This window comes from Lepidochelys kempii, chromosome 7 (genome assembly GCF_965140285.1).
Source record: "Lepidochelys kempii isolate rLepKem1 chromosome 7, rLepKem1.hap1, whole genome shotgun sequence".
NCBI classification, from domain to species: domain Eukaryota; kingdom Metazoa; phylum Chordata; order Testudines; family Cheloniidae; genus Lepidochelys; species Lepidochelys kempii.
Genome location: NC_136386.1, coordinates 71,171,752 through 71,243,840, shown reverse-complemented (window position 1 = coordinate 71,243,840; position 72,089 = coordinate 71,171,752).

Here is a 72,089-nt window from a genome sequence, read left to right as displayed (position 1 = left end):
GGAGCCTGAACAGAGAACTAAGGGAGAGTTACATCCCTGTACTGATTTGGGTAGGCAAGCCAGGTGATTCATGAGTTCGTGTGTGTGTGTGTGTGTGTAAAATTTACACAGTTTGCAAGGCACATGGTACCCATTAATGGAAATGAAGCTTACCATCTGGCAATTTTGTCTGGCAAAATCCAAGTACAGTTTTCTCTTTTAATCCCGGTATTTGTAAAATGTGTGAGCTCCAATTCCAATTAGAAAAAAGCAGGCTAAAAAAAGAGCTAAAACAAAACAATCAGCAGCACTTGTTAAATTATGGACCAGTCTGCTTATCAAAGTTCTGTGGCTGCACGGAAGTCTTACAGTTGTTCCTATAATATTTAAACTCGAAATTGAGTGTGCTCCTTTGTGATTGAAATCAGTCTATTAAACGTGATAGCACTTGGAGCTTGAAAACCCTAAATAGAAACATAGGTGGCATCAGTGGTGCATTCAGTCTCAAGCTATTCAGTGTATTTCTTGCAAGCCAAGTCATTTGATTTCAGCAATACAAATTTCACACTAGGTGACAAAAGCAGCATTAGAATTCAAACTGTTTTAGAGGAATGCAAAGTTTATAGAAAACTCACATAGAGAGGCTTATGGGGATCAGCATTTCACTTTGGGATCAATGTCTTTTCTCCCACAGGGTTGCTCACTCTTGTTGGAAATATCTTTACAGTATACAGTGGCTGCATGTGAAACCAAATTCTTATTACAACCTTGAACCAACATAATCTGAATATTAATGTTTAGCATAGAAGCCACAGGATTATAGCGAACCAAGACAATTGATATCTGGCTGGAGTTTAATGTTGAGCTGGAAATGATTATAGACTCGGTAACTTTCTCTGTCTTCTTATGGCCAGCTACTGAAATCAACAGGACTCCTTGCAGAGTAAGGTGTTACACTCAGTGTGAGTCGGGGGATAAGAAATCTGGCCCTTCGAATGTAAAGTCTTTAGAGCAGGGAACATGGGTTTGGTTTATGTTTGTGCAGCCTGTAGCACGGTGGGGCCAGAGTACTGATTAAGGTCTTTAGGCACTAATGCGATATAAACCCTAAATAAATAAGAATATTGAATTACTGTAGTCATGTGCTCAAATAGTTCCAAAAGGAATCAGCGATTTTGGGTATTCTCCCCCTGAAAAATCAAGCCCATTTCAAGTTGGGCACCCAGAAATTAAGGTGCCTAATAAGCACTACTCACTTTTCAACGTTGTGGCTGTGGCCACTAGTACAGAGAGCTAGTCATTTGCCCCTTCGCTGAAAGTGATGGGTGTTCCTTTGTCTGGAGAGCCTGGAGTTGATTTGATTATGTCAGACCCTAATCACTCAAACCCAACAGTTGTAAAGGATCAGAACCACCAACAATCAATCAAATCCTTCAAAGATGTAAAACCTACAAAAACTAGTAGTAGTTTTAAAGGATTTTACAAGAAAGTTTTTTGGGAGGGGGGGCTGAAGTGGGGAAGATAGGGGCTATGTTTATCTATGATTAATGATTGTCTCCCTAAATAACGTAACTCTCAAGACATGTGGGAGTAGGAACAGACCATCAGGGAGAGAGGAAAAGGAAATAAAACACTTTAATAGTTTTTGTGCTTGACCTTCATAAGAATGGCCAGACTGGGTCAGACGAAAGGTCCATCAAGCCCAGTGTCCTGTCTTCCAACAGTGGTCAATGCCAGGTACCCCAGAGGGAATGAACAGAAGAGGTAATCATCAAGTGATTCATCCACCGTCGCCCATTCCCAGCTTCTGGCAAACAAAGGCTAGGGACGCCATCCCTGCCCATCCTGGCTAATATCCTCCATGAATTTATCTAGTTCTTTTTTTGTACCCTGTTATAGTCTTGGCCTTCACAGCATCCTCTGGCAAAAAGAGTTCCACATTGTGTGAAGAAACACATTGTGTGAAGAAACACATCCTTTTGTTTGTGTTAAACCTGCTGCCTGTTCATTTCATTTGGTGACCCCTAGTTCATGTATTATGAGAAGGAGTAAATAACACTTCCTTATTTACTTTCTCCACACCAGTCATGATTTTATGGGCTTCAGTCATATGCCCCCTTAGTCGTCTCTTTTCCAAGCTGAAAAGTCCCAGTCTTTTTAATCTCTCTGTCCTCATATGGAAGCTGTTCCATCCCCCTAATTATTTTGTTGCCCTTTTCTGAACCTTTTCCAATTCCAATATATCTTTTTTGAGATGGGGTGACCACATCTGCAAGCAGTATTCAAGATGTGGGTCTACCATGGATTTAGATAGAGGCAATAGGATATTTTCTGTTTTATTATCTACCCCTTTCTTAATGATTCCCAACATTCTGTTTGTTTTTTTGACTGCCATCATGTGCTTTGATGGCTGCATATGAACTGAATATTGTAGCAAAAGACAGATCACAGCACTGACTGCAGAATATAGGGACTCTTAATACATCGTTTGCAACTTGATGCTGTGGTTTTCCACATAGCATGAATCCTTAACATTAAGGGGTGTGTATTGTGTAGATCATAGGCATACTGCTAGTATTGTCAGAGTTGTTATACTAGGCAATTAACTACTAAAGCCCATCTGCCTTCTTCCAGATGTAAAACCAGTGAGATTGTCTTTTTTTACTCAGGGTTAGGACAAAGAAACTCAAATGTTGGCTATTGTGTGGAATCTCTTCCAATATCACAGGCTGTAGTGATCCTAGGGTATGAGATGTGTCTGTCTCATGGGATGCCCTTCATAATATGTCTCTCTTCTCTATCCCACCCTAAGCCACTGAATCAATACCTCTCTGTAGAGAATAAGTCAGTTAGGTGGAGTATTTTTTTTATAATTATTATATGCCCCTTCAGTTCACCTGTTTGGTATTATGCCTGTGTGTGTCTGAATGCACAGAATTAAAGCAAAGTAGTCTATAAAGGAATGGACTCACTGGCAACAGGTCCCCTGGAGTGAAAGAGCTTATGGTACCAAACTGAGTTGAGCCTAGCAGGTTAATACATTTGGGAAATGAGGCTGCAGCTCAGCGATCAAGTCTAAGTGTGACTGGACCACATGGTTCCACCCAGAGTGAGGTGCTGGAAGCCAGGCCCATCACTAAAAGGGATGTACTCTAGAGGGACAAAAAGGGTCTAAAATGCAGTTTGTCCAGTAACCAAGGCAGGTCTAACTCAGCTTGGCACCTGTACTTTCACTCTGGGGACTTGTGACCTTAATTTTTCCTTGCAAACATTGTAAATTCTCCTGAGCCCAGCTAACTCCCCCATCTCTGGCTGGGAAAAAGAGACCGTCCTGCTTGCAGCACTCTCTGTCTCTGTGTGTCACCTTGCATGCCTGTCATTTCTCACTGACACTGCCTTTGCAGCCCACCTACTCCCTTCCCCATGCCAGCATCTTTCAGGTTTAGGATCCCCTTTGATCCTAGGTTTAGGATCCCCTTAGTCCTGGAAAGAGTAAGCTTAGTTTAGCCTGGATGGAACCAGGTGTGAGTGTATTTCCCAATAAACAGCTTCATTATTGTTTCCTCAAGGACTCTTATCTGGGTCATTGTTTAATTTCCTGCTGGTTCTCCCATACAGCCTCCTTTGATTTAACATCACACAAGTAGCCTGAGGGGTATATGATATTTATAACAAACAAACAAAAACTACACTATTCCCTCATTCTTCACACTGACTTATTTTTCTTTTCCTCCTGATCACGAGAGTGGCAGCATGGGCGGTGTGTGAACCACAGGCTTAGTGAGGCTAGCCCCTGGCCCAGCCCACCCCTTTTGCTTGAGGCCCCCCAGAGCACCGGGCAGGTGGCGCATGGCCCCCCAGCCCTGGAAGCCTGGGCAGCATGGCCCCAGTGCTGCTCCCACACAACCCTGGGTGTCCCCACACACCCCGAGTCTCCTGGAAGAGGAGCAGCCTGCCTGGGCTGGGGCCATCTAGTGGCAAGCAGGAGGGGGCCTCGGAGCAAAGCATGGGTGGGGCCATGCAGGGCTGTTTGGGGAGGCACAGCCTTCCCTTGCCTATGCTACCCGCCACCCATGAGTGGCAGCAAAGATAGTACTCACATTCTTACAAGAAAGTGGGCAAAACCCAATTTGTTATTAGTGGCAATGTCCAGACCCCTCTGCTATACATGAGGCTATCCTTTCATTTCTCTTTTGCTTATACTGTCTCTTTTCAGATGTTTCCACTTACTAGTCTCAGCATGACCCCAAAGAGCGTGGCAGGTGTTTGGTACATTGAGCCAACGAATATACATCAGACCTATGGCAACATCTGTTGCCTGTGGCAGTTGAGAAGATGGTGAAAACCTGGAAATTTTAATGTGGAATGATTTTCTTTAAAGGAAAACAATTATTCCAATTACTCCAAAACTAAAAGGCATGTGTGGCCAAAAAAAAAAAAAAAAAAAAAGACCACAAATAGTAAGGAGGAACACCAGGCACAACAGCTCCTTCTCAGTCATAGGGGATCAAACTCAATTTGTCCCCTCCCCGCCCTGTCCAGTAGCTCTCTCAGAAGTGAAAGCATTGATGTTGAACATATAAAAGCAATACCAGTCTTCTGCTGCATGACAGCTAGGGGCTAGTTCAAGTCAAGAGGCATAGCATGAAATGGATGCCATGAAAAACAATTACCGAGCAAATCACCCATCTGAATAGGCTGGGAATAGAAGCCTTTCAGAGCTCATTTGTGAACTAATGTTACTATTAAAGAGGGTTTGAAGAACTGACCCCCAATTCTGTTGCTGCTGACATATATATATATATATATATATATATATATATATATATATATATATATATATATTTTAAATAGTATTCCACAGCTCTGAGGCTAGGAACAGAAAAAAAAGAGCGGAAACAAAGCCAGGAGGTTAATTTCTCATCATTATGGAAGGCGAACTGGTGGTGTATTGGTGAATTGGAACAGTAAGTCTGTCACACTACTTTGGGCAATAAATGAATAAACCTGCTCTGCTCTATCCAACTTCTCAAACTAGACATTGGGCTAGGTCAGAAACCCAGGTACAAATACCTCTGATCCTTATGGAAGTTTGGATGTGGATCATTCAAGCCCATCTCTTCACTGGGACTTTACTCTCTGAGTTGGTAAAACCGAATAAGGATCATTTGCTTTGGCCCTTAGTGGATACACACAACCCCTCCAACATTCTGATAATACTCTTAAAGTTATGTGCACAAACAGTAATTTGAAATTCTACCTTTACTCCTAAAATTAAACAGTTCCAAAATGTCTGGGAAGTTCTCCCAGTGGAGAAAGTAACCCATAAAACAAACAAAAAACCTCAGGCACTATTATGGAATCTGGACACCATTCACAAAGTGTTCTCTTAGTCATGGCCTTGCAAAAGACCCAGATACTCTGACCAATTTTTCCCTGGAATAGTTATAATATTGAATACATAAAAATCACTCTGCTGGTTGGTTAATGCATGTTTATCGCAAATGTGCACAGCCATTTCAAGAAACTGCTAATTACAGATGTAACATTAGATCTATTAAAAGCAGGGAGAGTAAAAGTTTAAATTGTTCTTACACAATGTAACTGCTATCCTTTAGGAAGATTATTTACATGTTATCAGTTATCATTGCACTGACTGATGCAATACTATAGTCAAATCATACAATAATACAACCAACAGTTTTGTAACTTTGTTTACATCTCTTCTGCACTGTAAAATATACAGAATAAAAATAAATAATCTGCTTCTGCTAGCCACTGATGTCAATGAAGTTTTACCCATTTAAAATTAGAGAGATCAGAATCTGGCCACAAAGTATGAATGACTCCAATAAATGAGGCAAAAGTCCTGGCAGAAAAATAGGATGTGATTAAAGTCTGTATCCTGATGCAGACATACAAGGGGGTCAAATTAAGGTTGCACATGTAACCTTAATTCTGGCATGTCCTAAATTTATGAGTGCTTGATTTTGCAACTTTAACATTTTTTAAACATAGTTTGCTTAATTTCCTAGGTTTTTAAACAAGCAAACTGGAAAAGTAGATATCCCATCATATGGAATTATATTGACATCCACAGGATTATCAGAAGGGTTGGAACTTTTAGACCCAGAGTACAGACTTTGATCTAATGGAGCAGTTGATAGCAGTAGTAGATTGTCATCTTATAAGTGGAGCAGCAGGGATGAGGCACGCTTTCCTAGTGGGTTTCACATATATTTGCTGACAGCAGAGGAATGACGAGAGTCAGGAATCTTGGGTTCCATTCCAGGTTCTGGAGGAGAGTGTAATTTAGTAGTCATAGATCCTTTCTGCCTCATCCCTTCCAAACTGTCCCTTTCCTAGTCCTCTCTCTCCTCCACTCTCAACTCAGTTCTAGTCCTCTCATCTATCAAATCCCCATCTCCATCCCGGTACAGTTCTAGTCTCAGCCCTTGCCCCTTCCTAGAAAAGCTCCCTTTCACTGTGTAGCCAGTCACAGTCTTCCCCTGCTTCTCCTATAGTCCCTTTGCCCAACTAGTTTTTGTCCCAATCTACTTCTTTTGCCATCCCAGTCTGATTCTCAAAAAGAACAGGAGTACTTGTGGCACCTTAGAGACTAACAAATTTATTAGAGCATAAGTTTTCGTGGGCTACAGCCCACTTCATTGGATGCATAGAATGGAACATATAGTAAGAAGATATATACATACAGAGAACACGAAAAGGTGGAGTAAGAGGCTAATTAATTAAGATGAGCTATTGTCAGCAGGAGAAAAAAACTTTTGTAGTGATAATCAAGATGGCCCATTTAGACAGTTGACAAGAAGGTGTGAGGATACTTAACATGGGGAAATAGATTCAATATGTGTAATGACCCAGCCACTCCCAGTCTCTATTCAAACCCAAGTTAATGGTATCTAGTTTGCATATTAATTGAAACTCAGCAATTTCTCATTGGACTCTGTTTTTGAAGCTTTCCTGTTGCAAAATTGCCACCTTTAAGTATGTTACTGAGTAGCCAGAGAGGTTGAAGTGTTCTCCTACTGGTTTTTGAAAGTTATGATTCCTGATGTCAGATTTGTGTCCATTTATTCTTTTGTGTAGAGACTGTCTGGTTTGGCCAATGTACGTGGCAGAGGTGCTTTGCTGGCACATGATGGCATATATCACATTGGTAGATGTTCAGGTGAACGAGCCCCTGATGGTGAGGCTAATGTGATTAGGTTAATGTGATTCTCATTTGCTTTGCATTTGAGTCTGGAGGTCTCATCCTCCAGGGAGCCACAGGGGGAACACTGAAAGAGTAGGAGACACAGTCAGGTCCAGTGCCATAGCAACTCCTACCTGATGAGCAGCAGTTGCAAGGAAATTTGTGCTCAACTCCTTCTGTCCCAGATTGGAGCATAGCCAGTGCAGTGAGAATTTTTGAATAATTTAGATGTCAAACTCTACTGAGCATGTGCGAACTGTGATTTTTCGAAGGCTCATAACTTGGCCCAACGTGGGCAGATTTTCACAGGAAACAGGAAGTCGCACAACAGGGCAACCCTCTGTCAAATTTCTAGTCCCTGCTCCAAAGCACAAGATTTTCTCAGTGAAATGGCTGTTATAGATATTTAACCATGGGCCAAAATGCATTTTTCATTAACTTCATTCTTAGAAGTGGCTGAACCATTTTCCTTGAAACTGAAGCAGACACCCAGCATGGAAAATGTCAGTCTAAATAGTTTAAGTTCGGTGAAGCAACTGAAAATAGTCTTATAATAGTTTGTGGTCGAGCAACCTTAAGTACAGGTGCTGTTACTAGCTCTACCTATATTAGTGTATGAATACTTTATTAGAAACAGAGTGGGAATGCTACCTTCTCATAGCCTATTTTACACATAAATCACAGAAGGGATTTGTATTTTGTCAAGGCTGATCATTAGGTTTTTGGCAATGGTATTAGTAGATAAATAAGTAACACTGCCAGGAATATTATCCCAGAGTGGACTAGTTAAGAATTTAATCTCTTAGGTGTAGATATTGACAGTGGCTATTTTATTGTTAAGTTTAATTCTAATTCATATATTTCCTATAGCTTTGAACAATTCCAACAAAAAACATTAATTTATATTCACAATTCCCTTGTCTCTCTAATTAGGCCATGATATTTTCTGCTCCAAGATTTATTTGTAGGGTTGACTCATATGATAACATTTTCAGAGAGAAATTAATTCAATAATGGTTCCCAAACTTATGTATTTTTAGACTACAAATTGTTTTTTTTGCCTGAAATATTAGTGGTTGCTTATTGCTCTTGTCCATAAAAAACAAACCAACCCTAACACTTTTCTGTCTCTTTATATTCTGACAATATTGGGATATGAAGAAATGTTTACAGTATTTGATCTCACTAGGTACATTTGCAATTGCATTAGTAAGGATTAAAACAAAACCTTTGGAAGAGATACAAACCTTAATAATTCAGGTGTGGGAGTTCCCTATGGGAAGATTATTCTGTAACTATCTACAACAGGGTTTCTTTCAACTTCTTCTAAAACACATGACATTGGTTACTCTAGGAAACCGGATACTGTACCAGATGAGCCACTGGTTTGCTCTGGTATGGCTGTCTGTGTGTATGTGGTGTGGGGAAGGTGTTGACAGATCTAAATGACGACAGTACTGCTAATGACTCAGAAGGAAGGCTGAAATAGCCACTAGCGAGGGAATATCTTTCCCATGTACATGAAACTCCCGGTTAGAAAAAAACAAGGAAATAAGAGATATTGCTAAGATCATGGAAATGTTGCTCCATACGTTGCTAGAATGCACTCATGATATATGGGACTGGTAGCATTCTGAACATACAAATAAATGTATTATATTTTATAAATCCCTTGTGCTGTGGCAACATTACACTGGACTAATTAATTACTACCTAATTTCCAAAGCAATTGTTCTTCTGTAAATTCAGAAAATTGAGAACAAGCAGTATACACTGGCACTGTAAAAATGGTCAGTATTTAATCAGAATGGATCAGATCCTAATACATTTTATCTTGTTTAGAATAATTTCAGATTAAAGGTTCCTAATATCTTGCTCACTGTTTTGGGGATTTACTCCCACACTCGCTCCCAGGTTTACTGCTTGTGAAAGCTAGTAATGAAGTTACAGGCATGGAGGGTATGTCTACTCTGCGACAAAACACCATTGGGTAGCCTGTGTCAGCTGACTCAGGCTCATGGGGCTCAGGCTGTGGGGCTCTAAACTGCAGTGTAGATGTCTGGGCTCAGGCTGGATCCCAGGATCTGGGACCCTCCTCCCTCATGTGGTACCAGAGCCTGGGCTCCACCTGGAGCTGAGACATTGACACAGCAGTTTTAGAGGCCCACAACCAGAGCCTTGCGAGGCCGAGTCAGCTGGTGAGGGCCAGCTTAGGGTGTTTAATTGCAGCACAGACATACCTGGAGAGTGAACTTTTCTCCTTAGTCACAGGACAGGGTCAGCACTGGCAGCAGCAGGGCTAGCTTCCTCACTAGCCTGGCTAGCAAACAGATTTAGGAGGAAGAAAGTGGGTCATTCTGTTTCACTAACATGACATCATTGGCCTTTGCTGAGGGTTGTATTAGTGGCTATTGTGACAGAGACAAACCTCACATTTCATATAGGTCAAACAGCCTTCAGCTAATGACCACTTTGGATCTCTACTGACCTTGTATGAACAGTGACTTAAAGGTGAAAGGTTCCCTCTCTCCTGTTCGTATACCGAGCAACTGTTTCCCAGTTCCAAACGATTCCTTGGAACAAATTATCTGTGGGCTATTCCTTATTTAATCATTACCTTCACTTATACAAATATATAAAAAGAATAATACCATTCCTGACTATTTAGCACTTCAGCTATCCCTAAGTGTGCTGGATCGACTTTTCTATATATACACCTATGCCCAAATTTGTTCAAGGAGTTGGAGCGAGACCGAAAGGTTTCAGATATAAAAAAAGGTGCTGATACCATAGCTCTTTCCTTTTTCAGAGACTTCTGTTCACAAGCCAGGTGGTTGGATTCAAGCACTATGTTGTCCAGTGGTCAGGCTTGTCCCCTGGGAAAGTTTTATGAGGCCTCATACAATAATAGGCCAGGCCTCACAGGTCATGAACACTTATTGGTACAAGCTTATTGTTGCACTCATGTAATTTACATTTAATTACAGACAATATTTGGATTTCTGCTTACTACAGTAATAAATGTAAATATAGATACTGACAAAGAATCTTTTTTTCCCAGGGAGCTCTATGCTGAATTTACAAGGGTCAATTAGTGGTACACACACTTGCATTAAGGCTATTTGATGAGACCCATTGGTTATTTGATGTTACACCACATACATAAGGGATTGTGGTTTGCTGACAGTCTCTCTGAAAGTGCCTTCTTTGCAAATTTCTGCAGTCGCCACATGTTTAGGTCAGCATCAATAAATAAAACAACAAGAGATTTGGATTTTCCAAGCTACTTATAAAAGGTGGTGCTGACAAATCTCTCCCATCTGTGAACAGGGACAAGGGGAGAGAATTCAGGTCAGCTGCATACTGCAGAGTGTTTTCAAGAAGCTGAAATACACGTTTTATGGGATGTACATAAAAGCCAAGGCAAACTGCATTACAGTCTGCATAGTAACGGTGGGCTTCTAATGACGCATTCCAAACAGGCAAAAGATAGAGCCAGTAGGCATCACTGTGCCATGACATTACCTTTCCTATCCTATGGCACCTGCTGTTTATGCAGAACTAAGTCTACAATTGGGAATAACCCCAACTCGACATTTGAAGATCAACAAGAAAAAGCAGTGACCTCTAAGTGCAGAGAACAAGCTTTGGTTTGCACAATTGATCTAAGCAGGAATTACTTTGATTAGAAGCAGGGGTAATCCTTGACAGGTTCAATCAAAGTAAACCCTGACTTGCTCCTGATCACACTGATGGGTCAGCACCAGTGCAGCTAGGCCAATTGATGGTCACTAATGGAAGAATCGGGGATATTACCGAGTGCAGACAAGGTTTAAGATTAAATGTAAAGCAACTATTTAGCTTCTAGCTTTATGTTTGTGAAGCTGTTGTGTGCCTGTACACAGGAGAATTGAAGAATAGCTCTACAGGAAAATGCTGAATCCCATACCTCTCAGATGATAGCCCAAAGCAGCAGAAACACTGCAGTTCCATCGGTGATCTTCCTGATAACACCATCCTGGCTACTATGGATGTAGAAGCCCTCTACACCAACATTCCACACAAAGATGGACTACAAGCCGTCAAGAACACTATCCCCGATAATGTCACGGCTAACCTGGTGGCTGAACTTTGTGACTTTGTCCTTACCCATAACTATTTCACATTTGGGGACAATGTATACCTTCAGATCAGCGGCACTGCTATGGGTACCCGCATGGCCCCACAGTATGCCAACATTTTTATGGCTGATTTAGAACAACGCTTCCTCAGCTCTCGTCCCCTAAAGCCCCTACTCTACTTGCGCTATATTGATGACATCTTCATCATCTGGACCCATGGAAAAGAAGCCCTTGAGGAATTCCACCATGATTTCAACAATTTCCATCCCACCACCAACCTCAGCCTGGTCCAGTCCACACAAGAGATCCACTTCCTGGACACTACAGTGCTAATAAACAATGGCCACATAAACACCACCCTATACCGTAAACCTACTGACCGCTATTCCTACCTGCATGCCTCCAGCTTTCACCCTGACCACACCACACGATCCATCGTCTACAGCCAAGCTCTGCGATACAACCGCATTTGCTCCAACCCCTCAGACAGAGACAAACACCTACAAGATCTCTGTCAAGCTTTCTTACAACTACAATACCCACCTGCAGAAGTAAAGAAACAGATTGATAGAGCCAGAAGAGTTCCCAGAAGTTACCTGCTACAGGACAGGCCTAACAAAGAAAATAACAGAACGCCACTAGCCGTCACCTTCAGCCCCCAACTAAAACCCCTCCAACGCATTATTAAGGATCTACAACCTATCCTAAAGGATGACCCAACACTCTCACAAGTCTTGGGAGACAGGCCAGTCCTTGCCTACAGACAGCCCCGCAACCTGAAGCAAATACTCACCAACAACCACATACCACACAACAGAACCACTAACCCGGGAACTTATCCTTGCAACAAAGCCCGTTGCCAATTGTGCCCACATATCTATTCAGGGGACACCATCACAGGGCCTAATAACATCAGCCACACTATCAGAGGCTCGTTCACCTGCACATCCACCAATGTGATCTATGCCATCATGTGCCAGCAATGCCCCTCTGCCATGTACATTGGTCAAACTGGACAGTCTCTACGTAAAAGAATAAATGGACACAAATCAGATGTCAAGAATTATAACATTCATAAACCAGTCGGAGAACACTTCAATCTCTCTGGTCACGCAATCACAGACATGAAGGTCGCTATCTTAAAACAAAAAAACTTCAAATCCAGACTCCAGCGAGAAACTGCTGAATTGGAATTCATTTGCAAATTGGATACTATTAATTTAGGCTTAAATAGAGACTGGGAGTGGCTAAGTCATTATGCAAGGTAGCCTGTTTCCTCTTGTTTTTTCCTACCCCCCCCCCCAGATGTTCTGGTTTAACTTGGATTTAAACCTGGAGAATGGTCAGTTTAGATGAGCTATTACCAGCAGGAGAGTGAGTTTGTGTGTGTATGGGGGTGGGGGGGATGTGAGAAAACCTTGATCTATGCAGGAAATAGCCCGACTTGATTATGTAAAGAGCTGTCACTTTGGATGGGCTAGCACCAGCAGGAGAGTGAATTTGTGTGGGGGGGTGGAGGGTGAGAAAACCTGGATTTGTGCTGGAAATGGCCCACCTGTTGATCACTTTAGATAAGCTATTACCAGCAGGACAGTGGGGTGGGAGGAGGTATTGTTTCATGATTTCTGTGTGTATATAAAGTCTGCTGCAGTTTCCACGGTAAACATCTGATGAAGTGAGCTGTAGCTCACGAAAGCTCATGCTCAAATAAATTGGTTAGTCTCTAAGGTGCCACAAGTACTCCTTTTCTTTTTGCAGTTCCTCTGTGAATGAACTGGGTCATATGCGCAGGGTATAATTGCCTGGTGAAGGTGGAACAGGGGATTGTCCAGTCAACCTCCAATATCCAGAGCCACAGGCTTTTGTCATCCTCTAAATAAATGTGCAGGAGCCCCAACTGCTACAATAGCTCAGATAGCTGCAAAGAATGGCTAAGCAGTTGAGTTGAGAGAATTACTTTAGATTTAGAGTCAATGTTGGGGTTGTTGTTGGAGCTTGAGTTAAGTACATAGGTGCTGGAACTAGGGGTGCTGGGGTGTGGCTGCACCCCCTGACTTGAAGTGGTTTCCATCATATATAGGTTTACAGTTTGGTTCAATGGCTCTCAGTATCCCCCAATATAAAAATTGTTCCAGCACCCCTGGTCAAATACCACCAGTCCCAACCAAATTTCATACCTAAAGCTGAAGACAAGTTTTGCAACACAGGGCGCTATCATAGTGCAAAAATGTCCCATGTTTCATATTGTCCTTACAGGCATGTGTAGCATGTTACAAAATGTCCCTTTTTTTGCAATTTAGATCTTCATTCAGGATTTCTCCACACAGCAGCATCATCTCACACATAGGCAAACCTTTAGGCTTAGCCTTTGCTGATCTGCTTCATGCAGTACTTTTGGTTAGAGATAAAATATACAGCCTTGGGACTGGACTATAGTTCTCTTTCTGGTTCCTCCCCACTTACTTTTAAACTGAATCAACTCCAACATAGTTCTCTGACATTTTTTATATCTGTTTGAGATTTTTTTTGTCATTAACAAAATAGTGACCACCCCACCACAGTCACACATCCCCCACTTTCCCTTCTTTATAGTACAGAGCAAAGATAAGCTGCATAGAAGTTATTGGGTTAATTTTCTCCAATTTTCCTGTTAGGATGTTTGCACAATTCTCTTTCTCTCCCCTTCCTAGTTGGTTCTAGGTGGTATGTTTGCTTTAACATGTATTCGCCAGCTAATATGTATCCTGTAACCATTGGCTCCCACTCTGGTGTAGTGTAAAATCCCACCAATCTAGATTGATTTTTTTTTTTTTTTTTGCTTTTTAATGATACCAGTTAATTTTTATTATGGTGTGTCTTACAAACTACAGACACACAGAGCAATTACTTCCATGGCCACTGAAATGCATCTGTCTCGAGGGAACACTGAAGATGATACTGGCCAGCTCAACAATGCAAAAGAGGAAATCAGAACAACACATATCTGAATTGACATAGCAAGAGGGAATTATAGTTTGGCAGAATGCAATTATCCAAACTGGAATGTTGCTAGGACAAAAGAGCTAAAACATTCCAGAAAGACCACCATTTACTATTAATGATGGGTGAAAGTAATATGTTTCAGAGAGTTAACTTTGTTGTCAATGAGATGGTTTTTTTATGACCATCTTTCCTGAGAAGATAATACTAATGCAGTGTTTAGGAGCATCTGATCACTCTTTGAAACTGATTTTAATGTTAAAATGTCATTATCTATTCACATTTGGGTTATTTCATTTACTCCCAACAGTAATTGGTGTTTTGCTAAATCACAAATTACTGAATTAGCAAATAATGATTGTCTTAAATCAGATCACCAATGAAAGTTAAGATTGAAGAGTGGAAATTTCAAAGTTCTACTGATATGAACAATAGGCTGGTGTGGTGATTTTAGTCTTCAGGTTTGGACTGAACAATTAGGCTCCCTACCTGTGATCAGATCCACATGGACAGTCCTCTGAGCCCACGTGGAGCCATATAGACTTCTCTGGGGCTGCACAGGGTGTAAGATTGCACCTGAGCAAATCTAATTGCAGAATCTGGACCTTAGAATTCCTAACATTGTTATTAATATGCAACATTTATACATAGCACCTTCGTTGTGCATTGTACTACAAAGAGAGGTTAGAGAGTTCCTGCCCTAAGGAAGCTAAAACCTAAATATCACATATTGTGCTTCACTCTAGCATGGCATGCATATTATTTTGAAAGGGATGTTATTTTGTGTGACATGTTGTAGCAGTTGCTCAGTCTCAATCACACTGTAAGGACTGCAAAATGTCTACTGCTTTAATCCCTTGTTTTCACATGCTCATAACTTTCTCAAACAAACCTTGGTGCTAAAACTGGCTACGGGTAGTCTAGGATGAAAGCGTGACTTTTATTTGATAGGCAGTGTCTTTTTTGTCATCAGTTTATAAAGGTTCTAGTCCTGCAGTGCTTAGTCAGGCAAAATTCCCAGTGAAATCAATGAGTATTCAGTGAAGAACTTTAGGGGAGTTGTGCCTGCATATGTACTGGGTCTTCTGCTCTTTGCACAACACATGTAATATGAAAGAACCATAGTGGCACACAGATAACTGTTTAACAACGTACATGACACACATGGTCTGGATTCCTAGGAAAGAAAGGGTGTCCAGTGGAGAAAGCTCTAGTCTAAGATTTGAGAGACCTAGGATTATGTCCCTACTTTGCTATAGATGTCCCGTGTGACCTTTGGCAAGTCACTTAACCTCCCTGTGCCTCAGTTCCCCATATGTAAAATAGAAATACAAGTACTTCCTACCTCACGGGTGGTGTAAGAATAAACAGGTTAAAATTGTGAGGTGCTCAGATACTGTAATAATGGAGGTCAGATAAGTACCTTGGATATCGAGCGATATATATACCCAGCAAAACACCCTTTCTGCTGCTCCGGCAGGGTTCTTGTGACTTCAGAAACAGACAGTGAGGGCCACTAGAAGGCTCTCAAAGCATACTACCCAATTCCAATACACTGCAGTAATGGATGAAAAATGAACTGCATGACTGGACCCATAGTGACTGGTGATGGAGTTTTCTTGGCTTGGCTCTGGACAAATTCTGTTGGAAAAGTTTAGGACTGGCTTACATGGAAACTAAAAGATCTTTCCCATCTTCTGTGCTCACATTGTCTTATTCCTGTGTCACTGAAGTGCAATAGTTACACCATCATAACTGTATTATACTGCCAGAGAGCTAAGAGAAAAAATAAACAGTCTCAGAAGAATATTCTTTCTATGCAGGTAATTTGTTCAGCATCTTAATAATATACAGAGAGCTCTTTTTCCTCAGCAGTGTAAAAGTCTGCCTTTTGGAGGCTCCACAATTCTGTCTTTAAAATGCTAAGAGCAAATTCTAAGAGTTACAATAAATAAAAAACTTTTCATAGTATCCCTAGGTGCAGAGGTCTTTCTACTTCATAATACTCTGGTAATAGGCATAGTGATTTTATTTGCATAAAACCCAGATCCTCTTTGACTGTAGCTTGTTTTTATTAAGTTGTTCAAATTATATTACTTTTCATACTATCATGTATGGGTTGGGTTTTTTTATTTTCTTCACAAACATTTGTTTGATTTTTTGTCATGAAATAATCTATTTGTATAACACATTTAGCCTGGGTACCCCCCCTCCCACCGCCACACACACAGAGTGGGAGATTGAGAGAATGTAAAAACATTTCTTATAAAATATTACTAGGACAGTTCAGTTGACAACCAAAGTAGAGGTAAATAGAACGGGAGTGTCTGATGTCAACTAGGGAACTAAGTGTCTCCATTGATAATGGGAAGTGCCAGTAGGACTGACAGTAGAAATAGGATTACCCCAACTCCATGGAAAACATAAAATGAGTCAACTTCAAAGTACAGTAGGGTATTGTTAAAAAAAGTTAGTGTAAAAAACAAACACACACCACCCTAAAGAAATCCAACCCTGTCTTCTTACGGATGACCATTTTTAGGTTGCCCCTTTGAAGGTTCATTGTGGGGAGAGAACAAAGAACAGCCATACTGGGTCAGTCCAAAGGTCCTTCTAGCCCAGTATCCTGTCTTCCGACAGTGGCCAATGCCAGGTGCCCCAGAGGGAACAAATAGAACAGGTACTCATCTAGTGATCCATCCCCTGTCGCCCATTCCCAGCTTCTGGCAAACAGAAGCTAGGGACACCATCCCTGCCCATCCTGGCTAATAGCCATTGATGGAGCGATCCTCCATGAATTTATCTAGTTCTTTTTTGAACCCTGTTATAGTCTTGGCCTTCACAACGTCCTTTGGCAAGGAGTTCTACAGACTGACTGTGCGTTGTGTGAAAAAATACTTTCTTCTGTTTGTTTTAAACCTGCTGCCTATTAATTTCATTTGATGATCCCTAGTTCTTGTGCTATGAGAAGGAGTAAATAACACTTCCTTCTTTACTTTCTCCACACCAGTCATGATTTTATAGACCCCTATCATACCCTCCCCCCTGTCTAAGATGAAAAGTCCCAGTCTTATTAATCTCTCCTTATAATTAATCTCTCCTCTGAGAGGACACGGAGAGTTCCCCTGTCTGTCTCCCTGTTCCTCTCATACAAGATATAGCTATAATTTGTCTACAAGTGCTGGGAAGCAGAACTGGGGACTGGTGGAGGCTAAGGCTGCTGCAAGTACTTGCTAGATAAGTGTGTCTGTAAGGCCATGGCACAGTCAGGGGCTCCTGCTTTGTGTGCCATCAACCTCCAGCAGGACTGTGGTTAGGGAATGAAGGTTTTTGTTTTGTTTTGTTTTCTAAAAAGGTATAGCAAGTGCTTCTACTCACTGCCATCCCTAAGGGCTCATGCAAGCTAAGAAAGTCCAGAGACAGTCTAAGTCAGTGTAAGGGACCCCTTGAGGACAATGGAAATAAATGTATGTTACACCAATTTAAGACACCCTCTCAGGTCAGACTCCCTTAGATTCAAACGGATAAATTCAGAAATGACGTGCATAGTCAACCCCTTATACCACTTTAGAGAAGCTTATACCTGCACTAGAGTCTACATAAGTATATATCTTTTACACAGAGAGGCTGTAAAAAAGTCTAAGGCACAAATTAACAAACCTTCACTCCACTTTAACTTACACCTCCTTAAACCTTCTCCAGCTCCTCAGCTGGTACAGGAATCCCTCATATGGCAATAAATTGCCATAGCAGCTCTTATGGCAACCTCCATCCTGGCCACCAACATAAGGATTGTGGACAGAGATTTATTAACTACTGCTGTAGAAAATGCCGTTGGGACCAATGGCAGCTGGGGCAAATTAGACATGCTGGAGGTCAGAGCAGCATCCTGATGGGGCCAGGATTGTGGAGACATAAACACTGGTGAAAAACATCACTGCACCACCCTTCCCCTTCCAAACATCCCCACTTGCAGGAGTGCTGAGTTCTCTTCAACTACAGTTGAGGTTCTGGCCAGATATCTGAATCTGGCTCAGTTCCTCTCTATATACTGTATCGGTGCTATATAGTTGCTCTCCACTCCTTTTCCAGCTCTATCATGGCTCACAGCACCAAAATCTGTGTCTTAGCGTATTACATTTCATTTAGTGGCACACAGTAGCAAGAAAGTGGCACTGATATTCAGCACATAAGCTATTTTAGTATTATACTTTATGGTTCTCTATGCATTTTTCCTACTGTTAGACCCATAGAGCAATACAGGTATTGGGTATTAAGCTGGATCCTATTCTGACTCATGTATCAACAGGATTTTTAGCCACAAGAAGTTCTGATTGAAGAAACGTTATTAATACTGATGTAAAAGGCAGAGAGCACAGAGTTTACAAATCTCAAAACAATTTCTCCAAGTATCAGCACTATAGATTTGACATGGAAGTGACTGAGAGAATAAATTTGGAACTTAATTTTTTACAGACACGTTTCAGGATGTAACTGCCCTCTTGAAAACACTATAGGAAATCTATCATAGGCTGAATGATGGCATCAAGATGCTAGGTCATTTGGGCTTGTTATGGCTGCGAATATTAAGGATGCAGGTCCTTAGTTCAAATTTAACCTAGATTAAAATCATTCCATCAGACTCATTAGCAAACAGTTGAAGGCTTTTTGGAAGCTGAAGTGAAATTATTCCAGTGAAAATTATTCCAGTGAAATTATTCCAGTTCCCAATGGGCAGATACTCAACACATACAGAAAGCAGCACACCACAATGGGCACTAATTGAAATACTTGTTGGCAGACTCCTCCAGGAGTTAAAGGTCAAAATACAAACAGACACTGAATTACTTTCTCACCACCACAGATGGTATGTCTCTGGGACAGGGCTCAGGGCACATTGGTGGGGCAGCATGGGGAAGCTTGCATAGTCTCCATGCCTTTGGTGTGGATGAATCAAGAGTGTCAACCTCCAAGGCTATTGCTAAAAATTGACAAACACAAAATGAACGTTAAAAAAAATCCATAATTTCGAGTCTTTCCTGTCCCTCCAGTTGTATTAACTGAGATAGAATATAGGGGCCGCAAAGAGTCAAAGGCATGACAGCAATCTGTCATGGTCCAATATTAAACGCTGTTAAACAAGGTTGAGTGCTTAGTAGACAAAGACCTCAGCTTGCTTAGTACCATGGCAAGAAACACCCATTAAAAATCTTTTAAGCCTTTTATTAAGGGTACAGGAAAAAACAAAAATCCACACACACAAACCCAGAACAGTGAAAGTATTTGAAATGTAAAGTCTTCTTTAAGGCTTTCACTTCTTTAAGGCTTTCACTGTTCCCTTTCCATTTAGCTGTAGAGAGATTTTAGAAGGCAAACCCCCTGTCTGACAGTCCTTTAGGTGGTATTAAACATGGTAATAACTGTTCTTTTGGGGAAAAGAGAAAAGGTGGCGGAAATGATGGGCTGGAGCTGTTGGTGCTCAAGTCCTATCTTGTTTCCTAGAAGGTAGAATAAGACAAACTCACTCAGAAGGGGAGAGAAAAGAATACCAAGGTTAGAAAATGCAGCTTGTCTCTGGTGTTGACTCTCACTTGCTACCTCACTGCTGGAGAAACACAGCCACAGCACATGGCCATATTAGCAACTGAGACTTGTGCCAGCATTGGGTTGGTTAAGGCATTGTTTTTAGATACCTTTCTGGTCACAGTCCCACAGCAGTGTTGGGTTGGTTGGGTAAGCCATACTGAAGAGAAGGTAAAAAGGAGAAGGATAGGAGAAAGCAGAAATAAGGTGGGGGAAGGAAAAGGACACACAAGAGGTGTATGTGAAAGTCTCATATCAAAGTTGGATTTGGGATTTAGCTGGAGCTTATGGATGTGGTAATTGTTATCTAGGACTCCCACACTGACTTGGTCTGGTCAGGATCCCTCTCAATATTAGGACAAAGAAGGTCCAAAGGTGTTATGGCATATCCTGGGGTCCCAGCAGATGGTGGTTGTGTCAGCCATGATGAGGAAACTTGCTCCTTCCTGTTCTCCTATCTTTCAGTCAACCAGCATTTTCATCTGTCCGTTCAGTAGTTTTCCTCCAAAAGTCTCTCATGAAAGACACAAAAAGGAAGTGATGGGTGCAATAGCCCATGCCCTCATTATTTTGTTCACAATTAGGCCTAACTCCTGACACACCAATTTTGGATCATTGATTTCCAGTCCTACATGTCTCTTGTTTTTGAGACATGATCTGGACACTGTCCTTGAATTATATCAGTAGGCCTTGTAGGTAAGACTAATTCAGTCGGTCTTCCTTTTGTACCTTTTCCCATCAATATTTATAGATTATAATGCTTTATAAATTTTTCCACAGTTAGGCTCACAACTGGGGTAAATTTGTAGGTTCAGTTGTTACAACACCCCTAAAGTCCCTGCGTTACTTGTATCCTACTAAATTTAAACCAGCTATGCCAGTAGAATTCTGCATGGTGGACATGATAGTTCCATTTCCAGAGATCTTTCTGCTCATACAACCCCTAAAGCCCCAGAGATGGAATAGCAAATTAGCATTAGCATTATTTATTATTTGTTAAACAGTGTTTTTCCCGCGTACAAGATACATAAGAAAACATGCTACTTGCCCCACAAATTTTATATTCTGAGGCCCCAAACCTGCCATCTCATCCATGACCCCTACACCCATTGATTTAATTGTGTATAAGTTTCTGCATGCATGGATCAATCTGCAGGATAAGGGCCTAAATAGAGAGCCAGCATTAATCAGACACTGGCATTAGTAGAACCAAAGCAAGGTTCATATTAGGGTATTCTGTCAATGTAAAATTTTCAGTGATGCTTAAGTGATTTAGGAGTCTGTTCCATTTTCAAAAGCAATTTAGGCCTAATTCCCAATGACAGTCAATGGTATCTGAAATTTGAAATCACATATGTCCCATTTTCAAAAGTGACTTAGGAGCCTACGTGCTTTTGAAAATTGCAGCCAAAAGCCTTATTTCAGTATGACCGTGTCCAGCCCTTTAGTCATTATTATGAACAACTCCTCTCCCATGTCCCTTGCCAAGAACTATTAAAATGAAGACTCAATTCTTTGGGGTTTTCCCAGGGAGACGAACAGCAACACAGTACTTAATATATTAATATCTAATCACTGAAATGTTAAGTTCTTGAGATTTTACCCTTCATTTTATTTTTCTTTTAAAGCTACATAAAAACGGAGATACATTATACATTTATAGGTCATGAAAGAATTTAATTTTTAATGCAGTCCCATTATCTACATTTTCTCTGATCACTGACACCAGCATTACTGGTTTATTGGCCTCTTCCTCATAATTTTACCTCATGGAAATATTACATTGCTTAAGTACTCACATGCTGATTGTTTTCAGTTCAGTTCTTTAACCCTAGTTATTTATTTTATTAAATTTCAAAAACTCAGATGTGAATCCATGTTATAAAATGCCTTATTTTTGTGGGTGCTTGACGCCAGCTGGTGTAGATAAAGTGAAGGAACATTAAATACAAATAAACTCCATATTCTGGTCTTGAACTGAGAGAAAGCAAGCAATTTTAGAAGTTCAAATTTGCCCTAAAATACTGTCCCTCAATAAAACTCCATGTGTACAGCTTGATTTTTGTCACATCTGCCACAGAGCCCTGGATTACATGGTGTATGCAAGGGATTGGGGTTTGTTTGTATAATTATTATTGTTAACTATCCAAGATTTGTGACACTTGGGGATTTTTGTGCATGGCTGGGTGGCTGGCTATGATGCTAAACAATTGTAAAGCTCAATTGAAAGCTGAACATTGGAGACTAATAGGGGCAAGTCTGCAAGCTGGTGTAAATTGTCACAGCATTGAAGCAGGTGCTAAGCAGTAAAACTGCAGTAATACAAAGATGACAACCAGGGAATTTCCAGATGTTGTAATTCCCTAAGTGCCAGTGAAAGCCTCCTGACACTCACGTTTTGTTGTGTTTTTTTTTAAAGTGGGGATTGAGGAATTAAAATTGCTTTGGGTACCTTCCAGTACCTGTGAATGTTGATTGTTTAAATTCTATTTGTCATCAATCCTTAAATCTACCATAAGAAAAAAAATCATACCCTTTCTAATGCATCTAGGTTACGATGGATAAAGGGACAGGACCCAAAATGTTATAGAACTACATTAATCTATGGAAAATGCTGCAACAACATTTATGTGAATAGTTACTTAAATTTCTCAGTGAATTAATTTCAGCCAAGCTAGTGTCCCTTTTTGTTCACTTTCCAGGGAGCTCAGGGCAATTGAATGTTACCAACTTGAACCATCATGGAAAGTGAATTTCAAATGCACAATTATTTAAAGAAACTGTATAAGAAATTTCAATGTATACCCTAGAAATGATTGAACCTTTATTGAATCTGGAAACAGGAAACACTACGTGACTTTTCTGAGCAACCACAATTAACCAACAGAGAGACACAATACTGAATATTCACAGAGAACTGTTGTGGTGAGCCATCCACAGCGTTTTTTAAAAATTGGGACAAACCCATCACTGATTTCTTTCAAATAATGAAACTATTCTAGGACATCATGATTTGCCCACAGTTATTCCAAGAGTGGAGAGAGAAAAAATTCGCTGGATAAATTGTTCACTTCCAATTGCAAAGTCAGCTCTAATATACACAGACTGCATGATGGAGTAGTATAACAGTTGTATCAACCCGAGTCTGGGGAGTGTGCTACGAGTGAGTCATGCATCATATGGGCCATCCTTTTCTCTGTTTGGCTACCACACCTCTTAACTTAAGATTTCTTCCAACCTTCCTTCTGCTGTCTTTGTAGAAGGAAGGCTGGGGTACGCAGAATTTTTTTTGGGGCGGGGGGGGGGAAGAGTGGGCAAAAAGTAGGCAGTAATTAGGAAACGGAATGTAATAGTGAAGGGCCACTACCCTCCTAAACCAGGCACAAGACGTTCTGCCTGTCTCCCATCCAGAGACACCATGTTTAAAGAAAAGACTCCAACAGGGATTTCAGTATCTCTGCATAAAGCTCACTTTGGCACAAACAAAACCAGCTGCAGCTCCCTAGCAACCCCATTCAAGTTGATAAACACCTCTGTGGGTTCTCCAGCTACTTTGATAAGCCTTACTGGTTGCCAGTACCCTGTCACATCTTCTGTCCCTGGCTACAGTCAGAACAAATGGTTTGCTTGCTTCTTAGAGATTGTGAGACTTGCTATAGTAGCCAAACCATCAAGAAATCCTACTGTGATCATCCTGGTGCCAACTGCTGGGAATGGACCCTGCTGTTCAGATTCATGTAACCCACATGTACTGAGTGCTGCAGGATTCAGTTACCTCTAGCTAATATCCTGAAAACAACTGAGTGCTTTTTAACATAAGGAAGGCCTTGAAAATATAAAAGTACCCCACTGGTAAAAATTATAATTTGCATGTCCATCTTACTGAACCAAATTTATTCAGGAATAAAAACAAAAGCACAGTACAATTTTCAAAAACCTTCTTTCCAAGATACAAATGGCAAAGGTTAAGTTATAATCCTTTTCCAACTGGGCTTTGTAATGGAAATCCAAGCCAACCACTCATTATAGCTGCTCTCTGGATGCTGACTCATTTAAGTATGACCATGCTTCCAGGCACCTCTACAGTAATGAGAGAACAGAAGGGATTTTCTGTGTATGAGATTATAAGCATGAAAACTAGATGCCATATCGAATAAACAGAAAAGTATTGTCTATCACAAAACCAATAACTTTCTGGAAGCTCGCAGTTTTGTACAATGTATGTGTTTGCAAAAGTAGAAGATAGCAGCTGGATGCCTTTCTGAACTGGAAAACAGAGTTCCACTAGTAAATAAATACCCATTTCTCATGGAAGTTTCTAGAAATGTACATTTTAGCTCAACACTTTCCATGCTACAAGGAGCTTCTCCCCACCCCCCCCAAGAAGGGCTATCTCCATGTGATCCCTTCTGATTTGCATAGCACCAGATGGCATTATCCAGGCAAGGAAGGAATGACTGGACAAGAACATAAACAAGGGGTTGTGAAAGTCATATCCTCAGAGCAGTTTCAATGAGATGGGCCCCCAAACCCAATGTGGATCAGAATCCAAAGTTAGTGTGTGTTCAGATTTGATCTGTTTATCTAATTAAACTGAGTTTGGTCCAAGCCATTAAGTTCAGATCTGAATGTTGAAGCAAACTTGTTCCAGGTTTAACTGAGTTCAGCTACAGCAGCCTTGTTTGACTTCATCTCACATTCTGGCATATTGCACTATATTGGGAAACAAAGAAATAAATGTACATTGAAAAAGCATGTATCCAGGTTGGAATGGTATTTCCCCTCTGCCAGGGTTAAAAGCCATGAAATTCCCTCCCAACACAAGATACCTGGCATATAAGTAAGTGCTTAAAGGCATTTAAAGACTCCATCCCCCAAGGTGCAAAACTCTCCTCTAAATTTGCATTACCTATGGTTTCCTTGTTTTTACTGAAATCAATAGAGATATGTCAATTTACACCTACTGTCCAGTCAATTATTAGCCAGACAGACCCACAGCTTGTAATGGCAACACAAGCCTTACAACCCTTCAGAATATATCGGTTTCTTCTGCTGAACTTTCTCATGCTAGAATGGAAAACTGGGATCAGATGCTTAGACTTTTGATATTGTGAAGGAACAGTAGGAGATTTGTGGGAGCTTGGTACAACCCACTTGGAAAGCCAACATCCTCTTCTTTTTAAAGTTCATAAAGCATCTTTCATTTTCTATCTCTAAAAACTGACTTTGATTTTAAGAGGTTTAAATAAGGTAAATTATTAAATCATAATGTAGATTGATTGGGACTGTAATAAAAATTAATTAGCTGAGATATTGGATTAAGGAAACTGGCTACTGTGCATTGATGGAAGCTATCTTCCATGGGATATGTATTATACAATTTCTATGCACAGCAGGCAGCCCAAAATATATATTGGGGAAAAAAAACTTTATAAAAACCCTATAAAGTATTAAAATATTACTTTATAAAGTATTAAAAAGATTTAACTGCAGCAAACTGGACACATTTTAAAAAAGCTGCCAGAGCACATTTACAGTACATAACTGACTAGAATGGCTTAAAATGAGCATCTCAGATAAATAGCGGAGATTTTAAAAATAATTTATATATAAAACCATGTTGTGGTCTGTCAGGTATATAATATAGAACTTCTTAAAAAAATCAGTGGGGTAAATAATGTTTTATTACCTTCCCTTTTAAAAATAAATTTAAAAGGCTCTGGAAAATTAAACAATCACACTTAAATCACATTGAAAGGAGCATTAGGATCAACCTTGAGAAGAGCACATTCATACAAAGAGAAATGTACAAAGCATGGGTATGCATTCCCATAATTCTTTCAAAGCCTGTGTTTCTCCTTCGCAGCCCATCCTTTCCTCCTCATTGATTCTGCAGGGAAGTCATAATTGTGGGTTTACAATGTTCTGTTGTCATGGAATCTGTTATGGGGTGCACAAATAACTCCAGGACCAACTAATGGAACTCATGTGAACTTCGAGGACGAAGACATCAATAACTTTTGAAATTAGAAAAGATTAGAATATATGAATGGGAAAAGGTTTTTGGTTTGATTTATTGATACTTTTACTCTCCCCAACTCCATGGCATTTTTGTCCTGGACCAAAAATGGCTGGTTTCGGGGCCTTGCAGCTGCTTCTTTTATTTGAAGAATTCATGTCATGGAGTCAAGTATGGGGCAATTTGTTTACTTATGTAAGCAGTGTCAGGATGAGCTCCACCCTGACATCTGGTGGTGAGGTGTGGCAAGTTGTGGAAAAGAACTTCAGGGGCTGATCTCATTTGCATAGGCACACCCACCATGCCTAGAATGAGACCATAGCTGCCCAAATGGTCACTTTGGCTGCTGTGGGATCCCCAGTGTCTCTGTTATTGGGGCAGGAAGAATAAATTGTTATTACCCTGATTATGGGAACTGTGCTTGGAACTGTACGTGGCCTTTTGTTATGATGGAGGGATTCACCATCAACTAAGTAGCACTCGCTAGGCAAGGGTCATGGGTTCCAAAACTGTGTGAATGGAGAGAGGTTGGGGACAAGTATTAATACTTGGTGGCATGGGCCCCTTGGTGAGGGCCTTACATGCTGATTGCACTTCCTCCTCTCTCCACTGTGGAATATCAGAGCTAATTTTGGTTTCATTAGAAGTCTGGTTATAGGCTGCTGAGCTCACTTTGGGCTGACAGTGCACCAGCACTGGGGCTCCCCTACTATAAGCTGAATTCACCTAAGAGCTGAAATCACTGAGTGTTGTGTTAAGTAGTGGGGGAGCCTGAAGATATATTGTGGAGCAGTTTGCGGGACGGCTGGTGAAGCAGTTCGACGCGGAGCAGTGTGTGGATGGCAGGAGCTGCTTGTGGGCCGTGGAGCTGAGTGAAGGAGTTCGTGGGGCAGCTGGCAGAGCGGAGCGCAGCTGAGCGAAGGAGTTCGTGGGGCGGCTGGTGGAGCGGAGCGGAGCGCAGCTGAGCGAAGGAGTTCGTGGGGCGGCTGGCGGAGCGGAGCGCAGCTGAGCGAAGGAGTTTGTGGGGCGGCTGGTGGAGCGGAGTGCAGCTGCGCGAAGGAGTTTTGTGGGGCGGCTGGCGGAGCGGAGCGCCGCTATGGAGCTATGGGGCGGTCAGCTTCAGATCACGTAAGATGCCTCTTACCCCCGTCCCATTTCCACCCAGGTTGGGAGGTAAAGCTCCGCAGATAAACTTTCGAACTCTGGGGCTGCCCTGACCAGGGACAGAGACTTTTGGGGCATTGGACTTTTGGGACTTTGGGTGATTTGGGGTTGCTGGACTCAAGAACCAAAGGGAAAGGGCATGCCCCAATTTGCCTGGGGTGGGGTTGTTTTTTGCTCATGGGTTGTGTTATGAATCCTGTTGGTGGTGTTTCCCCAACATAATGCCACATTGTTTCTCTCTGTTATTAAAAGACTTTTGCTACACTCAGACTATGTGCTTGCGAGAGGGGAAGTATTGCCTCTTGGAGGCGCCCAGCGGGGGTGGTATATATTTGTCCCAGGTCACTGGGTGGGGGCTCGAGCCGGTTTGCATTGTGTTATTGGAATGGAACCCCTAGATATTGAACCCGGCCCTTGTTGCTGCCAACTCTGACGGGCAGAAGGGTTACACTTACAAAATTTTATGTCCTTCTCTATACTGCATACATGAGTCCTGTAGCCCTTAAACCAAGATAGTCCAGCCGCAAAAGCAAACAACTCTGAAATCTCCAACTCAAGCAACAGGAACAGTTGCCTCTGTCCCTGTCACTGCAGGTCTCCAATCAATCTCTCTCACATGCCACAGAACCTTCTCCTCCTGGCTGAACTATCAGCATCCAGTTAGGAATCAAAGGATTAGTGGTTCGTTCACCCTCAGCAGATTTACCATGCTGCTTTCCTGCTGATCTGTTACAGCTCAGCTCTCAGTAATGTCAAAAGACAGCCAAGTGAGTGACAAGAGGAACAGCTAGAAATTCCCCCCGAAGTAGGTTAATTCCTCTGTGGCATAAAGCTGGCATATTTAACCCACAACTGCACAGGGACTGGGCTCGAAGAGATGAGTCAATGCCAGAAAGCACAGGGTTCTTGTAATGTTGGGTCAGTTGAGCATCCCTATAGGCCCTTCCAGTTGGTGTCATCCTTGGCCAAGCTAAGACAAAAGTTTTTTCCCCCCACCAGATTCTGAATCTCTGGCAAATAGCTTGTGTAGCTCTAAATTCCAGTTAATATGCATTGCATGTGCAAATTTGAACATAGCTTTAATGCAAGTATGCTTTCTCGTAGGGTACAAATGGATCACAAACATTGCCCAGCTCAAAGAAGATTAGCCCTATATGATAGTGTTGATTTATGTATAGAGATTTCATGTTTGCACTTCACTATTACCCAAATAGGTTTCATATGTACTAACGAGCTTTAGAGCTACATATATCTTGTCTTAAGGCTCACTGGTAACATGGAAAGCAAATGCATCACCATTTGTCCTATCACAGATTTGTTCTTTTCTAAATGTCTTTTGCATCTTTTAGATTACTTTATTTGGATACATCTAGTGCAGAACAGGAAGATTTTATGGCTGATTTGGATACCTGAACCCTCCCTAAATATAATTACAACAGATGGGGAAATCCAATTTTGGAAGAGTATATGTATTCCTAACGGGGCATTATTTTACCTAGCAGCGCACTGTGTACTCACTATCATCTGACAGAATAGTTCAGACTAGCAATCTAAAGCAGTACAGAAGAGTTTAATCTTCATTAGGGCTTCCTTTGCCCAGAAGAAACTCTGAGGTCTAATAGGATCTTCCCCCCGCTCCCCTCCTATCACTAAGTATTATGATCCTATCTCTCTGAGTTGCTGACATTATCAGCAGCACTTTCTTTGTCTGTGTCACCTCCTAGCAATGGGCGGAAGAAAAAAAATGCAGTAAAAACTTAATTGAAGAAGGGGCACAAAGCTAACATAGCACTTCCAACTTCATTGGGGTGGGGGGAACCTACAGCCTGTATGGAATGGAAACCAGAGTGTACAGATGAAAACAGATCCGAGGGGAGTTTAGATGAACGAACTCCGGTCAAGGGAAAGTTTAAAAGTAAAGAGGGATGTAAAAAAGATCACAAAACCTAGTGGGGAGCAGTGCATGGGAGATGGATGGAAGTGCATTACAAAACTATAGTTATGAATGCTAAAGATGCTAATGGCTGTCTAATTTAAGTATCTTATGACTCTGACCGCTGAAAACATGCTGTGATACTTTAAATCTAGATCTGAGTCAAGTAATCGTTAGTGAATTATTCTCTGATTTATATTTTTCTATTCACAAGCTGTCCTTGAGCAATTTACAGTTCTCGTATTTGTTAGTCAAAATTACTTGCAGATTTTTTTTAAACAATCCTTTTTCTGTAAATTGTTCATGATCCCTTGATTTTGAGCATCCAATATACAAATTCAAGCTCTGTTAATAGTTTGGATTAGCACATTCCATATGTCCCTTGATTGGATAGAAGCATGACTCTTCGATTCACGCTTCCTGTCTGAATATTCACCTTTATGAATTCATAGTGTGATTTTTGGCAAATATTCTGTTTGCATAAAACTCACTGTTTGTGCAGACATTCCTCATTCTGTAGAATATTCATGGAAAGCAAACACAAAAGTGGCACAAACTCAGATGAAGCAAATCCTTTTGATTAATCCAGGGATCATCTATGAAATACTTTCTGGAGGCATTTGCTCAGTTCTGTTCTCAGCCATCCAAGGTTGATGCCTGGGTATAGCCAGAAGCTTCTGTGATAATGAGAGATATCAGTGTGGCAGTGATATAATTGCACAGCCACATTGCACAGACCCTTTCCTCATCAGATACTATATAATGCTAGTGATTAAACACAGGGTTATCATAGTTCACTCATACTGGGATCTGGGACTTTGGCATGGGGATCATGGATACTAGTACCATGCATTTTACAGTGTACAGGAGAAGGTATCCTAGACAATAATGTTACAACCTGAGAGTGATATTCGGGTCAAAATGTAGGTTGTAGGTTGTTCCAGTTTGCAGGGTGAGTCAGGTATTTTCTTTAATGCAATCTTATTTACAAAGATAAGGTCCTGTTTCCTGAGCAGCATAAGAATCAAAAACAGCAGGAATCAATTTCTTTGCTTGCTGTTCTAAGCCAGCCTTTCCACCCAGTGCTGTATGCCAAAAACTTCTTAGAGCCATGTACTATAATTTTCAGGCTGCGTCTGAAGCGTCTTGCTCTGTTTCTGTGGTGCTTCTCTTGTACTCTCTCTCTCCTGCTTCTTTCCTCACACCACACACAACCATTACCCAAACAATGATCAGCTAAGCCTTCACCCACATGATTCAAAAGTCCTGAGTGGCCTACAATTGGGCCAGAGACCTGGACCTGTCTTTTGGATGCTACTGCTATTGTTTCAGTCACTTTACATTCATCCTGAAAGAAAATCAGTGGTTACACCCAACCTATAACAGTAACATTTCTAGAGATATGATGGGCCAAATCTGTTTTGCATTTGTTCCCCAAAGCAGATGGCATGCAATGTTTTTTGGATAACTTGCAAGAATCAGATGTTTTGACTATTAACAAGATACAGGTGCCTTCCAACATGGCCACTGTGCAAGCAGGTATTGGATGCTGTAGTAAATGCATCTCATAAGATATACTACCCTCAGCTATGCAACTTCTGTGATATGGATTACAACAACCTAGACACTTTCCAAGATATCTTTCAGTTGTTGTTTTAGATACCATTTAATCACACAACATAATAGATGTACCCAGTAGGGTAATGCTGCATTAATAAATTGCATCAGACTAATAACTGCCATATTTTTGTTGTTGATACATGTTCTCATTATTTACTCACAGCTAGCTGGGCTTGACCTGTCTAATTTAGAGTTATTTCCACACGTACTTTTCTCACACAATTTGAGGTCTTGGCACAATGGTTCATTCCTGCATGTGAGCAGAAGGGTGAACCCTGAATGACATGTTATCCCAGAAGTCCGTGATGATGAAAAGCCCACAATAACTATGATGATATTTCCAATGCAGGGGTGGTTGGGAAATGGGAACAATTTTCACAAAGTTTTGCGAAGAGGTATCCTTTTAAATCAGATAATTCGAAGTTTTCTACCAGCTCTACTCCCAGTGGTATTTACAAATACTCCTGTCAACAATCCCCTCTCTCTGTGCAGTAATTCATATCCATGTGCACTGCAGTAACTGGTATAGCACCCAAATAGCAAAGCATGGAACCCCTCCTACAATAGGGTTGCATCATCTACTTTCTACTTAGCCCTGGTCTACACGACAGGGTTAGGTCAAATTTAGCTGCATTAGGTCGATTTTCTGATGAATGTGTCTACACAAGCAACCCCATTCCGTTGACCTAAAGGGCTCTTAAAATTGACTTCTGTACTCATCCTCAGTGAGGGGTGTAGCGCTAAAATCTACCTTGCTGGGTTGAATTTGGGGTAGTGTGGATGTAAATCGATGTTATTGGCCTCTGGGAACTATCCCAGAGTGCTCCAATGTGAACGCTGTGGACAGCACTTTCAACTCTGATGCACTAGCCAGGTATACAGGAAAAGCACCAAGAACCTTTGAATTTCATTTCCTATTTGGTCAACGTGGCGAGCTCAGCAGCACAGGTGACCATGCAGTCCTCCCAGAATTGCAAATGAGCTCCAGCATGGAGCAAACGGGAGACATTGGATCTGATTGCTGTATGGGGAGAAGAATCTGTGCAGTCAGAACTCTGATCAAAAAGAAGAAATGTTAAAATAGCTCAGGGTATGATGGAGAGAGGCTACAACAGGGACACACAGCAGTGCTGTGTGAAAGTCAAGGAGCTCAGGCAAGCCTACCAAAAGACAAAGGAGGCAAACAGTCATTCTGGGTCAGAGCTCCATACATGCCGCTTCTATGAGCAGCTGCATGGCATTCTTGGGAGGGACCATACCACTACCCCACCACTGTCCGTGGACACCTGCAAGGGGGGAGTCTCACACAACAGGGAGGAGGATTTTGTGGATGAGGAAGAGGAGGAGGAGGAGGAGGAGAATGCGCAGCAGGCAAGCGGTGAATCTGTTTTCCCCGCAGCCAGGATCTTTTCATCCCCCTGGAGCCAATACCCTCCCAAGGCAGGATCCCTGACCCTCAAGCCGGAGAAGGCAGCTCTGGTGAGTGCACATTTGTAACTACAGTACAGGGTTTAAAAGCAATAGTGTTTAATGTTTGATTTACCCTGAAGACTTGGGATGCATTCGTGGCCAGTACAACTACTGGAAAAGTCTGTTAATGTGTCTGGGAATGGAGCAGGAATCCTCCAGGGACATCTCCATTAAGCTGTCCTGGAGGTACTCTGAAAGCCTTTGCAGAAGGTTTCTGGAGAGGGCTGCCTTATTTTGTCCTCCACGGTAGGACACTTTACCACGCCAAGCCAGTAGCAAGTAGTCTGGAATCATTGCAGCACAAAGCATGGCAGCAAATGGTCCTGGGTTTTGGTTGCATTCAAGCAACATTCGGTCTCTATCTTTCTGTGTTAGCCTCAGGAGAGTGATATCATTCATGGTCACCTGGTTGAAGTAGGGGAATTTTTGTAAGGGAACAGTAAAATGATGTGTTCATGTTGGACTGTTCGTGCTTGGCTAAAAGGGATCATCCCATAGCCATGCCAGGGATCGGGGAGGGGTGGAGGGATCATGCCAAATAGCCATGCAGAGCGGTTTGGGGAGGTATGTGCTGCACATCCACCCAAAGACCTCAGCCCATCTTTTTAAATGGCAAACCCAACCGGCATTGCTTGCTATGGGAAAGGAGGATGCTGCAGTTTGAAAACATTGCCGCATGTTATGAAGGCGTTAGAATCCAAACCCGCGTACCCTTTGGCTTACCACAGCTGCCTGGAAACCGAATTCTGTTGCCCAGCTGTGTGTGGTGTGTCACCATACCAGTAAGCACCCAATATAAAAGGCAGAATGCGACCTTGTACCTAAAGCAATGTGCTGTCTGCTGTGCATTGCTTGATTCACTGTGAAAGAGTCTCCCTTTTGTTCTCAGAAATGTATCGTCTTAAATTTTACTCTCCCTTTTTATCTTTCCTCACATGCAAATGTTTCTAGGCTCCCCCTATCATCTCCATCCCTGAGGTTATTGCAGATTAGAAGGCAAACACAAAACACACTCGCAATGACATATTTTCTGAGCTCATGCAGTCCTCCTGCACTGATAGGGCACAACTGAATGCATGGAGGCATTCAGTGGCAGAGTCCAGGAAAGCATTAAGTAAGCATGATGAGAAGAGGCAGGATGCAATGATGAGGCTAATGGGGGAGCAAATGGACATGCTCAGGCGTCTGCTGGAGCTGCAGGAAAGTGAACAAGAGCACAGACCGCCGCTGCATCCACTGTACAACTGCTTGCCCTCCTCCCCAAGTTCCATATCCTCCTCACCCAGATGCCCAAGAACGTGGGGGGTGGGGGGAGGCTCCAGGGACCCAGCCACTCCACTCCAGAGGATGGCCCAAGCAACAGAAGGCTGTCATTCAAACAGTTTTGATTTGTAGTGTGGCTACAATAAGCAATGTGCCCTTGTCCTTCCCTCCTCCCCCACCCCACCCGAGCTACCTTATCAGTTATCTCCCTTTTTTTAATTAGTAAAGAAAGAATGCATGGTTTCAAATCAACAGTGACTTTATTTCCTTTGCCAGCTGTGATCGAAGTGGGGAGGGTGGTTGGCTCCCAGGAAATTAAAATCAACAAAGGGGGCGGGTTTGCATCAGGGAGAAACACACACAACTGTCACACCGTAGCCTGGACAGTCATGAAACTGGCTTTCAAAGTCTCTCGGATGTGGAGCGTCCCTACCTGTGCTCTTCCAATCGCCCTGGTGTCTGGCTGTTCAAAATTGGCAGCCAGGCAATTTGCCTCAACCTCCCACACCACCATAACCATCTCCCCCTTACTCTCACAGATATTATGGAGCACACAGCAAGCAGCAATAACAATGGGAATATTGGTTGCCCTGAGGTCTAACCTAGTCAGCAAACAGCGCCAGCGAGCTTTTAAATATCCAAGGGCACATTCTACCACCATTCTGCACTTGCTCAATCTATAGTTGAACTGCGCCTTACTACTGTCCAGGCTGCCTGTGTACGGCTTCATGAGCCATGGGAGCAAGGCGTAGGCTGGATCTCCAAGGATAACTATTGGCATTTCAACATCCCCAAAGGTAATTTTCTGGTCTGGGAAGTAAGTTCCTTCTTGCAGCTGCTCAAACAGCCCAGAGTTCCTAAAGATGCAAGTGTCATGCATCTTTCTGGGGTATCCCACGTGGATGTTGGTGAAACATCCCTTGTGATCCACCAGTCCTTGCAGCACCATAGAGAAGTACCCCTTACGGTTTATATACTGGTTGGCAAGGTGGTCCAGTGCCAAGATAGGGATATACGTTCCGTCTATTGCCCCACCACATTTAGGGAAACCCATTGCAGCAAAGCCATCCACTATGAGACTTGCACATTTCCCAGAGTCACTACCTTTGATAGCAGAACATCAGTGATTGCATTGACTACTTGAATCACAGCAGTCCCCATGGTAGATTTGCCCACTCCAAATTGATTCCTGACTGACCAGTAGCAGTCGGGCGTTGCAAGCTTCCACAGGGCTATCGCCACTTGCTTCTCAACTGTCAGGGCAGCTCTCATCTTGGTATTCCTGCACTTCAGGGCGGGGGAAAGCAACCCACAGAGTTCAAGGAAAGTGGCCTTACACATGCGGAAGTTTCACAGCCACTGGGAATCATCCCATACCTGCAAGACTATGCGGTCCTACTAGTCTGTGCTTGTTTGCCAGGCCCACAATCGGCGTTTCACTGTATCAACCAGCCCCATTGCTGCCTTGATGTCCCAATTGCCACATCCCATGCTTTCGGGAATGTCTGTGTCCATGTCCTCCTCACAATCATCCTTGTGCTGCCATCTCTCAGCCAGGTTCTGCACATACTGCAGTATAATGCGCGAAGTGTTTACAATGTTCGCAACAGCAGAGGTGAGCTGAACAGCTCCATGCTTGCCATGCTATGGCATCTGCATAGGTAACCCAGGAAAAACGGCACAAAATGATTGTCTGCAGTTATTTTCATGGAGGGAAGGGAGACTGATGACATGTACCGAAAACCACCCGTGACAATGTTTTTGCCCCATCAGGCACTGGGAGCTTAACCCAGAATTCCAATGGGCAGCGGAGACTGTGGGACCTGTGGGATAGCTTCCCACAGTGCACCACTCCATTAGTCAATGCTAGCCACGGTAGTGAGGACGCACTCCACTGACTTAATGCACTTAGTGGGGACATACACAATTGACTGTATAAAATTGATTTCTAAAAATCTACTTCTATAAAATTGACCTAATTTCATAGTGTAGACATACCCTTGGTTACCTTTTGCTGGCAGGACCCACTCTATAAGGACACAATTGCTGACCAGTACTCATCCAGAGAGCATGCTGTCACAGGCTTGTCAAAGTTTCCTGGTCTCCTGGTCACACATGGACTGTCAACTGGACTGAATGGTGGGAAAAGTTGTGATATTATTTCCTCAGGATTCTAAAAGGTGTTTTCTGAACACAGTAGGCTTGATTCCACCTGAACTTACAGTGAAGTAGCTCCATTAAAGTTAGTAGTATTTCGTGTGAAAGCAGAAGCAAGACCCATACCTCACATGGTGCTCCTGCTCATGCAAATGCACCTGTGTTCCTCATGATGATGCTACTCTTTGCCTTCTTTGGCTATTCTTGTGCTGACCTAATGCTATAATGAGCTTATTCATGCCTGTTTCCTTAATTCCGCCCCCAATCTCCCCATCTTTATATCCTTTAGTAGTCCTCCCAATTCAGGTGATTAGCACAGATTGTGAGATGACTGGGTAAATCCATGATACAGAAAACAGATGACCTCCTCCTTGCCACGATAGCTAAACAGCATTCCGGCTGCATCCTTCTTGTATCTCTCATGATTATGCTGGTGTGATGAGCACCATTTTGCCAACCCACCAGGGGATTGGACTGGGAACCACCAGAGCTGAAAACATGAGTCTGTACAGCTTGAGCTAAAGAGTCAGGCTCTGTAGCTGGGGGTTTGTAACAGAACCAGATGCTATGTGGATTGGGCACAGGGAGAAATACATTAACAGAGATTGACCAATGGGCTACACCAAAACCCCCGTGTCTTTAGACTGAGCCATTACTTCCCATCCTCATCTGCTGCTGCTTGGGAAGTGTGTAACGCTGTCAGGGAGTTAAGAATGGGCTGCATCTGGATACATTATTCTGCTTCATAGTGGCCCTGCATGCTGCTACCAGGCCAAGAAATTTCTCATGTCCTATGTTAACACTTCCAGGTATGCCCTGTGCCCCATTTTACAAGGGATACACATGAATATCAGGGATACACATGAATATCATGTCTACCCTCAAAGACAGTAATGTTTACTTCCTGCCCCTGGCTTAACTTGTAACATGCACTTTTCCACATAACATGCTTAAAATGGCATCTGGGAGAATGTCTTCCTGTTATTCACCCTCAAGGAATCTGCTTACATCCAACCTCCTTATTGGTGTTTGGTGGATCTGCTGTTTTTTCCAAACTAGATTTCTCCATAGTTACTGTAGATCATGCATGCATGAATTTTTGAAATTTATTCAGCTGCTTCTTCTGTGGATTTTAGATGATGTTTCCATGCAACTGTTGCCTCCTATGATGGTGCCCTCCTTTCTCTTTGTCATACTGCCTTTCCAAAACAGATGTAGTTTTTGTAGATGTTAGATTTCTTACTTTCTGGACACTGGGAAAATCTGGCACAACAATGCTTACTTGGAGAGAGAGTTCTAAGCTGCTCTTCTGATCTTAGTCTAGCTGCAACGTATTCCCTACGTGTTTAGCTTAGGTAACCAGCACCTAGATACGCCTATCACAGGCACCTCAGAAAAATCAAAAGCAGGCATATAAAATAGGCAGATCTCTTTTCGCAATGTCTACTCTGCATTTTTCCTTACACAGCAGTTCTTTAGATGTGGTTGCATGGGTATAAGTGAGAATAGAATTTGGTCCAATGAGTAGGACAGCATATTAATCTTTGTGATGAAATGAAAGATGCATAAACTGGCTTGTTTTAAAATCCCTTTGATGTGGATGGGTGTAAACTCACCCGTCGGTTAACAATTGTAAGCATAAGCACAATTTAAGACAAAAAGTATGTGTGAACCTGTCCAAGAGCTTTTGGACTGAGTATTTTTTTCGGGGGGGGGAGGGGGAGGGATGTAGGTGTGTGGGAGTGAGAGAGACTTCCCAGATACTGGCAAGAACAGAGAGAAGGCAGAGGAAAAGAGGCAAGAAAAGCCAAGCAGGAGCCTGTTAGAGAGTGTTTTGGGGTCTGGTGTTTACTAATGAGCCTTGACGGCTGCAAGCTAAGACACTGCTCCTTTTGTTCTTGCTTCCTTCTGATTCAGAGACACAGGACTTTGTACATAAACAAAATTGAATTGAAGACATACCTGACTACCAGCAGTTTCCCAGAGGAACATCTTTGACTTTGATAGCTACTTGGGTCAAAGGGGGCAACAATACTCTCAGTAATCACTTTAACAAGGAGACTTAAGGTGACTTTTTCATGCATATGTTGCTTGAAGCAGCAGAACTGTAAGACTTGTAAGGAGAATCCTTTCAAGTTTTCTTTGTGTTTCAAAGCTTTTTCAAAATTGGTCACAAAATATTGAAAAATCCACTGAACAGAAACAAAAATTGTTCCTCTCCTTCATTTTTCCAGCTATCTATGGTTATTTTATGTCATTGCAAACACATGCTACATTTCACTATCAAAGCAAGGGGTTGGGTACATTTTAAAGTTATTCATTTAGATATTACTGTCATCTTCTTTCAAACACATCACAGAAGTTTGACGTCAAAAATAAATTTAATCTGCAATTTAAAAAATTGGTCTTTTCTTGTCCTCTTAGCTGCAGAACCTTGCCAATGTAGCCTATTATAAGAGATCACTCTCAGAAGCATACAAAAATGGTTGCTTCAGGAAGTTGGTCTTCTAATTAAAATGGAGCCTATGACTTATTGCAAACTGTTCACTATGATTAATCCTCCAAATATGTTTAACATCTGTTCTGAAAGAAGCCTAAAATAACTTTGAAAATGTCTATGGACAAGAGCATGTGTACAGCTATTCTCATAACCACTATATTAAGTGCTTAGGCAGAGAGCTTAGAAAGCTCAGCCCCTTAGCACTTGTATCAACCTTGCAAAGTTATGAAAATCTACCAGCCCATGACCAAGAATTTCACTTGCATTTTTTGTTCCTTGATAACAGAAAACCCAAGTATATTTACTTACCTCTTAAAGTTATAAAGATTCATTAGTTATTGTTTAGTCATAGTGCATGGTAGATTTGACACACTATACAACTCCGGTTTGCCCAATGTTGTTTGCTCATTCAGCACAAGCAGATAATCGTTTCCATACCTTAACTGGTGAAAATGCTCTTCTTTTTACAGTTACGTACTGTTCTTGTTCTATCTCTGACCCCATCATTAACTGCTCATCAGTTTGGGCTATTCTATGCTTTCATGCTCCACTGTACTGCTGATTTTAGAAGCTTTCCCTTTGCCCAAGGTAGTTTATCATATCCTTTTAAACTATCATTTAACACACACAGGCTTTTGCAGTTGTTGGCCATTTTCAGACCCTACTCGCCTCCCCTTTCCTGGTTATAATCATGCTGGATTAACTCTTGCACATTGTATTTTCTTCAGTAAAAATGTGTATTTTGCAACAGATGGTGCAGTATTTGACATGACTTCTTACATGAGCTATTTCTCGTGAAGCAAAGTGGTCATTTGAACTAGAGTGTTCTCTTTATTGCTGAAACCTTGTCCCCAAACACCTCCAAATGTTAGGTGTTAAAAATCTAAAAGTTCTACCTCTGGATTTTGTAAATGCCCCTCATCTTTATAGTGGACTGTCATAAATATAAAGGGAAGGGTAAACCCCTTTGAAATCCCTCCTGGCCAGGGGAAAGCTCCTCTCACCTGTAAAGGGTTAAGAAGCTAAAGGTAACCTCGCTAGCACCTGACCAAAATGACCAGTGAGGAGACAAGATACTTTCAAAAGCTGGGAGGAGGGAGAGAAACAAAGGGTCTGTGTCTGTCTGTAGTCGTCTTGGCCGGGGATAGACCAGGAATGGAGCCTTAGAACTTTTAGTAAGTAATCTAGCTAGGTATGTGTTAGATTATGATTTCTTTAAATGGCTGAGAAAAGAATTGTGCTGAATAGAATAACTATTTCTGTCTGTGTATCTTTTTTGTAACTTAAGGTTTTGCCTAGAGGGGTTCTCTATGTTTTTGAATCTAATTACCCTGTAAGATATCTACCATCCTGATTTTACAGGGGGGATTTCTTTATTTCTATTTACTTCTATTTTTTATTAAAAGTCTTCTTGTAAAACATTGAATGCTTTTTCATTGTTCTCAGATCCAAGGGTTTGGGTCTGTGGTCACCTATGCAAATTGGTGAGGCTTTTTATCCAACATTTCCCAGGAAAGGGGGGGTGCAAGTGTTGGGAGGATTGTTCATTGTTCTTAAGATCCAAGGGTCTGGGTCTGTAGTCACCTAGGCAAATTGGTGAGGCTTTTTACCAAACCTTGTCCAGGAAGTGGGGTGCAAGGTTTTGGGAAGTATTTTGGGGGGAAGGACGCGTCCAAACAGCTCTTCCCCAGTAACCAGTATTAGTTTGGTGGTGGTAGCGGCCAGTCCAAGGATAACGGGTGTAATATTTTGTACCTTGGGGAAGTTTTGACCTAAGCTGGTAAAGATAAGCTTAGGAGGTTTTCATGCAGGTCCCCACATCTGTACCCTAGAGTTCAGAGTGGGGGAGGAACCTTGACATGGACTGAACCAAAATTCCCAGGATTTGAAAAGCCCCAGTTGCTAAGTGCTCAGAATCCTGATCCAAATTTTGTGGCTAAAGCCATCTGAAACAAATCGATATCTGCAGCAGTGTAGGAGCTAAACCTCTTGTGCTGAAAGTTCAGCTTGCCCACATGAAGTTAAACTATGATCAGAAGTAATAAAATTCCCTCTTTCTTATACAACCCAGTCAGCACAGTATCTTGAATCCAATAGAAAAGTTTGATTTTTTCAAATAGAGGAATAAGCAATATAAAATATTGAAGCTACTGAAATGCTTCCTCTTTCACATTTGTTCAATATTTGGATGATCTTTGTGACGACTTTTTAAATAGGTGGGGAATATAATGTGTATGTGTAAACATCCTCTGAATTTCCAAAGACACACTGGTTGTGTGTCGAGGAATAAGACACACATGAAATGCAGTGCCAATGATTCTATATTCTGTGAAATGAATTTACTTTACATGGTTTAGAAAATGACCGTAATCATCATCTTCCAATACCTGAGCTATAGTACATTTTTCCAGCTGGAAGCCTGTCTAACATGGGGGCGTATCTAGAGATAGACAGCTCCCCATCATTATGGACACTATGTTCCCCTCTGTTTCTGCATACAGAAGGGAGCCTGCACCCATAGAAAGGCAGAGTTCCACCTATGTGGCATGTTTTACAGTCTCCCCAGATTAATGGAGACCACTCTGTAGGAACACTTGGAGATTCCAGCTCTGCAGACTTGCAAGGGTATGGGGCAGGTGGGGCTTCACTGAATTCTTCTCTTCAAATCAGTGAGAAAGCAGTGCCCGTTAATACTGACTCAGCCTAGCAATCTCCACTACAATTCTTCCCCAGCACCTGTTCTGACCCAGATGATCACAGAGGGCTGTTCTGGATTTATAACCTATTAAATGAAATGACAATCAGATCCTTCCAGAGCAAAGAAATCCAAACTGAAAAAGTACAGAAACCTGCTTTTAAGAAATGTCCCATTTGATTAAGGAGGAATTGAACTACATCTGGTCAATCTGTTAGTCAAGGTGTTGCTGGGCCGTAAAGGTGAAGGCAATGTCATTCCATGATGATAGAGATGATATGCGATTCTTACTAGTGATGAAAGAACCTTGAGAAGTTGAAGAGGTTGAGTCCTATCTGAACCATTAACTTTGATAGCCTGATTCTCCATTGCCCTGCACCCTGTGTAATGATTTATATGAACATACAAAGAGGGTGTAAAACAGTCATTCTGATCTGTCCCGCACTTTGCACTGGTATACAAGACTATACAAGGTACAGGATAACTAAAAATAAGGCCCTGAATCTGCACATCTGGGCAGGGAATTTCACAGCTCACATTTCCTCATAGGAGTTTGGTGCTCCCTGCTTCTGGTTGGGTTGGAAAAGCCAGATTGGAAATGACAATTTGTTTCTGAGAGACTCTTTCTGGCCATCACTTGTACCCCAATGCACACATTCAGGAGTAACACAGAATGATGGCCTGGCCTGCTGTGGAACAGTGGGCAGGGCTCCTGTGGCATTCTACCCTCTGACTGAGCATAGCCCTGTGTATGCTCTTTTCCTCTGAAGTTAATGCACTGGATAATGGTTGATGCACCCAATAGTAATTGATGCATCAGCCAGGGTAACACTGGATCTTTTTTCACCGGCCGTAAATTCAAGCCCCTGAGCTATTCTGCTTCATAAAGGCAGATGGCCAAGGGTACTCCCTTCAACCACTACATCTGTCTCTGCCACCTCTCTGACAGCAAAAGCCATTATAGTATTTATCCCCCACAGATGTCATGGGAGGCATACATGTTTAGTACAGGTCAGCATCCCAGGTAAATATCTAGACACAGGCTAGGCCAGCCTCTGCTGGGAAATAACAGAATATTATTTAAGTAGCAGTTGAACCACCAAGGAAAATCTAGGTAAACACTCTAATAGACAACTCTGCTCCCTACACCTTAGGTTTTGAGTAGTTTTCTTTCCTTGCTTGCTATTTACAACACAGCCCATCTGCATATGCAGAATCCTTTCCTACTTAAAGAGATCCCAGACCCTTCATCTGTATCTAATGCTGCAATCATTTCCATGGCAACTACTTCTGATGTCACAAATAGAAAGTTATACAAGTTCAAACAGGGGATCAGAGGCAGGCGGACAGGAACATTTAAGCAATAATCATGTGTTCATGCACCTGCAGAAAGAGGAAAAATAAAAACAATCAGTTTTGTCAGTTAAAATGTGCAATATTTTATGTTTGAAATTAAAGTTTGTTATGAATATTTGTCAGTTAAAATTTGGTACTTTTAAAGTGAATTTAGTTCCAGTAACAGATGCCAGATTGGCAGTGCTTAAGACTGAAGTACTCTGTGCCTAAATATGCGTGGTCAAAGTAGTCATGCCAGTTTCCATTAGATATCCTAACTAGTGTTAAACCTTCACCAGGTGACCATGAGGAATGAGGGGGCAGTGTCTCAGTGTCTATTCAGTCCTTGGCCTCCCTGTTAAGATTGCCTAATGGTGTGGCAGTAAGTATCTATTGTGGGGCAACAGGAAATAGCCTACTCCCCTATGACTCAAAGCACTCTGTATTCACCCCCTCCACACACACCACTGTAATAATCTTTGTACAAAATATACTTTGTGAGGTATTGTCTGAAAACTAAACTCATTGATCAATAACGTCAATGAAAAGTGTGTAGGAACAAGTATGAATTCCAACTGTATGAAGTTAATTGTTCAAAACGAGACAGTCCTATTGTTAAACAGGCCTAACCTTAAAAAAAAAGGAATGTGTATGTAAGCAGTGTCAGGATGAGCTCCACCCTGACATCTGGTGGTGAGGTGTGGCAAGTTGTGGAAAAGAACTTCAGGGGCCGATCTCATTTGCATAGGCACACCCACCACACCTAGAATGAGACCATAGCTGCCCAAATGGTCACTTTGGCTGCTGTGGGATCCCCAGCCTCTCTCCATTCACACAGTTTTGGAACCCATGACCCTTGCCTAGCGAGTGCTACTTAGATGATGGTGAATCCCTCCATCGTAACAAAAGGCCACGTATAGTTCCAAGCACAGTTCCCATAATCAGGGTAATAACAATTTATTCTTCCTGCCCCAATAACAGAGACCATTTGGGCAGCTATGGTCTCATTCTAGGCGTGGTGGGTGTGCCTATGCAAATGAGATCGGCCCCTGAAGTTCTTTTCCACAACTTGCCACACCTCACCACCAGATGTCAGGGTGGAGCTCATCCTGACACTGCTTACATCCTCCCCCCAGCCGAGACTTTGTCGTCCCGACAAATCACACTCCCTTTATACCAACTCATTGGTTTCCTCCAAAGGGCCTCAGGAAGCCCACTTTAGCTTCCACAAGCCTGTGTGCTAAATGTATTGGCTCCTCACTAGTCACCCCAGGTGCATCATAAGTTAACCGTTTCACTGGTCTTATCACCCTGTCTCGTCTATTGAGAATCTCTGTTGCCGAAGTAAGGGGAACATCCTCTTGAGTGACGGATGGAGAGGCTTCCCTGGAGGGTCCCTCGGCTACTGGCGTAGGCCCCTGCACTCCTAGTTCTAACGCTGGAGGGTCCAAGGTGCCCAGGACATCCTCTACCTGTCTGTCCCCATTGTCCAATAACCTGTGTGTGTCATCACAGGGAGGTCTCATCAGCAGCACCGGGGTATCAGAAAGGGGCCTAAATAGTTCCGCCATTGGGTTTAGGGCGGAAGAGGGAAAACTCTCGTTTGGTTCAGCTGATCGAGACTGAAATCTTGTCTCCATCCCAGGATACACCAGGGTTGTGTCTTCCTCCTCAGACTCACTCTCAGATGTGCAGAATAGGGGTAAGTTAGCTGCAGGGGGCCCACTGTCTGTGTTGGATGGCGGCTTTGGTCTAGCACCTCTGTTCTGCCCGGCGGCCCTGCCGTGGCCCATCTCACAAGGGGTGCTTACCAATTCCCCCACAGGGAGCAAAAGGTTTCTATGCACCGTCTTTATTTGCCCTGGACCGTCTTCAGGTTTGATCTTGTAGACCGGCAGATCTCCCAGCTTTTCCATCACCAGGTAAGGTATTGCCTTCCATCTGTCAGCTATCTTGTGTTTGCCAGCAATACCCAAATTTCGCAGCAGGACTCTGTCACCCGGCTGGAGCTCCTGCGAACGCACTCTAGCATCATATCGATGTTTGTTGCGGTCTGCGTTCTTCCGAGCCGCAGCGGTAGCTAAGCGATAAGCATCCCGCAGCTTTTCTCTTAGTCGGGATACATATTGCTGATGAGTTTCATAGCTATCTCCATCCTCTGATACACCAAAGCACAAGTCTATGGGTAATCTTGGTTCTCGCCCAAACATCAAGAGATATGGGGTGACTCCCATAGCATCGTTCTTTGTGGCATTGTAGGCATGCACCAGAAATGCGACATGCTGGCTCCAGGTTGCCTTCTGCTCTGGTCGCAAAGTTCCCAACATATCTAATAGGGTTCGATTGAACCTCTCTGGCTGAGGATCACCTTGGGGGTGATAAGGCGTTGTCCTAGACTTTTTAATTCCTGCTATCTTCAGCACCTCCTTCAGAAGGTGACTCTCAAAATCCCGCCCCTGATCAGAGTGTATCCGAGCCGGGAATCCATAGACTGAGAAATATTTGTCCCACAATACTCGAGCAACGGTGGTGGCCCTCTGATCACGTGTGGGATATGCTTGTGCATACCGTGTAAAATGGTCAGTCACTACTAGAATGTTTCCAACATTCCTCTTGTCTACCTCTACAGACAAGAAATCAATGCATACCAACTCCAAAGGTTTGTTGCTGGTGATGTTCTTGAGATATGCAGCCCTCGTGGGCAGAGTTTTCCTTTGAACACATCGAGCGCAAGTCTCACATTTCCTGCGAACATCTTCAGCCATTCGGGGCCAATAGAACCTACTACGAATAAGTTCCAGGGTCCTCTCCATCCCTAAATGCCCAAAGTCATCATGCAGGGCCCTCATGGCCAGGGCTCTGTACTTTTTTGGCAGTACTAGTTGTGCTCGTTGTTTTTGTAAAGGGTCAGTGGTCATTCGGTGTAGCACTCCCTGAATCAGTTTTAGTTTGGTCCATTCTCTCAATAGTAGTTTACCCTCCGGGTTAGGTGGGACAACCGCAGTTGGGCTTCGCCCCTCCCTTTTGGCAAGTAGTGTATCACGAATGTCAATATCTTGCCGCTGGGCTTCTTGCCAGTCAGCCGCATTGAGCATGGGCAAAGGAGATTGGTCTAATGCAATATAGTTCACCGAAGCAGAAGGCATGCATTCAGGGGGCAGGCCCAAAGCTTCTGCAACACATCCCTGAAAGTCTTCACGGGCCTCTGGCTCTCGGCGACTCACACTGCAAATAGCTCTCACTCCATCTGTGGGTATCACAGCAACTTCTGGAGCCTGCGGACTCCTGGACAATGCATCTGCATCTACATTGCTTCTCCCTGATCGGTACTGAATGCTGAACTCATAGCTAGCCAAGGCGGCCACCCATCTCTGCCCTGTAGCATCCAGCTTAGCACTTGTTAACACATAAGTCAGTGGATTGTTGTCTGTCCACACCTGGAACTGAGCACCATACAAGTAGTCTCGAAATTTCTCAGTGATGGCCCATTTCAAGGCCAAAAACTCCAGCTTGTGGGTGGGATAGCGAGTTTCACTATCAGACAATCCTCGGCTGGCAAAGGCTACAGGTTTACATTTGCCTTCCACTTCCTGGTACAGGACTGCTCCCAGACCCTCCAAACTGGCATCAGTATGCAGGATAAATGGTTTGCTTGGGTCAGCAAAAACTAGGACTGGAGCATGAGTTAGGCAAGTAATGATTTCTTGAAAAGCCCTTTCACATCTCTCATCCCACCGTGGCCCAAATGGTGCAAAGGGGCCATTGTGTCTCTGCACAGGAGGCTTTAGGGACCTCCCCTTATTCTTGGACTTAGATTTGTTCTTGCTGGACTGATGTCCCCTGGTAAGATCATTCAGGGGCTTTACAATCGTAGCATAGTTTTTCACAAATCTGTGGTAGTAGCCACTAAATCCAAGGAAGGTCTTGAGTTCTCTGTAGTTACTTGGACGTGGCCATGTAGTGAGTGCTTCTATTTTATCAGGATCAGTACTCACACCTTCTTGGGACACAATGTGACCCACATACTTCACTGAGGTTCTGCAGAACTGGCATTTGTCAATTGAAAGCTTCAGACCATAATCCTCCAACCTATCAAGCACTTTAAGAAGTCTTTCTTCATGCTCCTCTAAGGTTCTTCCAAACACAATCAGGTCATCCAAATAAACTAACACTTGCAGTAAATTCATGTCTCCCACAACTTTCTCCATGAGACGTTGAAAGGTGGCAGGTGCTCCAGAAACCTCTTTGAGCCTGAGTCGATTGTAAAACCCCAGTATGAAACTCCAGTTCCGGCAATAGACCCAGCAAAGTTTGACTTTGGAGATTCACCAGTGTCCGAGGACTGGAAAGATCGCCTGAGGAAGAAACTTTGTGAAAGATCCAAGGTGTTCTCACTGCATGAGTGGGATGTGGGATGTGCAAAAGGAGTAGAGCACAATATCAGACTACATGACTCTCGACCTTTCAGGGAGAGATCTAGGAAGATTGCTCTCTCTGAGATGGAAGATGTGCGACATCATCTTCAGGAGCTGGCTGCGAATGGCATCATTACAGAGTCCCGCAGCCCATACGCCTCACCCATTGTGGTAGTCCGCAAAAAGAATGGGAAAATCCGGATGTGTATTGACTACCGCACCCTAAACAGCCGTACGGTGGTCGACCAGTACACTATGCCTCGAGTGCAAGACGCCTTAGACTGTTTGCTGGGAAGCCAGTGGTTCTCTGTGTTGGATCTTCGAAGTGGATACTACCAGATCCCTCTGGGAGAAGAAGATAAGGAGAAGACAGCCTACATCTGCCCATTAGGGTTTTATCAGTTCGAACGCATGCCCCAAGGGATTTCTGGAGCACCTGCCACCTTTCAACGTCTCATGGAGAAAGTTGTGGGAGACAAGAATTTACTGCAAGTGTTAGTTTATTTGGATGACCTGATTGTGTTTGGAAGAACCTTAGAGGAAATACTTGGTGGCATGGGCCCCTTGGTGAGGGCCTTACATGCTAATTGCACTTCCTCCTCTCTCCACTGTGGAATATCAGAGCTAATTTTGATTTCATTAGAAGTCTAGTTATAGGCTGCTGAGCTCACTTTGGGCTGACAGTGCACCAGCACTGGGGCTCCCCTATTATAAGCTGAATTCACCTAAGTGCTGAAATCACTGAGTGTTGTGTTAAGTAGTGGGGGAGCCTGAAGATATATTGTGGAGCAGTTTGCGGGACGGCTGGCGAAGCAGTTCGACACGGAGCAGTGTGTGGATGGCAGGAGCTGCTTGTGGGCCGTGGAGCTGAGCGAAGGAGTTCGTGGGGCGGCTGGCGGAGCGGAGCGCAGCTGAGCGAAGGAGTTCGTGGGGCGGCTGGCGGAGCGGAGCGCAGCTGAGCGAAGGAGTTCGTGGGGCGGCTGGTGGAGCGGAGTGCAGCTGCGCGAAGGAGTTTTGTGGGGCGGCTGGCGGAGCGGAGCGGAGCGCCGCTATGGAGCTATGGGGCGGTCAGCTTCAGATCACGTAAGGTGCCTCTTACCCCCGTCCCATTTCCACCCAGGTTGGGAGGTAAAGCTCCGCCGATAAACTTTCGAACTCTGGGGCTGCCCTGACCAGGGACAGAGACTTTTGGGGCATTGGACTTTTGGGGTTGCTGGACTCAAGAACCAAAGGGAAAAGGGCATGCCCCAATTTGCCTGGGGTGGGGTTGTTTTTGCTCATGGGTTGTGTTATGAATCCGGTTGGTGGTGTTTCCCCAACATAATGCCACATTGTTTCTCTCTGTTATTAAAAGACTTTTGCTACACTCAGACTATGTGCTTGCGAGAGGGGAAGTATTGCCTCTTGGAGGCGCCCAGCGGGGGTGGTATATATTTGTCCCAGGTCACTGGGTGGGGGCTCGAGCCGGTTTGCATTGTGTTATTGGAATGGAACCCCTAGATATTGAACCCGGCCCTTGTTGCTGCCAACTCTGACGGGCAGAAGGGTTACATGTATTTACTTCAATTTACATATAAATGCTAAACTACTGTCAAGACAGAAGGGGAGGAGATTGCAGAAAAACCTAACTATTTGCACGTTAGCAAATACAAGTAGGGGGCAAAAAAAGCATAGAGCCTCCTTCACCAGAAGTCATGATGCCATCCTCACTGCTTGAATAAACTTTACTTTGAAGAGTAACCTTCAGAAGAATCCATTTCAAAGGTTCACTGAAAGAGAGAGGTAGAAGACCCCTAGTTCTCTTTCACCCAAGACAACGGAACCTGCACTTTTGGGTCTCTAGAAGAGATTCTGAGAAGGAGTGTCAGCCACCATCTTGCTGGAAGCCCAGGTGAGAAAAGCCCTCTTGAGCAAATCCTTGAACCAAACCTTGTGAGACTAAGTTTTAGATGCATATTTTCACTTTTATTTGCTTATAACCATTTCAAACTCTTATACTTGAACTTAGAATTCTATCTTCTTTTGTTAATAAACTGATTTTACAATTAATCTAAACCAACAGTGCTGTGTTTGTACTAAAATGAATGTCATCTACAGTTAATGTGGCAAATTGGTGGGTTGTGTCTCCTTGAAGGAGACAATGGATCTTCTTATTCCTTTGAACGTTGCTGGAGATGATTGGACATATCAGAGCACATGCATCTGGCCAAGTTCTAGACTGCAGATTTGTTGGCGTCACCTGCTAACATTAATCAATGTCTGGTACAGACAAAACAAGTGTCCCTCTATAACTGCTGGCAGGCTGTTGGATTCAGAGTAGTTGAATCAGGCTGTACTGCATACAGAACATGAAGTACATGTTGGCTGATGGCTGTGTGTATGTCCCAGGCAGAGAGCCACAAGTAGCAGAAGCATTTTGAGGCACTCAGGGTTAAAATACAAGTGGTGACAACCTCTTACTGGTCTGAATTGCATGTTAAGCATCAAGGAGTAACTTTCAATCAGCGAAGACATGAGCTGTATTCCCATTGGCAACCTAGAAGTGGATGATTCCACATCATACCACTTGCCTTTTGGAAAACTTATTAAAATAAATAAATAAATCCGATTGTAAATAATTGTTTAGACTTGAGGGTAGGGGGATTTTATGGACCCTATACCTCTCCCCACTGCAGATTTCCTTGTTTGATTGAATTCCACCCCTTAAGAACTAGCAATGCGACAGAAAATGTACTGAATGAATTGTCCAGAATTTGAGTAACTGGCATCCCAATAATTGCAACCCCTGTATCTATGGAAGGAAAAGACTCAGTACATACAGATGGTACTGGAGCTTCCCCTCAGTACTCTGTCAACAACATCAGTCAGTTCTAGCAGTGACTTTCATTCTAGGAATGATGGCCGGGGGAACGGCAAGGTGAAAGCGCAACCTTTTGATTCATTCCACCTTTCAGTTACATGACCCGTTTTGACATTTCCCTAATCTTAGAGAATAGCAATGATATTTCTATACAGGCTCTGAAGCTGATCAAAGCCCATTTTACCCTGCATCAGAAGTTCACTTCTCTAAGAGAGAAAGTGACATTGGAGTCCCAGAGCAGCTCCAAGAGCACATTTCAAATGTGAACTCATGTCTCAGGAAATTCATCAAGTTCAAATCAATGTGGCCTGCATTTTATAAAGGCAACTGAATTCAGGCATAGGAAACAAATCAATGGCAAGACAACCTTGAAAAATCTGTAGCTGGAACAAACCAGAACATTGCTGGTTGAGTCAAGATCGCTAAGGTAGTAAACTGGAAAATATGTTGAATGGGAGAGTACAGAATTGTGAATTAAAGATTTTACTGGGCCATAGAAAGATTTGTTTGCATTTTTCCCTCTCTGCACAGTCAACAATCTCAAAGACTTCTCCCATGGGATAACATCTTTACGTCCTTTCTGTCCTCTCTGTAAGTCAATCATATTGTATTAAGCTGACATGATTAATTATCCAGGGATCACTTTTCTGGCAAATGGTCTAATTAGACACTTTTGGGCCTCTTATCACAAAGGTTATTTTAAATAATTGAATCAGTTGAGAGTAAGCTTTGTGAGATAAGAGATTATGACTGGCTGGAATAAGCATGAAAGAAAGCTAAATCCTGAATTTGTCACATAAACCTAATTCCAAAGAGGTAATAAATTTGGAAGGTATCACAAGATCAGTGTTCATTTGCCAAAGTCTAAGAAATTTAATCTTACAGACTATTAGGCCTAAAGGGCAGGGAAAGTGAGGTTGGAATACATGAGCTGTTGCAATAGCCTTTGTTCTCTTTTTCCCTTTTTTTTTTTTTTTTTTTTTGGTGTGCTCTTGAAAAGCAGAGGAAAATCTGCTTCTGGAAACAGTATTTTTTTTTTTTTTGTTAAGGCTTCTCAGTTGTTCAATTTGATAACTTCAGATAGTTTGCCAGGAAAGTGGAAGGTAATCCTGGGGGAAAAGCAATGGAGGAATGATCAAGGATGTACAATAACTTCCATTTTAGATAGGGTTAGAGAGGTCTGTTTATTCATCAGCTGGGGAATGCATGGAAACAGAACAAAAGGGGGTGTGAGTAGAATAAGCTTCTTCTGATCACACTAAAAACAAAGCTGCTCTGGTTGGATTGTCACTTAAAATTGTACCAGTCACTTCACCAAGGTGATAATTAGGCAGGGATAATGCCAGATATTGACATAATGGTTCACCCCAGGATCCAGTGTTTAACGGCTTAAGAAGTCCAAGGTGACAAGTCTCTGGAGAGAGCTATGATTCAAGAGCTGGAATCATGAAAGCATATTACACTCCTATAGTTTCACGACTGAAGCATTTCAGTACTGTCACTATCAAAAATGTTCATTCGACTGTGTTTTTACAGTGTAATCATGTCACACAGGAAACCTGCAGTTCCACAGCAGAACAGTGATGACATTAAGACACCACATTCAATTGTACACATCCTCTGAGCTAACCCATTCAACTTCCAAGTTTAACAGGTTTCTCCCATACCCACAGATAAATGCAAAGAAAGGTTGAGTAGAGGTTAAATCAGATTCAATCTGGGAAGGATTTGGCAACTCCAATTAGAAAGCAGCCTAGAGGAAGATATTAACTTTTCATTTTGACTCAGACAAAGGGGTATAATTTCCATTGTGGAATGGTTGAAATTTTATTTTTAGTAGCACAAATGCAAAAATCAATGTAAACTTGTAAAATATTAAATCTGCTTAAGGCATAAGCTTTGGGTAACCTATTGAATAAAGGAACTAGCACCATGGAAAACACAGGCACCTGAGTCCTTTAAATAGAGTCCTGATTACAGTCAATAACAACAACAACAAAAAGAAAAAAAAAGAAAGAAAGAAAATCCAGTACTAGCTGGGAACAGACTCACTCAGTGAATTAGAAATTGGATGCTCAGCCTTTTGCCTTTGAGTCAGTGGTGACAAAAAGTCAGTATCTGATGACTACTCAAATGGCCTCTGTGAAATACACTGATCATCTCAGTCTTGATCCTAGTAGACAAATGGCCAGATCACAAAAATTCATCTAAACATCTAAAAGTGGTCCCTTCTCATCCCCCAGACTCAGAGAGGACATAAACTGGCAAGTTATTTTGATCAGCATAGGAACTGCCATTCTGGATCTGACTTTGGTCTTCAGGGTTATTGATCCAGCATCTTTCACAATTAAAACATTCTTTTTTCTTTAAATTAAAGGCAAACTGGTAGCATACAGAAAAGGGTATTTAAAAACAGGATGTTGCAACAATGAAGTATTTGTTTTCCCAGAGTTCACAGTAATGTAAATTCCCAGATGGTGTCAGTGAAAATCCACTGGTGTAAATCCATGTAGGAGGTGGCTGGGAGAATGTGATCCTCAGAGTGACTTGAAAATTTAATTGTCAAATTAATCTGCCAAGACCTCAATGTACACATTCCCTGAAAGTGATGGGGAGCATCACATTCCAGAGCAATTGTTTGCCTTTCAGATATCAGCCATTGTGGAAGGTTATTTGTGGTTTGCATCTGGCTGCAAAGGATTGTGCTATAGATCAACAAGCGAGTGCTTGGCATTGTGCCACTGCAGTAAAACATTATGGAACAGACAACTCACAGCAGAACTGACTCAACTGATTGTCCTGTCAATGCAGAAATTCTATGCTATTAAAGTAAATACTGATATAATGATAATTAAGAAAATATCTAGAGGATAAAAAAGATTTACCTACCATTTTTCTAATACAAATTTGATTAATTCAATATTGAGTTATAAAAATATAAGACCGAAAGAGTGTTATTTATTAACACAGATTTCTTTATCCTCTCTAGAAAGCAGACCATGCCCCCCCTTTTGACATCACCCTAGAGGTGTCCCTATGCCCTGTGTTATATTATCATTATAACAATGAAACACCTTATTATTCAAAAGAATTATATGCTCAAGAGTGCATTGAAAGCTGGCCCTGAAACTTGAACTTTAGGCCTGATCATGCTTCCCATGATCTCAGTGTGTAGATCTCCCCTTCTTATGTAGAAGGACGATTCAATGGCCACCACAAAGGGTGGGCAATGGATGGCCTGCAGGTGGAATGCACATTCCTACCCTACCCTGGTAGCCCTTCATTTCCACACAGCCTTCTCATCAGGAAAGACAGGCTACCTTCGTGTATATTAGCATGGCCAGTATTAAGAAGCCCTGCATGAAGTGGGCTGCTAGCTTGCCAGAGAACAGCCAAATTCTGGTTAACCTCTGGTGTGAAGTGAGCAAGATGTTCAGCTTCAGCAAGAGCACAAGAAATAATCATGTCTACAAAGCTGACTGGTGGTGTTGGGAAGTGACCTGACAGCAGAACAATGCAGAGAGTGAATCAAGTGGCTGAAGACAGACCACCACAAAGTTAAAGATGCTAATGGCACCACTGGGAACTCCCTGTCTTGCCTCTTTAATTAAGAATTCAACTGGGTACTGGGAACTGTCACTGAGCTCCTCAATGGTACGTGACAATCTGCTGAGCAGGGATGGTACCTTATCACCTCCCAGTCAGTAATCTTCAGAGGAGAGCCAGCTGCCAAACACAGGGCAAGAAGTGACCCTGGTGCTGCAGCCGGTAAGCAAAGAGACTATGCTGCCAAAGCAGCTACAGCACAGCCTAGGTCCTCACTCTGAAGAGTTGTTTTTGAGGGCCCTGGGCAGCATCTGGCTGTAAAACTGGCATCAAAGCAAGTGCTGGAGCCAAAGCCGGAGCTGTTAAATTTCTGCTACCATGTTTGTTAATATATGGATCGGAGGGATTTCTGGTTCATGGCCCTATTAAGTTATGAATACAAGCCAGGGTTTTGGTGGGCTTCTGTTCAGGGTGAAACCCCTGCCATTCCCCATGTGCACCTCCCCTACCCCAATGCCATGTGGGATTCAATGTGAACACTGCAAAAAGAGGGAAAAAGTTAAAAGCCATTATTGTGAAAGTTTTACAAGTCACTTGCTGATTGTTGTAAGTATGACTTGAGGCTCCACAATTAATAGCCTTATATACCCCCTCCCATCTAATACAGCACACCTTATGAACTGGCCACACTCACACTGTCCTGGACCACCTGTAAACTGAGTCCCAAACAATTAATTGCCTTAGGTATCAGGCTTCTTATTAAAAGAAAACCAACCTGCGTACATGCCCCGTCCCCTGTCTCCCAGAGAGCATAGGGTTTAATGTGCCAAACCTTTCTAAATTATTCAGTACACATGAACACACATGTACAGGAAAGCTGATAAGACTCTCCTCCTCAGACTGGACATAGCTGATATCATTTGAGGACTCAATATTTTAAATAGGTTGAATTCCACTTCAAGTTATCTGCTGTATGCAGCTTCCCTTGATTTTGAGACCAATAGCTATGTCCTTGTATCTAGACCAAGGTTTGCTGACCCAGGAGCTGTTTGTTATTAATGATCTGTACAAGGGTTGCGATATGCCAGTGTAATTTTTTTGCTTTGGCTCACAGAATTGTTTAGAAGTTGATCAATGCAGGTTAAAAAGGTAACACCTTCCACCTGCTCTGTGTATACACATAGGTGTGGGCATGGGTGAATCTTGCTCATTACTGTTGCCCTCAATCCTGTATGTTTGTTCTAATGGCCATAACATTTTGCAAACTAGGGAAATTTGTTTGCTTGGTGCTCAGCCTAATTGCACAGCAATTGTCTGCTTCCAGCCCTTTCTTCACCTCTTTTGGGTCATTATAATCCACACCTTTAATCACAGATCTACTGCTTCTGATCATATAGACATTGCTAACCTTGGTTACAATAAATGAAAACCCCACAGACTCAAAGCCTCCACCGGCATTTCTGTTGCAGCCTGTGGTGGTAATAGCAGTGGGAATGAACTTTAACACAAATATTTGTCTCTGCATGTGTGGGCATAAAATAGCCTTTAATCTGTCAATTCATATGATATAGAGCAGAAATAAAATTAAGAGGAAATTAATGGAAAACATGAGACCTTTCTCTTCAAAGGCAGACAAATGAGTCAGATTCAGGTTGATGCTTCCAGACAGGACAAATAAGTGAAATCATGGTTGCTGGCCTCAAAGCCGAGGTCAGAGGGCCTAGAATGAAAGAGAAAACATAGGTGGGGGTACAGGAAAATCAGGGTGAGCAGATCTGTTCACCGAGGTCAGCGACTTACATTGGAAAACAGGTTTAGAAAGCAAGGTGTGATGTGCAAGAATACAGGCCTGATATTAGGGACAATTAATCTCATACATAAGGATGTGCATATCCCTGGCACACCTGTTCAGAGATCTTCTGTGGCGAATTTCAGCCCACAGCAAATACATCTGTTCAAATTTATAACCCTGTGTATAAAAGAAGGGTGGAAGGACCCTGAACTATTATTGCTCTCCAACCCTCCTTAATACCCTCAGAGTCCCATCCTGAGTGATGTTATGTACCCTCATCTCCCAATGAGGTAAGCTCAATTGAGGGTGCTCAGCAAAGCTAGGCTTGTTTTTAGTATCTCTCTGAAGGAAGTTTAATGCTTAATTATGCTACAAGAATTAATTTTGCTATGGCAGGAGTCACAAGCTGCTGATGTTACACATTGTAACAAGCTTTTTTTGTTATGAGCACAGTTCCGACTTGGAAGAAATACTGTATATTTGGTGGCACAATTTCTTTGAGGTGGTGTTGCAAACAGAAGAGTTTGCTCTTTACTTAATTTTTCTAGTAAGTTAATTATTGGGGCAGAATTGCTCCCTGGAAACCTGGCATTGGTGTTATTGCTGACATTCCTCAAACGGAGTATTGCCTGCATGATATTTGACCACCTTAGTTCAAGGACTGGTAAAAATAAAACAAATTACACAAACCAAATGCCCAGAGTCCACACCATTTATTTCTCCTCCAACTGGAAGCTGACCTGCAAGACCCTGAAATCTGCACTTGGCAGAACCATGACTCAGACTTTAAGCCCAGAAGGGACCATTCTGACCATGTAGTCTGACCTCCTGCACACTGCAGGCCACAGAAGCGAAACCATCCACTCCTGTAAGAGACTCATAACCTCTGGCTGAGTTACTGAAGTCCTCAAATCATAATTTAAAGACTTCAAGTTACAGAGAATCCACCATTTACTCTAGTTCAAACCAGCGAGTAACCCATGCCCCACACTGCAGAGGAAGGCAAAAGAGTCCTAGGGTCTCTTGCTATCTGACCTAGGGGAAAATTGCTCCCTGGCTACAAATATGTTGATCAGTTAGACCCTGAGCATATCCGTGAGACCCACTAGCCAGATATTTGGAAAATAATGCATTGTAGTAACTCAGCCGTCCCCATCTAGTGTCCCATTTTTGGCTGTTGGAGATATTTGCTACTGGCAGTCGTAGATGGGCCACAAGACATTGTAGGCAAGCTTATGAAGCTCAGTCTTGAAACAAATTATGTTCTTTGCCCCCACAGCACCCCTTGGAAGGCCGTTCCAGAATTCACTCCTCTGATGGTTAGAAACCTTCATCTAATTTCAAGCCTAAACTTGTTGATGGCCAGTTTATATCCATTTGTTCTTGTGCCAGCATTGGCCCTTACATAACATCTTTTCCTCCCAGCTGTTTATCCCTCTGATGTATTTATAGAGCAACAGTGTCTTCTCTTAGCCTCCATTTGGTTAAGCTAAACAAGTCAAGCTCCTAAAATTTCCTCTCATACAGTAGGTTTTCCATTCTAATCCTAATAGCCTTTATCTGTATCTGCTCCAGTTTGAATTCATCTTAAACCTAGACCAGAATTGCACACAGTATTTCAGATGCCATCTCACCAGTACCTTGTATAATGGTAATAAATGTTAATGCCTATCTCTGCTGGAAATACCTCATCTGATGTATCCTAGGACTGCATAGTTTTTTTTTCCCTACAGTCACATCACATTGGTGGTTCATAGTCATCCCATGGTAGACCAATACACCCAGGTCTTTTTCCTCCTCTGTTGCTTCCAACTGATATTGAGTAAAACAAGAATTTTTGCTGTACACTGGGGCCATAAGTGCACGAGCTTGCACTCTACTCTATTACATTTCATCCTATTCTATTATTCCAGCTTTCAAGGTCATCCAAATCTTCTTGTATGATATTCCAGTCCTCCTCTGTATTGGAAGTACCTCTCAACTTTGTGTCCTCCACAAATTGTTTTAGCACACTCCCATTTTTCTGTGGGAAGGTCATTTAGTTTTATTTAACACTTTCCTGGTTCCAAGACCAATCCCTGAGGGACCTCGTTAGTAACCTCCCTCCAACCTGACACTTCACCCTTCAGTATGAACTGTTTTAGTCTCCCCTCTAACCAGTTCCTTACCTGCCCTTCAATTCTCATCATAATCCACTTCTCCAATTTAATAATTTCCCAAGTGGAACTGTATCAAATGCCCTACTGAAATTCAGGTAGGTTAAACCTACTGCATTTCCTTTAAAAAAAAACAGGGTTTTTTGTGTGTGGTTTTTTTGCTGTTGTTTTTGACAGGAGATCAGGTTGGGGGAGGGAGGATAGCTCAGTGGTTTGAGCATTGGCCTACTAAACCCAGGGTTACGAGTTCAATCCTTAAGCAGGCCATTTAGGGATCTGAGGCAAAAATTGGGGATTGGTTCCCCTTTGAGCAGGGAGTTGGACTAGATGACCTCCTGAGGTCCCTTCTAACCCTGATATTCTATACTCTGGCAAACCTTTTGTAAACCATGTTATATTTTATCCCAATTTCCATTTACCTCTATGTCCTTAATTATTTTCTCTTTCAAAATTTGTTCCAAGACCTTTCATACAATTGAGGTTAAACTAACAGGCCTGTGGTTTCCTTGATCACTACCCCACCTTCTTAAAAATAGGTCCTATATTAGCAGTTTTCCAGTCAAAGTACAACACCAAATTTTAGTTTCATTAAAAATCCTTGCTATTTGGCTTGCAATTTTTTGTGCCAGTTCCTATAATATTCTTGGATAAAGGTTATCTAGGCCCCCTGATTTGGCCCCATTAAACTGTTTGTGTTTTACTTCCATCTTGGATATGGTAATTTCTACTTTCATAACCTCACTTCCATTAGCCACCCTGCCACCACCCCTTAGCTCAGCTCCTTATTACTCTTATTAAAAACTAAACAAGTACTTTGCTTCAGGTGTTGGGTCATACCTAGATTAACTTTAATTTCCACTGCATCTTCAGTGCTTAGAGGTCCCACTTTTTTCCTTTTCTTTTTAGTTATATGGCTAAAGAACTTTTTACTATGGGTTTTAATTTCCTTTGCAAGGTCCAACTTTGCTTGGCTTTTTCAGTTCTCACTTTTCCCCTACAATTACTGACCTCCAAGAGATAGCTTGCTTTGCTGGCATTGAGAGTAGGAGAGAGTTTCCAAGGAGAGGAATTCTGAACTGGAATCCCTGTGAACTGAGATGGAACAAAGAGCAGGAGGTGCTTGTAGAAATCAAATCTGCCCAAGAAGCACTAGAACTGCCCAGAAGGAACTTCAACAAGATGTGAAGAAGAACCTAAAACAGGATGTAGTGGCTTCTCAGAAGGAACTAAAACAGATAGAAATAGGAGTTGGATTGACATTTAGGGTGTCAAAACCAATTTTGGTGGGGTTCCCCCCACACCTCTTCCCCTCAGTCTCACCACTCAGGTTCCTTTATTTGGCATACAGCACATACCACACACCCATACTTCTTCCTTTATATACAATGTTCACTTTAGATTTACACATTTTGGGATTGGCTTGGATATTTTGCAGGAACCAATCCCTGTACATGGACTGTGTGGACAGCAGGCTGTACAACTTACTCTTTACCTTAGCTTTACATTTCTGACTAAACTAGTTCATTGTCAGTGGTTCCCCAGGTGTTCCCCCTTATCTTAGCTAATACAGACATTCTGTCTTCAGACTGATGATCCATTTACCTTCCTAATCCTGTCTCCCAAAATATAAGGCATGAGCCATGTCCAATTACTTGTGTCAAGATATGCTTACAGCCATAACACTGATTTCCCCTCCAATGGGAAATGGACCTGAAAGGCACAAAAATCCACTGCCACTTAGGGTAGGGTGACAGTATGGTAGATAGACATTTATTATTTTTCCATTTCATATGTGTTAAGGTACATTAAAAGGTACAAAATAAGAAGAGCGACAGAGGCTATATGTAAAACACAGCCAGCATAAAATACAATCATGAATATTTTTGGAACAAACAGATCCTTGAGTATACTTCACTCCATTAACATAGATTGGGAAATGCTCCTGAGACAGTGAAGAAAATGTGTGTGTGTGTGTGTGTGGGGGGGAATCACTAATGTTTTCTTCTCTGTCCCAATGCATTTATTTATAGTAACCTCTATAGTCTGACATTCCAGAAGCACACTAATAATGTATTAGTCCTTTGTGATGGAGAAGCACTCTCATGACACTGAATTCCCAGATCAGAACTAATCAGGGTACTTGATACATCTTTAAAAAAACAACAACACTGCCTTTGTTTTTTTATCCAAAGACAGTACAGAATTCATGCAAATATAATCAAACTAGATGATGGGACTAATCTCAGAGAAGTGCACAGGAATTTTCCCACTATCATCACTTGTTACCCTCTCTGTGCTGTGAGTTGGACAGTTACCTAAATGGCCATTCCATTACGGAAGAGTCCTGAGGAATTTTACAGAAAATAGTACTTTTTTCCTATAGAATTTTTAGTGATCTATAGAATTTGATAGCAGTCATTCACTGTTCAATTCCATAGACTTTTAAGTGCAACTTTCATGGAGACCTGATTGCTTCATCTTTAATACATTCTACCAATTTTTTCCATGAGTGTTTCTGAACATTTACCTTCACTGGTGATGCACAAACCAATGAAGCAATTTGTGCAGAAATTACATTTAAGTGTAGCAATTTGTACTGAGATTATATTTATTTTCTGACTGTATGTTTGTTTGTCTTGAGGTGCCCAGTATTTGACCTCCAGCAAATAGTTCTGCTTTGTCATTAGGTCATTACATGCAAATTCATCTGTACAAGCAAGATTGCACTTTATCTGAACATAGACAAAGAGGCTGAGCCTTCTCTCTGCCTAGCTGTAGTTGATATTCAGGAGTGGTAGCAGGACTCCTAAACCTTGTTAGAGAAAGAGGCAAGCTCAGATAAGAACTTAGATGTGAATTATGGATCTCTCCCTCAGCGTATTAAAGTGATGTCTGTTCTTGTTTGGCAACTGATGCTATTGTGTTGCTATCTGACAGGAATTTTTTTTGAGTGGTGAATGAGCAGTCAGATAGATCACAGTTTATCGTTTTGTATGGACATTGGCCATTAGTCAAAGTCAACCAACATATCCACCAAAACCCCACCCTCGGACAGGATTAAATAGAATTATTGATACAGTGTTTACAAGCAGAAACAGAGAGTTATTTTTAAGGCATTGTCCCAGACTTTATCTAGACTGCTGTAGTAATATTTTTATATCAAAACAATTCTTAAAGTATTTTCCATGTTTTCCAATTAGGCAAACATTCCCAGTTAATATTGTAATACTTCAGCAATATAAGTTAAGAGTTAAATACAGGGCCAGCATTATGTACAGGCCACATAAGCAGATGTTTAAGATGCTAAATTTTATGGGGATGTCTGAGCACCTCCTGCCTAGGTGCTTCTGCACCAATGTAGCTCTTGCAATTAAATGTCCTGTTTTGTCTGCCCTTTTAATGATGCACCTCCTCTCACATGCACTCCAACAGAGCAGCCAGGTGGGTCCTTCCACCTTTCATTAACTGACCTAACCCTTATCAGACCTGAAGATTCTAATATATGAATACTGAATAGGAACAATTGCTTTGTTTCCTGAACTAAAGGCAAGAGAAACAACATTTAAAATGTAAGCATAAGGGACTTGATGTGAGGGAAATGCTTTTGTGTTAGCAGTACCTTTTTTGCAGTGGCTTTGGGCCGGATTGTATCATTCTATGGTACACAGTGAACCGAAGGCAAGGAAAACCTGGTGAGCTTCCTCTTAACTCCTCTTTGTGTGAGCGTGAGTGTGAGAGCCCAATAATGTCTGTGAAGGGGAAGGGGGTGAAGATTCCCCCCCAACCCTGTAGGAAAAGCAGAAGGGTACCATTGAAGCCCTATAGTTCTTTTAGAATCCACTGGAGATTAGCAGCATCACAAGGCAGCCTTGTGGCTCCACACCAGCTCTAGGGCCCACTGTAGCTGTTCCCTGGTAACATGGCTCCAATGGAGCTGTGATGCAAGGTTGTCTTATGCTGGAAACTGACCCTCATGGGCAGAGTGGAAAGGCAGCTGTATCACCATTTTACCTGCCTTCCTATTATGTGCCATGGTACTCCAATGGGGCATGATGCCATGGACATGACTAACCCATCCCTCCCCTCTCCTCCCAAGCAGGAGGGGCTGTGTGTTTGTGGAATGGCTTCTTCACCACTGGCTCTGTGGATGATGATTCTACCCCACTAGCCAGCAGAAAGTGGTGAGAATTTTTGTGAAAAACTAGGTCACAAATTATTTTTTGACCAGCTCTAGTGACTATGCCCTGCCCCATCCTCACACAGGAGGATGGGCAGCACACTGTGGAGCAAAAAGAAGGATCCCTCCCCCACTTCTGAGTCTCTGCTGTTCTAACTTCTCTCCACCCAGGGTATTACCACAATGAGCACTAGTGCCGCTGTGTTGTGCTACTTGAAATGGCAAGATCTTCTTGTTCTCATGTTGTTTGTTCTGTCTGCACTACCATGAACAACCTCCAACAGCATACTTACTTCGTGAACACATCACAGATGTGACTTTTAACCAGTCCAGATATTTCATAAATCTATGTTTGGGTTATTGAGGACAGGGTTAAGGTTTCAGCTGAACTGTGGCATACATGTATGTACTTACTGTATTGTCTTTTCTCATGTGTTGGAGCTGGAAGGGAATTAGGGATGGAGATGAAGAATCTGGAAGTGGTGGTGATATGTGGTGGCTAAGGCAGGATAAGCATGAGTACTGTAATGTATAAGGTTTTTATGTTTGGTGGGGGGCATTTTGCCAATTAGCATCCATCAAGTATTTTAAATGTTTTTTTAAAGCAATGTATTCAGAGAGGACTGGTGGTACCACCTATTATTAAGGTTGCCACACACTTCCCATTATAATATACATTTTTGATCGCCGATAAACTTTGCCAAACTTAAATTTTTGGGACTGAAATTTTCCACGCTGTGTGTTTGCCTCAGGCTGAATTTCTCTTGGAAAATTTCTGCCAAAATGGTTTAGTCATTTCCCAAAATGAGACTAAGGGAAAATCACATTTTTTTAAGAACTCATGTTAAAAAAATTATGGAACCTTTTCTTTGAGAAGCTGTAGTGCCCCTAATGTTTCAGAGCAGGGACTTGAAATTTGGTAGGGTAGTGGGGATGGCCTTTGTGTCAGAGATGTGCCTTTCATGGAGCAAGACCTGCGGGGTGCAGTGAGGAGGAATTAAGGTTGTACAATCTTAATTCTACTCCCTTGTGTATATAGATTAAGATACAATTTTAATTACATCACATATTTTTCACAGGAGCCCTGCTATCATTTCAATTCTTCTGGTATCTGAAAAGTTGTAATTCATAAGTCAAGATGTATCTGTACATACAGTTCTTAAGCAGCCTATCAAAATGCTCTAAGAACTTTAAAGGTGCTGTTTATGAATTCTTAAATTGCCTGAATCCTCTCACCTCATAGCCTGAGGCTGTAAAATGAAAGCAGACAGACGGTTCTCATTCCATTTTCAGTCTTGTTACAGCTCAGGTACAATAATGAAGTAGTCAGTAATTTTCTTTGAAGAATGTATTTTTTTTATCTTGACTAGACAGATTAAGGATATTTAATTTATGTATATAAAAAAAATCCTATACACCAGAATTTGGCATTTAGTGGTGCTAAATGTCTCTGTGTGTCTAGGAAGAGAATGAAAGTGGGATTTCTTGGAGCAAAGCACTCAGAAACATAAGGAGTTGCCATATTAGAGCAGACCAGTGGTCCATCTTGTCTGGTAGTATGCTGATAGCATTGCTCTATACCTGATGATAAAGGCAATATCTTATAATTTTTGCACTAGTTCTTGCTTATTTATGATGCCTCACATGGGAGGGGGCATGGAAGGAAGATTTTTTTTCCTTGATCCCAGTGGGTAGTTATTTTATATACTGAAGAACTCAGTTAAATTTTGATCAATATCAATTTAGACTAGCTCATCTTCAGCCCAATCTCCTCACCCATGGGGGGGGGAGGAACCCTAATGGGAGGCAGGCAGAGAAGGGCAAAAGTTCTTTAGTTTCACCTCATAGTTTTCTTATAGATCATGCTGTCTGAGGCAGGAGAGAAGTGGAGGGTGGGTTTACCTCCCACTTCCCCACATAACAAGTTATGTATTCCATCCCTAGAGACGTAGGCCCTCACATAAACTACAAGGTCCATTTCTTGGTACCTCAAATACCTCCATATTGGTTCTAGGGAACCTCCAAGTGCTAGAAACCTCCCACTCTGTCCAGGGACATTCAACTACCTTTCTCACAGAGATCTCCTCATGGATGTCCTGCTGCTTCCTCAGTCTAAGCACACCTACAATAAAACTTTTCTTTCCTGATAGACTTTCCCACTCCACTATCCTCCCTGTCTCTAAAGCTTATGACCTTCAGATCATTTTCAAATTCCACCCTTCACATCTAGGCGTTTGTCAAACCCTGTCACTTCTACCACAATAATGTTTCAGACACCACTCTTTCCAGCCTGTTCGTATATTTTGCCATTACTCTTCTGTACTGTAACTTACTCCTCTCTCCCTCTTACGTCTCATCTCTGCCTGTTCCAGCTCATTCAGCAGCCAATGGCTTTTTGTCTATACTGTGGTGTAGCTATGCCAGTGCAAAAAATACTATCTAGATTCTCTATAACGATGTCACTTACCCAGTTTTGAAATCAAATTCATTTGCAATGGCGTAAGTAACTTTTTGCACCATTGCAGCTTCAAGTGCTTACTCCTTGTTCTTTACTTCAAGGCCTTGCAAATTGCCAGCCCTTGCCTACTTCTGGACTTCTAGTACGCTTCCTCTCATGCACAATGCTCTGACAGCTCTTTCAATTTCTTGGAACCCTTATACTCTAACTTTTGCTCTCCATTCTTTTTCCATGCCATTCCCCATGTCTGGAAAAACCCCTGCACCTTCCCCGCAAGTCTTCAGAACAGGGATTGTTTCTTCCTGTGTATTTATTTGTAGTACCCAGCACACTGATATACTAGTCATTATCTGGACTTGTGGGTGCTACTATAGATACATTAGTAGAGTTTAGTGTATTTTTTTCCCCAACACCAGTTCTCAAGCTTTTGTTTCAGGCTTATGGCAATAGGTTTTATTGGTTTAAAAGGACTAGCTTTGTGAGACCAGATCTGCCTTTGGCACAGGCTCTATATGCTCCATGGTGCTACAAGTCATTGCAACAATATGACAATCTTTCCAATGGAAATGATAACTCATGGTGTGATCTCACAACAGGTATGAAATTGCACCAGTATAGTATACATGGCCCAGTCAATACCAATCATAGAATATCAGGGTTGGAAGGGACCTCAGGAGGTCATCTAGTCCAACCCCCTGCTCAAAGCAGGACCAATCCCCAATTTTTGCCCCAGATCCCTCAAGGATTGAACTCACAACCCTGGGTTTAGCAGGCCAATGCTCAAACTACTGAGCTATCCGTATGTAGTATTACAACCATATATGAAATATTGGCAACTTTCCAAGATGAAAATAACCATATAAATCAAATGACATTTTCAGCACGTTAGTGTTTTGTCATTTAGTTATACTACCTCCCATTATTTATCTTGTGTGAAGCAATACACAGCCTCGGAAGACTTGCTAAGTGGCCTCCAAGGTAGAATAACTGATCAAAGCAACAGAAAAAAATATAACAGTAACCTCCATGGACTGCTTCCTCCTTTTCCTAAATTCACAAGGGTCTACCCTTAACTGAAGTAAACAAAACAACAACAAAAACCCAGCCAGACAAAAAACCCACCAGACCAGGTATTTATCTTTTTTAGCTTACAAAGATCAATGACATGTGTGCTCCATTCTAAAAGAAAAACATTAGGACATAATTCCATGATCAAAAGAGCAAACACAAACAAAAGGAGAAATGGCATAAGAAAGGAAGAAGGGAAAATACAAACAATAGAGCAAAGGTAAGTGAGGTACTGTGGCTGTATTTCATTTTTAGTTCATTGGATTTCTCTCTCTAGTCTACACATTGACAACAGCTTGAGATCCAGAACAAATTATATTTCACAAAGACTATTTTTCATCAGCTACCATATCAATGGAGTCTGTATGACACCCACAAGGAGCATATTTCAAGTTGAAAATCACAATGATGAGAGAATCTGTGGGAGAATGTTTACACATAATATTAATTGAATGGATCAAGGCATTCAACACAACTCTTCCTAACATGGCCAGAGCATTTTATGTTCACAATTGCTGGTAACTGTATTTCTTATTTGTTTGATTGGCATAAATGGCATTGGATCATTCCCCCCACCACTCCTCAACATTTCTGAGTTCATGTTGATGATCAAGCCAGGCTGAAAGCAATACCTTTTTAATGTTCATCATTGCAATCCTAAGCTTATTGCATAAAATATTTAAAAGGTGAACCAAAAATTTTCCTAAAGCCTTAAAGGTTGTAGGCCCTACCATGCATTCCTTTCCCCAAAATCTCCTCCAACCTTAACTCAGTCTAAAATATTAACATACACATCCTAACATGTAATTTTCAAATGTCTCCCACTTTTAGGATGAAAATGGAGACTAATGGCTTACTCCAGCCATGTCTCAAATCAATGCAGAAGATGTCTTTCTCAAAAAAAAGTGTAGTTCAACAACAAGTTACTGGGTTTGATAATGTTCATGTACTTAATTAAAGGGGGGGGGAGGGAATGAGCAAAGGGAAATTCTTTTAAGTTTAAACATAAACAATCTTCCACAAGTGACAGTGACTTTCTCGGTGTCTACATCAGCCTAAGAAGAATCTCTCTATGGGGTCAGTTGTGGTCCAATTTAAATTGATTTGACTGGAAATAAAACCCTAAAGGAAGAGAAGAATGTTCACTACTGTGCACATAGTTAGTCTGTGAAGTTTACAAAAAATGATTTCCCTCTCATGGATCTCTCTCTATTCTATTCAATATATTGTGCTCCAGAGAACTGCCACATTTTTGTGGGCTTTCTAAAACTTGTTCAAAGGAACTTTTAGACACAGTTAGCTTGCTCAATTCCAGTCTCTGTTTGAGGATTCAGTGTTCTCTTTTGGGGAACTGTTGTTGTCTTGTGGGAAGTAAATCCAGGTACACAATAAGTCAAAATGATTTCCTACGTGTTTCTAGGAGCACCAATCACCTGGAACCTATAACAGGACAGGCAATTCTTGATTTAGTCTTAAGTAGTGCACAGGATAGATCTATATTAAATGCACCTCCAAAAATGCACATGATAATGGGTAAGCACGCAAAAGTCAGAAAACAGTAGTGAAGGTTATATGCGTCATATTACTACTTTTGGTTTTACTTTTACAGTTTTACTTAGAAAATTGGATTTTGGTGCAGGAACTGACTTTTTGTTATGTGTGTACAATACCACCTAGCTCAACCTGATCCCTGCCTGGGACATTTAGGAACTAGCACAATAAAAATAGAAATAAATAAATACAGTCTTTATTTCTCAGATACTGCAATGTCCAAGTTTGTAAAGTCATGCAAAGTCACATGTAATATTTTGTGTAGCATTGTAATTGTTACAAGGTGCAGTATCTTTATTAAGTTTCAGAAGAGCAGAGTACCTGCATTTTCCACTGACATGAGCGGGGGCTGCAGCTGGGGAGCTCGTATTCTTTGAAAATCCCGACTGTGCACCGTGTCATGACTGCACCAACAGTACAAAGTGATCCTAAAACCAGTGGTGAGCTGGAGCTGGTTCGCACCGGTTCGCTAGAACTGGTTGTTAAATTTAGAAGCCCTTTTAGAACCGGTTGTCCTGCGAGGGAGAACCGGTTCTAAAAGGGCTTCTGAATTTAACCACCGGCCAAAAGTGGGTCGACTCCGTGGGTGCACTGGGGCTGGAGCACCCACGGGGAAAATTTGGTGGATGCAGAGCACCCACCGGCAGCTCCCCACCCCCCACCTGGCCCCAGCTCACCTCCACTCCATCTCCTCCTCCTCCCCTGAACACGCTGCCCCGCTCTGCTTCTCCACCCCCCCTCTTCCCCCAGCTTCCCGCAAATCAGCTGTTCGTGCGGAAAGCCTGGGAGGGCTGAGAAGCAAGCGGCTGCTTTGCACTCAGGCCCAAGGAGGCGGAGAGGAGGTAGGCTGGGTCTTGGGGGGGCGTGAGGAGGGCCGCCTGGGCCGCAGCAGGTAACCTGGGGGGGGCGCAGGGGAATCGCTCCCCGCCCAGCTCATCTCCACCTCCCTGGGCCTGAGCGCGAAGCTGCCACTGTGTCTCATCCCTCCCCAGCTTCCTGCGTGAACAGCTGATTCATGGAAGCCGGGGGAGGGGGCAGAGAAGCAGAGCAGGGCGGTGCATTCAGGGGAGGAGGCAGAGGCGGAGCGGAGGTGAGCTGGGGCCGGGTGCGGCGTGGGGCAGGAAGCTGCTGGTGAGTGCTCTGCACCCACCAAATTTTCCCCATGGGGGCTCCAGCCCCTGAGCACCCAGGAAAAGTTGGCGCCTGAGGTGCCACTTTTGATGGGATCAGTAGGGGGAGCGGCAGCTCGCCCTGCTCCCCCCCAGCCATGCTCCCCCCGCCCCTAGGAGCCAGAGGGACCTGCCAGATGCTTCCTGGGAGCTGCCCCAGGTAAGCACCGCCAGGACTCCCCACCTCACTCTGGCAGGTCCCTCTGGCTCTTAGGGGCAGGGTGGGCACCTACGGCAGTGGCCCACGAGACCCTTCTGCCCAGTTCCGGGGACAGTCAGGGACCGGGGGGGGTAGATGGGGCAGTGGTTGGGGGGGGAGCATCAAGGAATGCGGGGGTTTGGATGGGGCAGGAATCCCGGGGTGCAGGGGTGGGCCACATGGGGTGAGGAGGGAACCGGTTGTTAAGATTTTGGCAGCTCATCACTGCCTAAAACCCCTTGGACCTGGCGCATGGAGCATCTTCCTTTGCGTAGGTACATTATAGTGACTCCTAAAGTCACACAGCACTAGTTACAGCAGCTTTTAGGGATCAGCTTCCACTTCTGTGACACATGTTCATGGCCAACATAGAATGTAAATTACAATGTTTGCTTGGGATGACTTCTAGAAAGACAAAATTAATAATTCCCATCTAAAAACAATACAAAACATCTCATCCTTCCCCCTCCCCCAGACTATGGTTAGTATAAAAGCTTAAACATTTGCAGTCATTTTCTTAATCAGCCAGCCCTTCAGTAAGACAGATGCTTCTGTTTATGTCAGTCTATTATCAAGTCCTTCGGTGTTTGAATAATTCTTATGCCCATCCTGGAACATCATTAACATAAATTTCATCTATATTATTCTATGTTCCATGATAAATAGTACCGAGTATTTTTGTTTGGTTGGTTAGCTTATTCCCTCTTGGCCTCAATACCCCCAGAATCTTAGGCAGTGTGTGTGACTTCTCTCTGACAACAGTGGCTGAAAATTAGGAATAATTTGACCAACATCCATCTGAAAAAAATAAAGATAAATAAGGAAGAACTAATTCCAAAATCTTGAGACTCTTATAGGAAATCCATTCCCATAAATGGCTTTTGTATAACAAATGCCATAAATTCCTCAGGGCTTTCTACAGACATCAAATAAATTGAACGTAAACTAGATTACCATTCCTCAAAACATTTTGAGCTAGAATGTGTCTGTCGGTAACTGAAGGTGCTTGCCAGCCATGTAATCTTCTCCTCGCTTCTTATCCATTCAGGTTTTCTTATTAAACCATTGCAGACAGATGCCCCAGAAAGATGTGGGAGGGACCTAACTAAATCCAAGTGACCGATAATTAAAAAAAGGTGTATTGGACTGACTAGGAAGGAAATAGAAAAGCATAATTTGTCAACATTCAGCCAGCCATTTCTGAAAATTTTAGGTCTAACTTTTGAATTCACCTATCTGCTGTTAGGTGTCACCATGATTTACCAATACTGTTCCAATCCTTTTCCTTAAAGATGTAGTAGGCCTGATGTTGTTCAGTCCCATACAGGTCCTATGGGACTTATTTCTCTTTAATACATATACAGTGATGACTGTGTAAATACAGTTATATAATTAATTACACAGATTCTCACTCTCACAGTCTGATCTGTAAATTTGGGGCCACATTACTACTATCCTATCTATTTGCACAGTGATAGCTCTCGGGATCCCCAGTCATTGATCGTGGCCCCATTGTGATAGGTACAAACACACCAAAAAAAAACAGCTGTTGTCCCAAGGAACTTACATTTAAGGAAATATTAATGATTAGTTATTATTATTAATACAAAGAAATTCTGGGGATTTCCAGGATGGACTTGTTTTTTTTCTTCTCTCTTTTTGCTCACCAGTTTGGACACCATTCATTAAAGTAAAGAAGGCATAGAACACGTAACTGATAAACTTGAGGGGAGCATTGATGGAATGTTGTTCTGTCTTATCTATTTCTAGGTTTCCATACTGAAGCTAGAATCAAGAGTCTCACGTTATTGTGGTTACCAGAGTTAGAAAATGTTGACCTGTAATTTTTTAATGGGAATTTTTTTCTCTCTGCTTCTTTCTCAGAGCTTCTCTGACTGTAAGCAGAGTGTTAACTACATATCACATACATTCAAAATGAACTTTCAAATTCGCCATGTCTGAGTGAGTTTAGAATTAGACAAAATGATTACCTTGCTCCAGTGTGAACTCAAACACCCTTCTTATTAGGATCTGTTTTGTTGCTTTACCTTTGAAAACCTCAACCCACATTTAGTAGGAAACTAATTTTTTGCTTTTCTCTCAGAAGAATTAAGAAATTAAGAAATTTCTCTCAGAATTAATTAAGAAAAGGAACACAAATGACACTAGGACTAAAGTCTCTTTTTCTTCGTATAGATTCTTTTTAACAAGAAAAGCTAAATAAAGTAGCATGAATGGAACAGCAAGTTCTGAGGCCTCAGAATACACTCAGCAACCGCAGACCCAGGCTTACAGCTTTGATGCTCGTACACAGAATATTGCACAGTAGAAAGCATTAACCAAATTTCCTTTTAGAATATTTCTGCAAGTTCTACAGATCTTTTCTTTTCTATTTTATATAAGTTCTTATATCTATTCGGTATGGGTTCTTACACAAACAGCATGCAGCTTCCCAAACAAGCCAAATCAATATTTCCCCCCCACACAAACAAATTATTGAATCACGGACTGCGACTCATTAATTTAGCCACCGGCAACGCTTAGCTCAGGTTGAACCTGAAAGCCTGCAAGATAGACTGCCCGGGGTGACTTGTTCCACTATTAACAGAGAGAACAGAAAGAATTACTTATCACGCACTGTCCTGATAGGGGTTATATATTATTGTCAACAAATACAAAAAGGTGTGTTTCTGGTGTGCACCACTGAGCAGAATCTGCCAGATTTTGCTCCGCATCCAGCAATGAGCTCCAGGCACACAGACTATGGTCCTGCTGCACAGTCCCCTTCCACGACAATGGAACTCCATGAGCACATAGCTCACTGCAGGACAGGGGGCTTGGAATTATTTTAAATAAACCTATAGTCTAATCAATATGATAACTGTACCAGTTCATTCCTTTGCAGATGTCTAAGATACTGAACTCAAGTCATAACACTGTGTAATATTATATCTTTATATTTCAGTAATTCCTGTATATGCAGCATTCAAAGTGCTTTGGGATCCTGGAGATTAAAAGGCACTATAAAATATAAAGGCATTATTCATTGTTATGTGACTCACCGTCTTAAATGAAAAGAAAATGTCATCAATGTTTATAATGGTATTTCATAGGAATTGCCTAAAGTATTTAATATAATTTAGAATGTAGAACTGGTTGGTAGCCAGAAGATTTGGCAAGGAAAAGCTACAACTCACAATATGGTAAACAGATTAAAAAACCCTCACAATGATATCGTATTTAATTAGCTTCACCTGTGACGATGAAGAAAAAAAATATCCTATCAATTCCTGAGCACTTTTTAATTACCGGGGAGGGGGGAATAAAACAAACTCATTCAGCTTTGCAGACGATGACAGGGAACCTGACAGGCAAATTAACATGCAATTATCCAGCAAGTTGAGAATATTGCTGAGCATTTACAGAAGGTTTTCTAACTTAACTCAAATGCCAGGTTAATTTTTTTATAGTGTCCATTTTTCAGCTACAGAGTGTAAAACAAGATGGCCAGCATCTCACATCTAAGGATTAAATAATGGAGGCAGGGGCGACCACACCTCTTGCTCCTAGGGGGACCAGGTGTTCGGTTTTCGACCAGAACATCCGGATGAAAAGGGATCCTGACAGCTCTAGTTAGCACTGCAGACTGGGCAGTTGACTGTCCGGTTGGTGGCTCCACGCAGCGGGGCTGACAGGCTCCCTACTAGCCTCCGCACAGCTCCCGGGAAGCATGTCCATCTCCTAGGCTAAGGGATGGCCGTGGGAGTGTCCGTGTGCTGCCCCGTGCCCCCACCGCAGCTCCCATTGGCCAGGGCAGGGCAGAGGACAAATTAGTGCGACTCACGACTACTCAGCAGGCGGCAGTTGAGGGGTTATGGCATGCACCTCTCCTGCTGCTGCTGCTGCCAGCCCTCTTCTCCTCACGCTCCTCCTGTGGCTGGGCTCAAGCTGCAGTGCGTGCTCCTGTGGCGACCCCGGATCTGTTGCCCCATCGCCGACACCCAGGAGGTTGAGATATGTATCCCCGTCTCTGAGTGCTGGGAATGGGGCTGCTGGAGGGGAGAGGAGGAGAATGAGATGAACCCAGTGCCCCCCCCCGCCCCATCTCTTCCCCTCCAGCCCACCCTCCTCCCTTCCCAGCTGGGTGATTTAGGCAGCCCCTGGAAGAGTGGAGTCCTTCCGGGCACCATCATAATCAGAGAGAGAAAATAAAAAGGCAATAAAACCAGACAATAAAACTCAGCCAGCAGCCCAGGGCCCAGGCAGAGCAGAGTCCCCTCAGTGCCAGGTAGCCTGCCTCTGGCCCCTTCACTCTGGGGCCCAACCTTCATACTGGGCATGGCAGCATTGCAGCCCCCTGGGCGAGGGACCCGCGGGCACGGGAAGCCTCCTGCAGCTAGGGCGACCAAGCAACCGGGGGGAGGGGGGAAGGAGTGAGCCAGGGGCAGGGAGGAGGGAAGGGGTGGGGTAGGGGCAGGGCCTCATGGAAGGGGCGGGGCAGGGCAAGGGTGTTCGGTTTTCTGGAATTAGAAAGTTGGCAACCCTACTTGCTCCTACTCCTGGCTTGAGTAAGCAGCACTCCCCCACAGGTCCCTTCTTTGAAATAGCAGTAGCTAGACCAGTCCATCTGCTGTACCACTGCTTTCCCTCTTTTACATATTATCATT